General features: G+C 42.2%; 2 protein-coding genes across 4 annotated transcripts in view; one reads left to right on the top strand and one right to left on the bottom strand.

Annotated features, from left to right (window-relative positions):
- Positions 1–48, bottom strand: part of LOC128685054 (membrane protein BRI3) — a 14923-nt gene extending 14875 nt beyond the window's left edge. Inside the window, exon 1 of one of the 2 annotated variants that reach the window (XM_070102562.1) lies at positions 1–48. This exon is cut by the window's left edge and continues 37 nt beyond it. The gene's annotated coding sequence lies outside the window, so the exon portion shown is untranslated. The other variant, XM_070102572.1, reaches the window with a different exon arrangement.
- Positions 49–3440: 3392 nt separating this feature from the next.
- On the top strand, positions 3441–42660 carry LOC128685053 (uncharacterized). 2 transcript variants are annotated; one of them, XM_070102593.1, is made up of 4 exons: positions 3441–4239; positions 13860–14176; positions 38922–39145; positions 40364–42660. In XM_070102593.1, the coding sequence occupies exons 2-4, from the start codon at positions 13868–13870 to the stop codon at positions 40488–40490; spliced, it is 660 nt and encodes a 219-aa protein (XP_069958694.1). In that variant the 5' UTR covers positions 3441–4239; positions 13860–13867; the 3' UTR covers positions 40491–42660. The 2 variants fall into 2 exon arrangements, with proteins under 2 accessions (XP_069958694.1, XP_069958699.1); XM_070102598.1 differs by lacking the exon at positions 3441–4239 and adding an exon at positions 12197–12320.
- The last annotated feature ends 29429 nt before the right edge of the window (positions 42661–72089 follow it).

Raw genomic sequence — 72089 nt, forward strand, 5'->3', positions numbered from 1 at the left:
TAGAAGATGCCTGTCACTCGTTATGTCCGGTCATTATCAATTACCTTATCAATGATAAACTTTTTATTTGATGGTATATATGTGAGTCAACCTCCCTCAACCCCTCTCAACCCCCCTCCTCACGCACACAGTCAGAGATACACAATGAGTTTTGACTCATGAGGTGAAGATAAGATATACGTATCTACCTACTACTGTTCTGCTGTTACTGCTAACATTGTAACTACTTTTGTTGCTAAGACTACTACCTCTCCTGCAGCTACTTTCAATATTATGACTATTATTGCTACCATTATTACTACTCTCCTTAAAGGAGGTTCCTTGACGCTAGGGAGGGGCTGTGTTCCATAGCCTGTGTTCCATGCAGTGTTCCATAGCCTGTGTTCCATGCAGTGTTCCATAGCCTGTGTTCCATGCAGTGTTCCATAGCCTGTGTTCCTGGCAGTGTCCCATAGCCTGTGTTCCTGGCAGTGTCCCATAGCCTGTGTTCCTGGCAGTGTCCCATAGCCTGTGTTCCTGGCAGTGTCCCATAGCCTGTGTTCCTGGCAGTGTCCCATAGCCTGTGTTCCTGGCAGTGTCCCATAGCCTGTGTTCCTGGCAGTGTCCCATAGCCTGTGTTCCTGGCAGTGTCCCATAGCCTGTGTTCCTGGCAGTGTCCCATAGCCTGTGTTCCTGGCAGTGTCCCATAGCCTGTGTTCCTGGCAGTGTCCCATAGCCTGTGTTCCTGGCAGTGTCCCATAGGCTGTGTTCCTGGCAGTGTCCCCATAGGCTGTGTTCCTGGCAGTGTCCCATAGCCTGTGTTCCTGGCAGTGTCCCATAGGCTGTGTTCCATGGAGTGTTCCATAGCGTGTGTTCCTGGCAGTGTCCCATAGCCTGTGTTCCTGGCAGTGTCCCATAGCCTGTGTTCCTGGCAGTGTCCCATAGCCTGTGTTCCTGGCAGTGTCCCATAGCCTGTGTTCCTGGCAGTGTCCCATAGCCTGTGTTCCTGGCAGTGTCCCATAGGCTGTGTTCCTGGCAGTGTCCCCATAGGCTGTGTTCCTGGCAGTGTCCCATAGCCTGTGTTCCTGGCAGTGTCCCATAGGCTGTGTTCCATGCAGTGTTCCATAGCGTGTGTTCCTGGCAGTGTCCCATAGCCTGTGTTCCTGGCAGTGTCCCATAGCCTGTGTTCCTGGCAGTGTCCCATAGCCTGTGTTCCTGGCAGTGTCCCATAGCCTGTGTTCCTGGCAGTGTCCCATAGCCTGTGTTCCTGGCAGTGTCCCATAGGCTGTGTTCCTGGCAGTGTCCCATAGGCTGTGTTCCTGGCAGTGTCCCATAGGCTGTGTTCCATGCAGTGTTCCATAGCCTGTGTTCCTGGCAGTGTCCCATAGCCTGTGTTCCTGGCAGTGTCCCATAGACTGTGTTCCTGGCAGTGTTCCATAGGCTGTGTTCCTGGCAGTGTCCCATAGCCTGTGTCCTTGGCAGTGTCCCATAGCCTGTGTTCACAACAGCAGCTCAGGTACGATATATACACCGAGGGGTGTGCACGACCTCATTAGATAGTACACGACCTCTTTAGTTAATGGACGGCCTCAATAGATAGTGCACGGTCTCAATAGACAGTGCACGGCCTCAGAGTATATAGTGCACGGCGCTTGATTGGCTGTTGCACATGTGCTGCTGCGCACGGGAAATGCTACTCTCTTACACCCCTCATGAGGCTTTGTTTTTGCTACTGCCGCACTAAACTCGTGTTTGTATTTACAGGAGCAGAACCATTGTGGTGGTGCAGACGGAAGACTCGTCACTGTTCACTACAGTGATTAAGGAACATTACGTCACAAGTGTATCCTTCAGTTGTCAGATTCTTATGTTACTGTCCATGCTAGGCTTATTAACCTGCCAGACTTCCATCTTAATAATAATAATAATAATAATAATAATAATAATAATAATAATAATAATAATAAATCTTTATTTCTACCAGTACATGTACAAGGTATACAGACCATAGCTGACATCAATGACATACTACTATATAGAAAGCCGCTTATGCTGAGCATTTTCCCCAAATTAGGTCAATTTTGTCCCAGGATGCGACCCACACCAGTCCACTAACACCCGGGTATCTGTTTTACTGCTAGGTGAATTGGACAGCAGGTGTCTTAAGGAAACACGTCCTAATGTTTCCACTCGTACCGGGATCGACCCCCGGTATGTGTGTGTGTGTGAGAGAGAGAGAGAGAGAGAGAGAGAGAGGAGTGAATATCATCACCCCCCCCCCACCTTCCTCGGGGTGACTAACGTGGGGAGACAATGTTTGTTGTACAAGATCACTACCTACATTCTCGACAATTTGTGTGGTGGTGTATGTGGGTCGGGTCATGTGCTAGTGGTCAGAAACACGCGAGAGGAGTGAGGGGAGGGAGGGACGGAGGGAGGGAGGGAGGGAGGGAGGGAGAGAAAGGGAGAGGGGAACGGTAGTGAAAGAGGACTGCTAAGAAGTTAAATAATGGATGTATATAAGGAAGTATATGAATATTTGGGAAAGGCGGATAGAAGACCCGCTAAGATAAGAGGCTAACAACTTAGAACTAGCTACAATCCGTCTACCTCTATTTCTAGATAGTTGAGGCAAGAATAGTATAGCAGAAGGCTCTCTTCCAACTCCGCGGTATATATATATATATATATATATATATATATATATATATATATATATATATATATATATATATATATATATATATAGTTTGTTTTTAACTAAGGTGAGGCGTCACCAACAGCTTGAATGTTCAAAGACAAGGGCCACCATTAGGGGAGAGAAGATGGTACCTCAAGTACTTGCTGCACTGAATGACCCACACGGGTTTATTGCTTCATAAAATACATTACAGTGTCGTATAGATACAGCTTGTTACTCTTATCTACAGTCACTACAGTTTGTGTTCAAGTTAACTGTGACGAGAACTAGTGAGCATGTTGAAGGTGAGGTCAGAGCAGTTATTTATAAATTCTAAACTATAGCACAGTTTAGTTTAACATTTTTATTACGCAGCCCATACCCGTGGTGTGGGTGGTAGTCAAAAAGATTACAGAGGTACGTAATGGGTCCTGGGACTGGGCCCCAAAGTTTTGATAGCTGAACAAGTTACAAAGGTAATGAACTGTTCACACACCAGTCAGGGATTAAATAAACTTTCATCATGTATATACTGAAAGATATACATCTGTCGGTGTATATATCTTTTAGTTTTGGACATAATAATCTAGTGGGACGGAAGGAGGGAACTGAGGGAGGAAGGAATGTGAAGGAGGGGGAACTCGCCCTCATGGTGCATAACTAATGTTTATGGCAATATTATAGAAGATAAAAGCAGAACTAAGTACTGATAATCACCGGAACACATCACGACGAAGATTTCTGGGCCCGGTGACGTCGAAGCTATAAATGAGGAAGTCTAGGAGTCAAGATGTTCACTGCCGCGCTGACACCCACTGGGTGATATTGTCTCTACACTGCTCCTCCTTGTAACGCTGACGGATACTGTCATTACCATCTCTGTCTACTGCAGCACTGAAGGATATTGGTCGCTACACTGCTGCCTCCTGCAATACTGAAGTATACTGGTCGCTATACTGCTGCCTCCTGCAACACTGAAGTATACTGGTCGCTACACTGCTGCCTCCTGCAATACTGAAGTATACTGGTCGCTACACTGCTGCCTCCTGCAATACTGAAGTATACTGGTCGCTATACTGCTGCCTCCTGCAACACTGAAGTATACTGGTCGCTATACTGCTGCCTCCTGCAACACTGAAGTATACTGGTCGCTACACTGCTGCCTCCTGCAATACTGAAGTATACTGGTCGCTATACTGCTGCCTCCTGCAACACTGAAGTATACTGGTCGCTATACTGCTGCCTCCTGCAACACTGAAGTATACTGGTCGCTATACTGCTGCCTCCTGCAACACTGAAGTATACTGGTCGCTATACTGCTGCCTCCTGCAACACTGAAGTATACTGGTCGCTACACTGCTGCCTCCTGCAACACTGAAGTATACTGGTCGCTATACTGCTGCCTCCTGCAACACTGAAGTATACTGGTCGCTACACTGCTGCCTCCTGCAACACTGAAGTATACTGGTCGCTATACTGCTGCCTCCTGCAACACTGAAGTATACTGGTCGCTACACTGCTGCCTCCTGCAACACTGAAGTATACTGGTCGCTACACTGCTGCCTCTTTCACCGCTCCAAGTAAGTAGTTTATCTAGAGTTTACCTGGAGAGAGTTCCGGGGGTCAACGCCTCCGCGGCCCGGTCTGTGACCAGGCCTCCTGGTGGATCAGAGCCTGATCAACCAGGCTGTTACTGCTGGCAGTCAAGCCAATTCTATTCTCCTTCACTTTACAGAATATTATTCAGCTTTAGACTTGTTCGTCGGAAACCATGTTATAAGTGTTATTAACATCACAGACATATTCACTTTTGTTTATCTGTGTTTTGCACCGCAGTGTGTCTACCCAGACACCGAGACTTCAACGCTCGTGTACATAGTAATCTATCGCAACGTTTTCAATTACACACACACACACACACACACACACACACACACACACACACACACACACACACACATATATATATATATATATATATATATATATATATATATATATATATATATAGGGAGGTACCACCTCTAGAACTATTATAGGGACCCTCATCCTCAGCTGTTTGAGAATTTTCTCCTACCACCCCCTATATTATATATACATATTTTATTTAAAGACAAAATACATTAACAAAACATTTACAAAAATACGATACAAAGTAAAACAACATAGGTAACTCAGCGCTATATATATATATATATATATATATATATATATATATATATATATATATATATATATATATATATATATATATATATGTATATAATTTGGCATCAAAATTCCTTACATTTTCTGTTATCTTGTTTGGTCACTGAAAATAATGAGTGATCCTTAATAATGATGATTGATGATGATTATTATGATTGATGATGATTATTATGATTGATGATGATTATTATGATTGATGATGATTATTATGATTGATGATGAGTAATTATAATTTACGGTGCTTCATAATGACGATGATTGATAATGATAGTTGATGATGAATAATGATGATTGATGATAATTGAGACTTGATCATGATGATAATCATGATGACGTATATTATCATGTTCTTCTTAAATTGACGAGGGGGGAGGGAAGCGCTAAACCAGCAAGGGTTACGCATTGCCTTGAAAATTTGAGGTAATCAGCCTTGATCCAAGAAAGAGAAAAGCATCTCTCATTCCACGGATCAAGAGCCCTTCACTGTCATCAAGACCCACAAGTCTTGAATATCACCAGGAATTGGATTCTTGGGTTTAACAAGCAGGGCATCTTGTCTCTGGCAGGGTATCTTGTCTCTGGCAGGGTATCTTGTCTCTGGCAGGGTATCTTGTCTCTGGCAGGGTATCTTGTCTCTGGCAGGGTATCTTGTCTCTGGCAGGGTATCTTGTCTCTGGCAGGGTATCTTGTCTCTGGCAGGGTATCTTGTCTCTGGCAGGGTATCTTGTCTCTGGCAGGGCATCTTGTCTCTGGCAGGGTATCTTGTCTCTGGCAGGGTATCTTGTCTCTGGCAGGGTATCTTGTCTCTGGCAGGGTATCTTGTCTCTGGCAGGGTATCTTGTCTCTGGCAGGGTATCTTGTCTCTGGCAGGGCATCTTGTCTCTGGCAGGGTATCTTGTCTCTGGCAGGGTATCTTGTCTCTGGCAGGGTATCTTGTCTCTGGCAGGGTATCTTGTCTCTGGCAGGGTATCTTGTCTCTGGCAGGGTATCTTGTCTCTGGCAGGGTATCTTGTCTCTGGCAGGGTATCTTGTCTCTGGCAGGGTATCTTGTCTCTGGCAGGGTATCTTGTCTCTGGCAGGGTATCTTGTCTCTGGCAGGGTATCTTGTCTCTGGCAGGGCATCTTGTCTCTGGCAGGGTATCTTGTCTCTGGCAGGGTATCTTGTCTCTGGCAGGGTATCTTGTCTCTGGCAGAGTATCTTGTCTCTGGCAGGGTATCTTGTCTCTGGCAGGGTATCTTGTCTCTGGCAGGGTATCTTGTCTCTGGCAGGGTATCTTGTCTCTGGCAGGGTATCTTGTCTCTGGCAGGGCATCTTGTCTCTGGCAGGGCATCTTGTCTCTGGCAGGGCATCTTGTCTCTGGCAGGGTATCTTGTCTCTGGCAGGGTATCTTGTCTCTGGCAGGGCATCTTGTCTCTGGCAGGGCATCTTGTCTCTGGCAGGGCATCTTGTCTCTGGCAGGGTATCTTGTCTCTGGCAGGGTATCTTGTCTCTGGCAGGGTATCTTGTCTCTGGCAGGGCATCTTGTCTCTGGCAGGGTATCTTGTCTCTGGCAGGGCATCTTGTCGCTGGCAGGGTATCTTGTCTCTGGCAGGGTATCTTGTCTCTGGCAGGGCATCTTGTCTCTGGCAGGGCATCTTGTCTCTGGCAGGGCATCTTGTCTCTGGCAGGGTATCTTGTCTCTGGCAGGGTATCTTGTCTCTGGCAGGGTATCTTGTCTCTGGCAGGGTATCTTGTCTCTGGCAGGGTATCTTGTCTCTGGCAGGGTATCTTGTCTCTGGCAGGGTATCTTGTCTCTGGCAGGGTATCTTGTCTCTGGCAGGGTATCTTGTCTCTGGCAGGGCATCTTGTCTCTGGCAGGGCATCTTGTCTCTGGCAGGGCATCTTGTCTCTGGCAGGGTATCTTGTCTCTGGCAGGGTATCTTGTCTCTGGCAGGGTATCTTGTCTTGTCGCTGGCAGGGTATCTTGTCTCTGGCAGGGTATCTTGTCTCTGGCAGGGAATCTTGTCTCTGGCAGGGCATCTTGTCTCTGGCAGGGAATCTTGTCTCTGGCAGGGTATCTTGTCTCTGGCAGGGTATCTTGTCTCTGGCAGGGTATCTTGTCTCTGGCAGGGTATCTTGTCTCTGGCAGGGTATCTTGTCTCTGGCAGGGTATCTTGTCTCTGGCAGGGTATCTTGTCTCTGGCAGGGTATCTTGTCTCTGGCAGGGTATCTTGTCTCTGGCAGGGTATCTTGTCTCTGGCAGGGCATCTTGTCTCTGGCAGGGCATCTTGTCTCTGGCAGGGCATCTTGTCTCTGGCAGGGTATCTTGTCTCTGGCAGGGTATCTTGTCTCTGGAAGGGTATCTTGTCTCTGGCAGGGTATCTTGTCTCTGGCAGGGTATCTTGTCTCTGGCAGGGTATCTTGTCTCTGGCAGGGTATCTTGTCTCTGGCAGGGCATCTTGTCTCTGGCAGGGTATCTTGTCTCTGGCAGGGCATCTTGTCTCTGGCAGGGTATCTTGTCTCTGGCAGGGTATCTTGTCTCTGGCAGGGTATCTTGTCTCTGGCAGGGCATCTTGTCTCTGGCAGGGCATCTTGTCTCTGGTAGGGCATCTTGTCTCTGGCAGGGTATCTTGTCTCTGGCAGGGTATCTTGTCTCTGGCAGGGTATCTTGTCTCTGGCAGGGTATCTTGTCTCTGGCAGGGCATCTTGTCTCTGGCAGGGTATCTTGTCTCTGGCAGGGCATCTTGTCTCTGGCAGGGTATCTTGTCTCTGGCAGGGTATCTTGTCTCTGGCAGGGTATCTTGTCTCTGGCAGGGCATCTTGTCTCTGGCAGGGCATCTTGTCTCTGGCAGGGCATCTTGTCTCTGGCAGGGTATCTTGTCTCTGGCAGGGTATCTTGTCTCTGGCAGGGTATCTTGTCTCTGGCAGGGTATCTTGTCTCTGGCAGGGTATCTTGTCTCTGGCAGGGCATCTTGTCTCTGGCAGGGCATCTTGTCTCTGGCAGGGTATCTTGTCTCTGGCAGGGTATCTTGTCTCTGGCAGGGTATCTTGTCTCTGGCAGGGTATCTTGTCTCTGGCAGGGTATCTTGTCTCTGGCAGGGTATCTTGTCTCTGGCAGGGCATCTTGTCTCTGGCAGGGCATCTTGTCTCTGGCAGGGTATCTTGTCTCTGGCAGGGTATCTTGTCTCTGGCAGGGTATCTTGTCTCTGGCAGGGCATCTTGTCTCTGGCAGGGCATCTTGTCTCTGGCAGGGCATCATGTCTCTGGCAGGGCATCTTGTCTCTGGCAGGGCATCTTGTCTCTGGCAGGGCATCTTGTCTCTGGCAGGGGATCTTGTCTCTGGCAGGGCATCTTGTCTCTGGCAGTCTCTGGCATCTTGTCTCTGGCAGGGTATCTTGTCTCTGGCAGGGGGTATCTTGTCTCTGGCATCTTGGGCATCTTGTCTCTGGCAGGGCATCTTGTCTCTGGCAGGGTATCTTGTCTCTGGCAGGGCATCTTGTCTCTGGCAGGGTATCTTGTCTCTGGCAGGGTATCTTGTCTCTGGCAGGGTATCTTGTCTCTGGCAGGGTATCTTGTCTCTGGCAGGGTATCTTGTCTCTGGCAGGGTATCTTGTCTCTGGCAGGGTATCTTGTCTCTGGCAGGGCATCTTGTCTCTGGCAGGGTATCTTGTCTCTGGCAGGGTATCTTGTCTCTGGCAGGGTATCTTGTCTCTGGCAGGGTATCTTGTCTCTGGCAGGGTATCTTGTCTCTGGCAGGGTATCTTGTCTCTGGCAGGGTATCTTGTCTCTGGCAGGGTATCTTGTCTCTGGCAGGGTATCTTGTCTCTGGCAGGGTATCTTGTCTCTGGCAGGGTATCTTGTCTCTGGCAGGGTATCTTGTCTCTGGCAGGGTATCTTGTCTCTGGCAGGGTATCTTGTCTCTGGCAGGATATCTTGTCTCTGGCAGGGCATCTTGTCTCTGGTAGGGCATCTTGTCTCTGGCAGGGTATCTTGTCTCTGGTAGGGTATCTTGTCTCTGGCAGGGTATCTTGTCTCTGGCAGGGTCTCTTGTCTCTGGCAGGGTATCTTTTCTCTGGCAGGGTATCTTTTCTCTGGCAGGGTATCTTGTCTCTGGCAGGGTATTTTGTCTCTGGCAGGGCATCTTGTCTCTGGCAGGGTATCTTGTCTCTGGCAGGGTATCTTGTCTCTGGCAGGGTATCTTGTCTCTGGCAGGGTATCTTGTCTCTGACAGGGTATCTTGTCTCTGGCAGGGTATCTTGTCTCTGGCAGGGTATCTTGTCTCTGGCAGGGTATCTTGTCTCTGGCAGGGTATCTTGTCTCTGGCAGGGTATCTTATCTCTGGCAGGGTATCTTGTCTCTGGCAGGGTATCTTGTCTCTGGCAGGGTATCTTGTCTCTGGCAGGGTATCTTGTCTCTGGCAGGATATCTTGTCTCTGGCAGGGCATCTTGTCTCTGGTAGGGCATCTTGTCTCTGGCAGGGTATCTTGTCTCTGGTAGGGTATCTTGTCTCTGGCAGGGTATCTTGTCTCTGGCAGGGTCTCTTGTCTCTGGCAGGGTATCTTGTCTCTGGCAGGGTATCTTGTCTCTGGCAGGGTATCTTGTCTCTGGTAGGGTATCTTGTCTCTGGCAGGGTATCTTGTCTCTGGCAGGGCATCTTGTCTCTGGCAGGGCATCTTGTCTCTGGCAGGGCATCTTGTCTCTGGCAGGGCATCTTGTCTCTGGCAGGGCATCTTGTCTCTGGCAGGGCATCTTGTCTCTGGCAGGGCATCTTGTCTCTGGCAGGGCATCTTGTCTCTGGCAGGGCATCTTGTCTCTGGCAGGGCATCTTGTCTCTGGCAGGGTATCTTGTCTCTGGTAGGGTATCTTGTCTCTGGCAGGGTATCTTGTCTCTGGCAGGGCATCTTGTCTCTGGTAAGGCATCTTGTCTCTGGCAGGGTATCTTGTCTCTGGCAGGGTATCTTGTCTCTGGTAGGGTATCTTGTCTCTGGCAGGGTATCTTGTCTCTGGCAGGGCATCTTGTCTCTGGCAGGGCATCTTGTCTCTGGCAGGGCATCTTGTCTCTGGCAGGGCATCTTGTCTCTGGCAGGGCATCTTGTCTCTGGCAGGGCATCTTGTCTCTGGCAGGGCATCTTGTCTCTGGCAGGGCATCTTGTCTCTGGCAGGGTATCTTGTCTCTGGCAGGGCATCTTGTCTCTGGCAGGGCATCTTGTCTCTGGCAGGGCATCTTGTCTCTGGCAGGGCATCTTGTCTCTGGCAGGGCATCTTGTCTCTGGCAGGGCATCTTGTCTCTGGCAGGGCATCTTGTCTCTGGCAGGGCATCTTGTCTCTGGTAGGGCATCTTGTCTCTGGCAGGGTATCTTGTCTCTGGCAGGGCATCTTGTCTCTGGCAGGGCATCTTGTCTCTGGCAGGGCATCTTGTCTCTGGCAGGGCATCTTGTCTCTGGCAGGGCAGAGGATGTTTCACCATCACCTGGTCACACCGTCCAGGTTCCTTATTAACAAAATACCACCACCAACAGGAAGGTTAATAACCCAGGAAAGTCAGAGCAGTCTGGTTTATATCTACGGGGAAACATTTTTTCAACACCTCCTCAGGATGCGACCCACAGCAGAGTATTTAATGCTCCTTGGTATCTCTTAGCTGCTAGGTAATTATTTGCTGCTAGCTAGCTATTTGCTGCTAGGCAACGTTTTCCATTTTGCATGCAAAACAACTATGATCAGCATTCCGCCCAACGCCCAGATGGAAATACAGTTAGTCGAAGTCAGGGAGAAACAACGGGGGTTACAAACAAGGTAGGATGAGAGAGCCACAGTCAGGGAGAATGAAGGGAGTCACAGTCAGGAAGAATGAAGGGAGTCACAGTCAGGGAGAATGAAGGGAGCCACAGACAGGGAGAATGAAGGGAGCCAGTCAGGGAGAATGGAGTCAGTCAGGGAGAATTATGGGAGCCACAGTCAGGGAGAATGAAGGGAGCCACAGTCAGGGATAGCAAGGGAACCACAGCCAGAGAAAGAAGGAGGGCACAGTTAATTAAGGAGGTGCAAGGGGTCATAATCAGAAGGGAACCACAGTCAGAAAGGAGGGAGCTACAGTCAAGGAACGCAGAAGCTCCTGTAATTATGTGGTTGGTAACTTCCTGGACGCTTTCCACTAAAGTTTTTGTTTCGTGCTGGTTCATCAGGAGCCTCGCTTGACGTCCTCCCATTTTCTCTTCGGCTCCTTTTTTTTATACACTTCAGTTCATAGACTAAGAGCTGTTCTAATTCAGTTTATTTCAAAGGTCAGATCTTCTTAAAGTACTACCCTCCATTTAATGGCCTCCGGAAATACGGAACAAAATCTACTGGGTCAATAGATTTAGTAACAATGGACAAATCCCTTTTGTCACAGAATTGTTCATTATTGTTATAATCACGGCCACATAATCTTCTCACTGTTCACCATAAATACCATTACTGGCCACCCGCTCCCTCCAATTAACACGTTAAATGAAGGGTTTACTTCTACCATAGTCTCCCTCCCAACATACCCAAGACGTCCCTACAAAAGTACGCTAATACCCAAGTACATATGTACTATTAACTGAACGTGGGCATCAGGTATAAGAATTATATATGATGAAATATGTTGAGTGTAGCTAGCATTATGTATGACAGTTTTTATTGCAAGACAGAAAGTAAGGAAGGGGATTTGAGATCTGTCGTTCCACTGAAGTACCTGGTAATACTTAGATAAAGGAAAGGTTTGTAATTCCAGTGTTATCTTGGCAGTATGGCTAGGTAGTGATGAATGTACTTTCTTCTTTGGGTCACCTACATTGGTAGGAAACTACATTTCCTGGATCGTGCGAGTGCATGTGCTGTCTAGGACACTGTTTATAAATATATCTCAAGTCAATAGCAATGTATTTACCAATTATCTCTGATCCGTAAGTCCCAGACTCTCTTTCCCTTGCGCCCCCTCTAGGAAGGTTCTTTGATGCTGGTGAGGGGCTCTTGATCAAGGGAATTGGATGTGTTCTCCAGTTCCCTGAATTATACCTGAATACCTTCCACATCCCCCCTCAGGCGCTGTATAATCCTACGGGTTTAGCGCTTCCCCTTGATTATAATAATAAAAAAATTTTCCTAGCGAAAACCTTACTAAGATTATTATTAACTCAGAAAAACCCAGTCAGTGTAGGTTATTTCCATTGATTTTTTTTCAGGATGAATCACACAAGTCGACTAACTCCCAGGTGTCTATTTACTGTTAAGTAAAAACAGCAAGTGTTAGAAGACTTGCCAAAAGGTTTCACCTGGTAGTAGGTAGAGTTCAACACCACATCCTCTCAGGTGTGAGTCGAGCACTCGAACCATTGTGTTACGAGGTGCCGCTGTGTGTCTTCTTCCGTCTCTGCCCTACATCTTTTTGCATTACACCTGGCGCCTCTTTTCTTTACTCCTCCCTGCATCTCTCCTCTACACATGGTGAGTGGCCCAAGTGGTTCTGTGTATAGTAGATTCGTGGCTTCCGTTGAGCCTGAGGCGAGTCACGGCCCTACTGACATACAGGAACTACTCAGTCATGTGTTAGCCCCAGTTATTTGTAGATTACTGGAGCACCACTGTCATGACGCCGGTACACGGGGCGTAGCAGCACTGTCATGACGCCGGTATACGGGGCGTAGCAGCACTGTCATGATGCTGGTACACAGGACGTATATAATTATAATAATCAAGGGGGAAGCGCTAAACCCGGAGGATTATACAGCGCCTGGGGGGGGGATGTGGAAGGCATTCAGGCTTAATTCGGGGAACTGGAGCACAGATCCAATTCCCTAAATCAAGAGCCCCTCACCAACATCAAGGAACCTTCCTTGAGGGGACACAGGACGTAGAACTGGGAAGGAGGTATGAGAGATAAATATGAGAAAGAGAGAGGAACAGATAAGAATATAAATACGATTGTGAAAAACACTAACCAAAGCAGATTCCCTAGCAATGGATCCAAACTGGACACATTTAGATTTAGAAATAATGTTCGAAAGAACTGGCTTAAGAGCAAAGTTATGAGGATCAAACTGCCAAGTAGCGTCACCGAACCAAGTAATTTGTATAACTTTAAACATGTGTGAGAGATAATGGCTGTGAGTAACTACAGTATCATCATTAAAACACTCTTAGTCTTTTATGCCTCCTGTACTCGTTCCTCTTTCTTGCAAAGGAAATGTTGAAGTTAGGCAGGTAAGGTTGAAGGAAGGGGGAACAGAGGATGGTAGGTAGGATATAAGGCTGAACGAGGCGGTGTGGTGGTTAAGGAGGCAGGACTAGTGTCTCCTGCCACAGATCTTTGTTAAATGATGACGCCGTAAAGGAAGCATAGTGACCCACATCATGGACGGGGAGGGGGGTGGTGGAAGCGGTGTAATTGCGGTTATACCATGACTAGTGTCATGGTGGGTCTGCTCCCACCACCTTGTTTGGGGAGGACGTACTGGTACTGGGGAACCTGGGGACGTGGGAGAGGAGGAATGTTGGGAATATTGTTGTTGAAGGACGGACGCTGAGTCGTATTGTTGTGGAATTTTGCACTAAGTAATGGAGGAGGTGCAGAGCTTGAGTGTTCACGCTCTCTGCGTCACATGTACGTCCTCACGTTCATTAGTTTAGAGCTTCATTTGGTTTTCTCTCACTATGAGGCGGGCTAAAATAACATGGGTTCGAGTCCTTGGCTAGTCGCAGTGTTGTTAATGATCAGTACCACTTGTTCGTATTTACAATAATGTGTGTGTACTTACCTAGTTGTGGTTGCAGGGGTTGATTCATAGCTCCTGGCCCCGCCTTTTCACTGGTCGCTACTGTGTGTGTGTTTCTTGATTTTTTATATTTTTTTTATTTTTGTTCCATATTGTAAGATTTGTTTTGATTTTTTCATGTCATTATAAGCTGAAATATTTTGAAATAGAAAAAGTATTAAAAATATTTTGCTGTAACTCTCCTTAATATTTATTCTGTTTCTTTCTACAGACACGAAAATGATGGGAATGTCAGCGTTACTAAGTGTAGCTGTGGCGTGCTTGACGGCCGAGGTGTGGGCAGGAGAGGGCGATGTGTGGGCAGGAGAGGGCGATGTGTGGGCACGAGAGGGCAAGGCGTGGGCAGGAGAGGGCGATGTGTGGGCACGAGAGGGCAAGGCGTGGGCAGCAGCGTCATGGAGTGGGGCATGGGATGAAGAGGTACACTCGCCAGGGGCAGCCATGTACGAGGGCATCATGGAGCTGGGCAGACAGTCTACAGTATACAGCTTCAACTTCAGTAACCTGTTCATCATCTTCGCTCTGAAGGTACGACAATATATCTTCAATGTCCTGCTGAAGTCTCGCAGCTCAGGGTCACAGTCCACTATGTTGTACATTTAACTTCTAAGTCAGGACAAACTCATCCTGTGTGATGAATTATGATAGGGAAACATAGCTAACTTTTTCTTCCCAGTGACTATCAGATATAACTGAGTAGTGGCACCATGCTGATGTTTCTAGTTTTGAGTAAAATAAGCTTACGCTTAACACTGGTAGCAGAGCAGGACTTGCGCAAATTAACATTAAGATCGACAACACTCTAATTGTCAGACATAATGAGGGCAAATTCCTAGGCCTATACCTCGATAACAACCTGAATTTCAGCACCCATATCCAACACATAACCAAAAAAGTATCCAAAACTGTTGGGATCCTCTCCAAGATACGATACTACGTGCCGCAAACTGCCCTTCTCAAACTATACCACTCACTTATTTATCCATACCTCACCTATGCTATTTGTGCTTGGGGATCAACTGCAGCAACACACCTAAAGCCAATAATAACCCAATAAAAAGCTGCAGTAAGAATAATCACTAAATCCCATCCCTGGCAACACCCCCCCCCACTCTTCATAGATCTAAACTTACTCCCTGTTCAGTACATCCACACTTACTACTGTGCAATCTACATCTACAGGACCTTAAATTCCAATATTAACCTTGACCTAAAGCGCTTTCTTGATAGTTGTGACAGAACCCACAGGCATAACACCAGACACAAACATCTCTATGACATTCCCCGTGTCCAACTAAACCTTTACAAAAATTCAATGTATGTCAAAGGCCCTAAAATCTGGAACACCCTACCTGAGAAGTCTAGAACTGCAGACACATTCATCACCTTCAAAACTACCATTAGAAAACATCTTATCTCCCTGATACACCCTGTCAACTAATTACACGAATACCACCTGGTGGTTCACACTTACACTCACTCACCCATTTGACCATAAACAGAAATATCAATCTCAGTCTTAAAATAATGAATCCTAACTAGTCATAAGTTGGCCTGCGATACTCCAATACTGAAACTATGTACTGTGCCAAAACAAAAGCACTCACGTTGCTAAACTCACAAACTAGTATTTAGTCACTTAGCCATAATACCAACTTACCTCATAATTTGTAATACAGTATTTTAAATTTAAGAATTAATCTAAGTCTGCCCGAAATGCCTAGCCATGCTAGGTGTTCTAGTGGTACCCTCTGTAATTAGTATTTTACTACATGTAAACCACACAATAACCAAGTTTCTCCTTCCCTCCATCTTCCCGATACCTCTAACTCTCCATTTAATAACTCTCCTCTCCTGTTTTTAACTGTCAAATGCATTTGTTCCATATGCTTCCTCAACTTATTAATCTCACTCCAAAACTTTTTCTTATTTTCAACAAAATTTGTTGATAACATCTCACCCACTCTCTTATTTGCTCTCTTTTTACATTGTTACACCACTCTCTTAACCTCTCTTTTTCTCTCCATATACTCTTCCCTCCTTGCATCACTTCTACTTTGTAAAAATCTCTCATATGCTAACTTTTTCTCCCTGACTAATCTCTTTACACCATTCCACCAATCGCTCTTCTTCCCTCCCACACCCACTTTCATCTAACCAGGAAAAAGAAGCACTCAACCTACTAGGGCCATACAGTGTTGCAGGGTAGGAGTTGATGCAGGATCTAAAGATAAATAAGGGTGGAGATGACTATAAAGGTAAAGTAAGGAGGGGCTGTGAGGAGTGCTAAAGGAAGGATTATCAAAGTTTGTGTAATAAATCAGTTACTGCCAAAAAGTCGAAGAGGGAGTCTGTGTCAAAGGTGGATCCGTCAGCAAGAAGGGAAAATTAGAGCAGTGATGACGACGGAGGAAAATTCTGGGTGCTCGTTGATAGACAGGACAGTCCAACAGAATGTGGGAAATTGAAATAGGAACTAGACAATTCTCACAAAGTGGAACAGGACATCTCTCCATGAGATACCCATGAGTTAGAGGTGTGTGTCCGATGTGAAGACAAGTGTTTTGTCTCCCAACCTCGGTATCGATGGCAAGGAGGCCAGAAACCCAAACTTGGTTTGATAGAATGTAATTTGTTATGAGTCATATCAGACCAGTGTTGATGCCAGCGGTTGCAAAGGCGGGTAGAGATTACAGCAAATTAGTCAAAGAATGAAATACTATCTCTATATGAAACTGGTAGGTCATATACTGCAGATCACACATCAGTGTGTGCCTGCTCATTGCCCTGAACATCAACATGGCCAGGGACCCAACAGAAAATGATTTCTTTATTTTTGCTAGTAATGTGGCATAACCAAAGTTGTATACAAAGAACTAGGGGATAAGGCGAATCACTTTTTTAATAGCTTGCAAAGCACTAAAGTAGTCTGAGACTATCACAAACTTTGAAATAGGCATAGAGGTAATATGGATAACTGCAATGAGAATGGAATACAATTCAGCTGTAAATATGCTAGCAGAGTCTAATAAATGACCTCGCACCACATTGTCAGGAAACTGCTGCAAACCTAATACCATCAGAGGATTTAGAACCATCAGTGTACATTGCAACAGCATGAGAATGAGATTGGAAGTGATTAAGAAAAAGAGCGAGAAGCAACTGTAGAGATTTGAATTTTCTGGCACGGCAGGGAAAAGAACAGACACGAACTGTCGGAACTGCCCAAGGGGAAAGTGAAAAGTTAGATGGTAGATGAACATATAAAGGGGGCAACTGAAGAGAAGAGCGATTGAATACAGAGAAAAGGGACAGAGTAAACAGGAGCAGCGAACAAATGATGGACTTTTGCTAACGTTCGTTACTACCTTGTATATTGAAGGATCGTGAATGTCACGAAAGCAGACAAAATAGCGGAGGCAATGAGCATCACAATGATTGTTCAAGGATGGGACATTTGCTTCTGGATAGAGGCTCTCGACACGTGAGGGGCGAAAAGCACCTAAACGTAATCCCTGATGATGGATGGGATCAAGTTTAGAGTTGCAGGAGAGGCCGCAGAATGTATTTTGTCACCATAATCTAGCCTCGATAAAATTAGGGCTGAATGCAGTTGAAGGAGAGTTTGACAATCTGCCCACCATGAAAGATGAGTGAGGGTTTTAAGGATGTTCACCTGGCTATGGCAAGTTACTTTCAGGGAGGTAATGTGTGGTTTCCAATGCAACTAGCAATCAAACAATAGGCCGAGAAATCTGACCGTATCACATTCAGGGATTCATGAGCCATATAGGTACAATGGAGTATCAGGGACGATTGAACGTCTGGTGAAAGTAATTGTTTGGGTTTTAGCACTAGAAAATTTAAGGGGGATATGGTGTTGGTCCAGATGTGGTCTAGTAGGGAAACACTAGTCTCTGTAACTCTTGTAGGTTTTGTTACTGTTGGTAGCAACATGCAGTTACTCATTGTGTTTGTGAATTCAGTAACATGTGGGTCCTGGTCTTGCAGGAGATTTATATTGAAGTCACCTGAGAGTAGTAATTGATCTTTGTTCATGCGTGCATCAGTTATCATACTTCCTAGGTTGTCACTAAAACGGCTAATGTTTGATTGTGGAACTCTGTAGATGTTTATCACTGTGAGAGGTTTTTGTAGGTATTTGGATTTGAATTTAGCTATTATATATTCCCCATGTTCATCCCTTGTGCAAGTATTAGTGATACATTCTAGTTGGTCTGAGTAGTATATAGCTGTGCCACCCCCTTGTTGGTCTGGCCTACAGTTGTGTATGGCTGTGTAACCAGGAATGGCATAGACATCTGTAGTATCAGGCTTTAGCCAGGTTTCGGTGAGAGTAATGATGGACATACTGGCATGCAGGGAATTTAGTAATGATATGAGGTCATCGTAATGTTTACTTAAAGATCTGATATTGTACACAAATAACCTGCACATAAAAGAGAGAAGCTTACGACGACGTTTCGGTCCGACTTGGACCATTTACAAAGTCACACTAACCAGAGGTGGAGCAGGACGGCTATATATAGGTATTATATACCATTCTTGTACCACTACTACTACTACTACCACCACTTCTTCCTGCCTATATATAGCCGTCCTGCTCCACCTCTGGTTAGTGTGACTTTGTAAATGGTCCAAGTCGGACCGAAACGTCGTCGTAAGCTTCTCTCTTTTATGTGCAGGTTATTTGTGTATCGTTCCAGTCACGGTATTGTGTCTTTCTTGTTATTTATCTGATATTGTAGTTAAAGATAGTTATGTTGTTGTTGGCTCTGAGAAGTGCCTTTGATTGTTCTGCTGTGCAGTAATTACAGTTACTGTTTGATTCATTTAAGTCATTAAATAAGAGGTTGGTATCAGGATCAATGCTTGTTATCATAAGATTTATAATGAATCTATAGTTAGAATTAAGTATAAGACAAAGTAAATATTCTAAAGCTATAAAATAGCACCTGAATTATTTTAACAAATGAGCTAAGGTAGCTCTTTAAAGCTAAAATAAGTGAGGCAATATAAAAGGGACTAAAATAATTTGTGGTGAACAAAAAAGTGGTAATCAAATAAATGAATATATTGGCAAAATAATGAACTTATTACACTTTAGCACCTGAGAATAGCACCTTGATTATTTTAACAATTGTGAATATATGAACTAAGGTTATGTAACGCTAAAACAAAAGAGAGAGAGAGAAAAAAAAGGGAATAAATTAAGTAATGGTAAACGAAGTTAAAATGACAGTCACTATGATGTAATATTGATTTGGGAGTAAGATCTGATTTGTTATATATAATAAGTTGAGCAATATATTGTTCTATAAAAGATAGTTAAGGTCCTTGAACAATGATATAATTGAAATATACACTAATTGCACACACAATATAGTCACTAAGATATGAAAATAATCTTAGAGTAGGACTTATAATATAAACTTATAATATAAAAATACAAATTAAAATGGTACTTGCAATTGCACAAGGGTCTGATATAAGTTGTTAACAAGAACAATTGCACTAGGGTCTGATATAAGTTGTTAACAAGAACAATTGCACTAGGGTCTGATATAAGTTGTTAACAAGAACAATTGCACTAGGGTCTGATATAAGTTGTTAACAAGAACAATTGCACTAGGGTCTGATATAAGTTGTTAACAAGAACAATTGCACTAGGGTCTGATATAAGTTGTTAACAAGAACAATTGCACTAGGGTCTGATATAGGTTGTTAACAAGAACAATTGCACTAGGGTCTGATAAAAGTTGTTAACAAGAACAATTGCACTAGGGTGTGATATAAGTTGTTAACAAGAACAATTGCACTAGGGTCTGATATAAGTTGTTAACAAGAACAATTGCACTAGGGTCTGATATAGGTTGTTAAAAAGAACAATTGCACTAGGGTCTGATATAGGTTGTTAACAAGAACAATTGCACTAGGGTCTGATATAGGTTGTTAACAAGAACAATTGCACTAGGGTCTGATATAGGTTAACAAGAACAATTGCACTAGGGTCTGATATAGGTTAACAAGAACAATTGCACTAGGGTCTGATATAGGTTGTTAACAAGAACAATTGCACTAGGGTCTGATATAGGTTGTTAACAAGAACAGTTGCACTAGGGTCTGATATAGGTTGTTAACAAGAACAATTGCACTAGGGTCTGATACAGGTTGTTAACAAGAACAATTGCACTAGGGTCTGATATAGGTTGTTAACAAGAACAATTGCACTAGGGTCTGATATAGGTTGTTAACAAGAACAATTGCACTAGGGTCTGATATAGGCTGTTAACAAGAACAATTGCACTAGGGTCTGATATAGGTTGTTAACAAGAACAATTGCACTAGGGTCTGATACAGGTTGTTAACAAGAACAATTGAAATAGGGTCTGATATAGGTTGTTAACAAGAACAATTGCACTAGGTTCTGATACAGGTTGTTAACAAGAACAACTGCACTAGGGTCTGATACAGGTTGTTAACAAGAACAATTGCACTAGGGTCTGATATAGGTTGTTAACAAGAACAATTGCACTAGGGTCTGATACAGGTTGTTAACAAGAACAATTGCACTAGGGTCTGATATAGGTTGTTAACAAGAACAATTGCACTAGGGTCTGATATAGGTTGTTAACAAGAACAATTGCACTAGGGTCTGATACAGGTTGTTAACAAAAACAATTGCACTAGGGTCTGATATAGGTTGTTAACAAGAACAATTGCACTAGGGTCTGATACAGGTTGTTAACAAGAACAATTGCACTAGGGTCTGATATAGGTTGTTAACAAGAACAATTGCACTAGGGTCTGATACAGGTTGTTAACAAGAACAATTGCACTAGGGTCTGATATAGGTTGTTAACAAGAACAATTGCACTAGGGTCTGATATAGGTTGTTAACAAGAACAATTGCACTAGGGTCTGATATAGGTTGTTAACAAGAACAATTGCACTAGGGTCTGATATAGGTTGTTAACAAGAACAATTGCACTAGGGTTTGATATAGGTTGTTAACAAGAACAATTGCACTAGGGTCTGATACAGGTTGTTAACAAGAACAATTGCACTAGGGTCTGATACAGGTTGTTAACAAGAACAATTGCACTAGGGTTTGATATAGGTTGTTAACAAGAACAAGAGTATAACTAGATTTAAACTGACAAAATAAAATTCACAAATTAAAGTAGTTTACCTGGAGAGAGTTCCGGGGGTCAACGCCCCCGCGGCCCGGTCTGTGACCAGGCCAAAAGAATAATAAGTAAAAAATAACAAGGCAATGACTTGGTTATAATATGATAGTAAGATGGTAGACAGGTAGACAGGTAGACAGGTACACAGGTACACAGGTAAACAGGTACACAGGTAAACAGGTAGACAGGTAGACAGATAGACAGGTACACAGGTACACAGGTAGACAGGTAGACAGATAGACAGGTACACAGGTACACAGGTAGACAGGTAAACAGGTAGACAGGTAGACAGGTAGACAGGTAAACAGGTAGACAGGTACACAGGTACACAGGTACACAGGTAAACAGGTAGACAGGTAGACAGGTACACAGGTAGACAGGTAGACAGGTAGACAGGTAGACAGGTAGACAGGTACACAGGTAGACAGGTACACAGGTACACAGGTACACAGGTACACAAGTAGACAGGTAAACAGGTAAACAGGTAGACAGGTACACAGGTAGACAGGTACACAAGTAGACAGGTAAACAGGTAGACAGGTACACAGGTACACAGGTACACAGGTGCACAGGTAGACAGGTAGACAGGTACACAGGTACACAGGTACACAGGTAAACAGGTACACAGGTAAACAGGTAGACAGGTAGACAGATAGACAGGTACACAGGTACACAGGTAGACAGGTAGACAGATAGACAGGTACACAGGTAGACAGGTAAACAGGTAGACAGGTAGACAGGTAGACAGGTACACAGGTACACAGGTAAACAGGTAGACAGGTAAACAGGTAGACAGGTAGACAGGTACACAGGTAGACAGGTAGACAGGTACACAGGTAGACAGGTAGACAGGTAGACAGGTAAACAGGTAGACAGGTACACAGGTACACAGGTAGACAGGTACACAAGAAGACAGGTAAACAGGTAGACAGGTACACAGGTAGACAGGTAGACAGGTAGACAGGTACACAGGTACACAGGTAGACAGGTAGACAGGTAGACAGGTACATAGGTAGACAGGTAGACAGGTAGACAGGTAAACAGGTAGACAGGTACACAGGTAGACAGGTAAACAGGTACACAGGTAGACAGGTACACAAGAAGACAGGTAAACAGGTAGACAGGTACACAGGTAGACAGATAGACAGGTACACAGGTAGACAGGTACACAGGTAAACAGGTAGACAGGTACACAGGTAGACAGGTACACAGGTACACAGGTACAAAGGATAATATAAAGGTTGGAGTTGAATATACAAACTTGAAAATTTGGCAACAAAATGTTAAGAAAATATAAAATAATGTTTAATGTACAAAAGTAAAATTGACTGGTAGTAAATATGGTGTTTAATAAAATTTTAGTAAGTAATAATGATTACAAAAACGTGAAAAAGTAATGTTTATTTCATTCAATATTGGACTGGTAGTTATACTAGAGGTTATATGGCAGTACAAGGTAATTAAGAGTACTCTAAGATAGTAAATGTGGTATTAAAACTGGTTAAGGTAATTAGACAAGTAATGGTTATTAAATAATGTCAAAAATGTTAAGAGTAAATTGTAATGATAGTAAAAATGGTAATTAATTATTAATTTTACTAAGTAATGTCAATTAATAGTATTTAAAAAAACTATGAGGTAGTAATATGGAGAGAGAAAGTATCTGTTCAGCTAATATTTAAGTAAACAATAGTAAATAAGAAAATTACATAAGGTGACTTATGCTTACTAGTAAAATCACATAATGAGGTAGTTGATTATTTAATTACTAAGAGATTGTACTGTGAAATTTGAACAATAATGGAGCAAAACATACACTACATTACGTAGGCTTTTAGGCTGGACATTGTTTAGTTATTCTCTGTAAGATCAGTATCCCTGAGAAATCATGATAGATCATTCTCGTTCATTATGTAATTTTACTAGTAAGCATAAGTCACCTTATGTAATTTTCTTATTTACTATTGTTTACTTAAATATTAGCTGAACAGATACTTTCTCTCTCCATATTACTACCTCATAGTTTTTTTAAATACTATTAATTGACATTACTTAGTAAAATTAATAATTAATTACCATTTTTACTATCATTACAATTTACTCTTAACATTTTTGACATTATTTAATAACCATTACTTGTCTAATTACCTTAACCAGTTTTAATACCACATTTACTATCTTAGAGTACTCTTAATTACCTTGTACTGCCATATAACCTCTAGTATAACTACCAGTCCAATATTGAATGAAATAAACATTACTTTTTCACGTTTTTGTAATCATTATTACTTACTAAAATTTTATTAAACACCATATTTACTACCAGTCAATTTTACTTTTGTACATTAAACATTATTTTATATTTTCTTAACATTTTGTTGCCAAATTTTCAAGTTTGTATATTCAACTCCAACCTTTATATTATCCTTTGTACCTGTGTACCTGTCTACCTGTGTACCTGTCTACCTGTTTACCTGTGTACCTGTCTACCTGTGTACCTGTCTACCTGTCTACCTGTGTACCTGTCTACCTGTTTACCTGTCTTCTTGTGTACCTGTCTACCTGTGTACCTGTGTACCTGTTTACCTGTCTACCTGTGTACCTGTGTACCTGTCTACCTGTGTACCTGTCTACCTGTGTACCTGTCTACCTATGTACCTGTGTACCTGTGTACCTGTCTACCTGTGTACCTGTGTACCTGTCTACCATCTTACTATCATATTATAACCAAGTCATTGCCATTGTTATTTTTTACTTATTATTCTTTTGGCCTGGTCACAGACCGGGCCGCGGGGGCGTTGACCCCCGGAACTCTCTCCAGGTAAACTACTTTAATTTGTGAATTTTATTTTGTCAGTTTAAATCTAGTTATGATTGAGACACTTATGCAGCATATGGGAATCTTTATTCAGGAAACGTTTCGCCACACAGTGGCTTCATCAGTCCAATACAAAGAGGAAGGCGTAAGGAGAGGAAGAGTATGAGGTAATCAGTTCCTCAACCTGGAGTCGATGTGTTCAGTCCATCAATCTTGTAGAATGTACAGCATAAGGCCGTAGACGTGGCTTATATACTGTAGTGAGGTGAGGTGAAGCAGGCGGAGGCGGGGTCATAGTGGTACCATCCACTAGTCGAAGTAGGTCTTCACTTCACCTCACCTCACTACAGTATATAAGCCACGTCTACGGCCTTATGCTGTACATTCTACAAGATTGATGGACTGAACACATCGACTCCAGGTTGAGGGACTGATTACCTCATACTCTTCCTCTCCTTACGCCTTCCTCTTTGTATTGGACTGATGAAGCCACTGTGTGGCGAAACGTTTCCTGAATAAAGATTCCCATATGCTGCATAAGTGTCTCAATCTTCAACTTGTCGGTTTTTCAAACCATTCATCACAAATCTAGTTATACTCTTGTTCTTGTTAACAACCTATATCAGACCCTAGTGCAATTGTTCTTGTTAACAACCTATATCAGACCCTAGTGCAATTGTTCTTGTTAACAACCTATATCACACTCTAGTGCAATTGTTCTTGTTAACAACCTATATCAGACCCTAGTGCAATTGTTCTTGTTAACAACCTATATCAGACCCTAGTGCAATTGTTCTTGTTAACAACCTATATCACGCCCTAGTGCAATTGTTCTTGTTAACAACCTATATCACACCCTAGTGCAATTGTTCTTGTTAACAACCTATATCACACCCTAGTGCAATTGTTCTTGTTAACAACCTATATCAGACCCTAGTGCAATTGTTCTTGTTAACAACCTATATCACACCCTAGTGCAATTGTTCTTGTTAACAACCTATATCAGACCCTAGTGCAATTGTTCTTGTTAACAACTTATATCAGACCCTAGTGCAATTGCAAGTACCATTTTAATTTGTATTTTTATATTATAAGTCCTACTCTAAGATTATTTTCATATCTTAGTGACTATATTGTGTGTGCAATTAGTGTATATTTCAATTATATCATTGTTCAAGGGCCTTAACTATCTTTTATAGAACAATATATTGCTCAACTTATTATATATAACAAATCAGATCTTACTCCCAAATAATTCAGGTGGTATTTTATAGCTTTAGAATATTTACTTTGTTTTTAATTTAATTCTAACTATAGATTCATTATAAATCTTATGATAACAAGCATTGATCCTGATACCGAGAAGCCATTCTCCAACATCCATTCTGGCAAGTTCACTAATGATTACATGTCGGTTGGCTACATCAAAAGCGGATTTAAGGTCAAGGAAGGTAGTGTATGAGCAGTCAGTGTGCAGAGTGAGAAAGATGGTAATGCAATGATGCACACTCCTTCCCTGCATGAAGCCATGCAACCGGGGAGACAAGAATTGCTTAATTCTGTGCATAAGACGATTAAGAATCATCCTTTCGAATGTTTTACACAAGCAGCTAGTAAGGGATATTGGGCGAAATGAGTTTTGTTGACTGGGCTTCGGAATGGGAATAATGAGGCTATTGGTACATGATTTAGGGAGCTCCCCAGTGACATAACTCGTGTTATACAATTCAAGTAAAGGATTACCTGGTACTCGACACAGCAATCTGAGTACGTTGTAAGTAATACCATCCTCACCAGGCGACGTGGAGTTGCCCTTAGTGCTGCATCAAGTTCATAATTAGTGAAAGGAATGTTGCAGTCATCTGCCTTGCTGAGCATAAAGCAAACAAGTCTCTCCCTTGTATCATATTTGTCCATTAATTTCGCCTGTGTGGTACTGGGAAGACTGTCATAGCTAGATGTAGCAGCCCAAGCACTAACTCATTCGCCCTTTACAAGGGATGAGGGTGCGCGATCTGCCCGTTCTGTTACCCTTAATTCTATTTATGTCCCTCCATGCCCGGCTAAGTGGGGTGTGAGCATTGAGACCATTGACAAATTGTTCCCAGTCTGTTTGCCGCAGCTCTGTCATACGCTCTCTGGCAGCAGCAAGGGCAGTTTGGAAGAGGCTCAGCATTTCAGGGGTACGATGGTTTCTATAGGCTAGGCCTAGTCTGCGAGCAGTACGTTTCAATGTTCGAAGTTTAGAATCATTGTAATAGGTATGGTTTTTATAAGACTTATGATTATTATGGAAGTCATTTGAATTTAGAGTAGCAGGAGGTTTCAGAGGCGGCTCTAAGAAGTTCTGAATACTGCTCACAAGGTCATTGTTAAAAGTCTCGACAGAGGTACACTCATAGGAATTATACCAGTCAGTCACATGTGCAACAAAGTCATCATGTTGATCAGGGGAAACATTAAGACGTTTCCGTTTGAATATCCCACCAGGGAGAATAGTATTACCAATATCTAGAGAGGTTAGCCTTGGGAAATGATCAGACGCTATATCTGTTACAATGAAAGATTCACAGCTGGCAAAAGTAATGTTGAAGCCCAGGCACAGATCAAGGACACCTCCATAGATATGTGTGGGTTCAAGGTCACCTACAATTTGCACATTATCATGACTGTTTAAGAGTGACAACAGTTGATTGCCATTACGATTACCAAACTGAGAGTTTCCAATTCTTTTGTGTCTTGCATTATAATCACCAATAATGAGAGTAGGTTCAGACTGAGCACAAGTTGGGAGCTCCAAGTAATTAAACTTATCAGCAGGAGCATACAAGTTAAATATGTTGAGAGCAGAGTTCCCAATATAAATCCTAACACCGTGATACTGTAGCCCCTCTGTTTTCTTATGTGCAAGAAGTTGATGGGGAAGTGATTTTTTAATATACAGAACACAAGAATTAGTAGATTTGAGGTTATATGCAACAAACGATGGCAATTTAGGGGGTTGGGATTTTTCAGGGACTCTGCACTCTTGTAGACACACAATATCAATGGCATAACACCAGACACAAACATCTCTACGACATTCCCCGTGTCCGACTAAACCTTTACAAAAATTCAATGTATGTCAAAGGCCCTAAAATCTGGAACACCCTACCTGAGAACTCTAGAACTGCAGACACATTCATCACCTTCAAAACTACCATTAGAAAACATCTTATCTCCCTGATACACCCCATCAACTAACTACACGAATACCACCTGGTGGTTCACACTTACACTCACTCACTCATTTGACCATAAACAGAAATATTAACCTCAATCTTAAAATAATGAATCCTGTGATACTCCAATACTGAAACTATGTACTGTGCCAAAACAAAAGCATTCACATTGCTAAACTCACAAACTAGTATTTAGTCACTTAGCCATAATACCAACTTACCTCATAATTTGTAATATTTTACAATTAAGAATAAAACTAAGTCTGCCCGAAATGCCTAGCCATGCTAAGCGTTCTAGTGGTACACTCTGTAATCACAATTTTACTACATGTAAACCACACAATAACCAAATTTCTGTAAACTCAGCATTGTAATCCTTATAGAGAATAAACTTTGAATTTTAATTGAATTGAATTGAATTGAATTCAGTAGTTACTTTATGATGGTCAGAAAATCTTTTTCTAAGTGACGCAATATTCCAACTTAAAATAGATAGTTTATACGAGTTTGGTGCCATTATAAAAGTCCAGGGATAGAATTCAACTTCTCAGCAAAATGAAAAAACTTACTAAATAACAAACAGACATAATCAATATCATCAGTATTATCCTTATCCATGAGTCTCTTAAGTGCACTTCCACTATGGAGACCTCTTGGGAGTCTTTGTTTACAGAGGTCACGGCGTTCTTTGTCTGTGAATGTAAGGAAGGTGACACTCCCTCGCACTCACCTCTCCACTTTTATTACACTCATCACTATCATCACATGTACCACTTCCCTCATCATTATGACCAGTGATACATACACCATTATCAACAACCGGGTCATCTCCACACTCAGTATCTATCAATACATTACACTCATCAGGTTGACTATCATGGTGGTCTTCACTGCCCTTATCATCTTCACTGTGATTGTAAACACCACTATCAGATTCATCATTTTTGTAATTAACACCACTGCAATCATCAGGTTGTTCATCATCACCACACTCATTTTCATAATGGCTGACAATCTGTGGGTTGATGTACTCATTTGCAACCTCTGTAAGTTTTTCCTCGTGGTGCTCAAGTTGTTTCAAACACCACTGTTGCTTCTCCAGTACTGTTATGCGCAGTTGCATGTTGTGTACCACCCCAACAAGCCTAGCTTCATCTGGAGGTATGAAGTCCCTGTCAGCTGAGCCAGGTGGCTGACTGACAGCTGACTCAGCCAGACAGGTGGTGTCAACACCAGCAGCATTACTAGTGTTGATAGCAGACGTGGTCGTGCTCTGTTGATGTACTCCCAGAGTGACTCGCTCAACTATATTGTCTGAAATCAGGCATGGGTCAGTATTCAGACATGCAGTATCTGGTAGGCCTTCTGCCTCATCATGGGGGTGATGGGTGAGGCGGGAGCCCTGCGGCTGGCGATGTGAGCAGCTTTCACTCTGCAGTCAGCATGAGCAGCTGTGACTCCTGGAATCTTACAATTGATACATTGTAATGCAACGGTCTGGTGTTTCTTGATCATATCATAGCACTGGTGAGAAGGATGGGCCTTGGCACACACTGCACACCAGTGTGACTTAAATGGGCATTTCCAAGCAATGTGACCCCAGCGCTGACACTTGTAGCATCTACGGTGAGGTGGTTTATACAAGGCTATTTTGTAACTCCTGTTAAGCGCTGCACGAGAGTAGATAGTATATGATGGTGGAGTCCCTTGGCCAATCCACTCAGCCAATATCAGTTCATTTGGAAGTCGACGAGGGTTTGCAACTTGATCTGACAACAGGAATTTAGGATCCAAGTGAGGGGAGGGTAGAATAAGAGCAGAGATAATTAGAATCCAGACTCCGAGAAAGGACAAAAATATTATATTACATTCCAGCCATCAATTTCCATTAAGGTCAAAATTCCTGGGAATTGAGGCTCTCCACAGGTATTATCACTGTACTCACCTAGTTGTACTCACCTAGTTGAGGTTGCAGGGGTCGAGTCCAAGCTCCTGGCCCCGCCTCTTCACTGGTCGCTACTAGGTCACTCTCCCTGAACCATGAGCTTTATCGTACCTCTGCTTAAAGCTATGTATGGATCCTGCCTCCACTACATCGCTTCCCAAACTATTCCACTTCCTGACTACTCTGTGGCTGAAGAAATACTTCCTAACATCCCTGTGATTCATCTGTGTCTTCAGCTTCCAACTGTGTCCCCTTGTTACTGTGTCCAGTCTCTGGAACATCCTGTCTTTGTCCACCTTGTCAATTCCTCTCAGTATTTTGTAAGTCGTTATCATGTCCCCCCTATCTCTCCTGTCCTCCAGTGTCGTCAGGTTGATTTCCCTTAACCTCTCCTCATAGGACATACCTCTTAACTCTGGGACTAGTCTTGTTGCAAACCTTTGCACTTTCTCTAGTTTCTTTACATGCTTGGCTAGGTGTGGGTTCCAAACTGGTGCCGCATACTCCAATATGGGCCTAACATACACGGTGTACAGGGTCCTGAACGATTCCTTATTAAGATGTCGGAATGCTGTTCTGAGGTTTGCCAGGCGCCCATATGCTGCAGCAGTTATTTGGTTGATGTGCGCTTCAGGAGATGTGCCTGGTGTTATACTCACCCCAAGATCTTTTTCCTTGAGTGATGTTTGTAGTCTCTGGCCCCCTAAACTGTACTCCGTCTGCGGTCTTCTTTGCCCTTCCCCAATCCTCATGACTTTGCACTTGGTGGGATTGAACTCCAGGAGCCAGTTGCTGGACCAGGTCTGCAGCCTATCCAGATCCCTTTGTAGTTCTTCCTGGTCTTCGATCGACTGAACTCTTCTCATCAACTTCACGTCATCTGCAAACAGGGACACCTCGGAGTTTATTCCTTCCGTCATGTTCACAAATACCAGAAACAGCACTGGTCCTAGGACTGACCCCTGTGGGACCCCGCTGGTCACAGGTGCCCACTCTGACACCTCGCCACGTACCATTACTCGCTGCTGTCTTCCTGACAAGTATTCCCTGATCCATTGCAGTGCCTTCCTTGTTATCCCTGCTTGCTCCTCCAGTTTTTGCACTAACTCTTGTGTGGTACTGTGTCAAACGCCTTCTTGCAGTCCAAGAAAATGCAATCCACCCACCCCTCTCTCTCTTGTCTTACTGCTGTCACCATGTCATAGAACTCCAGTAGGTTTGTGACACAGGATTTCCCGTCTCTGAAACCATGTTGTCTGCTGGTGATGAGATCATTCCTTTCTAGATGTTCCACCATTCTTCTCCTGACAATCTTTTCCATGATTTTGCATGCTATACATGTCAGTGACACTGGTCTGTAGTTTAGTGCTTCATGTCTGTCTCCTCTTTTAAAGATTGGGACCACATTTGCTGTTTTCCATGCCTCAGGCAATCTCCCTGTTTCGATAGATGTATTGAATATTGTTGTTAGGGGTACACATAGCGCCTCTGCTCCCTCTCTCAGGACCCATGGAGAGATGTTATCTGGCCCCATTGCCTTTGAGGTATCTAGCTCACTCAGAAGCCTCTTCACTTCTTCCTCGGTTGTGTGTACTGTGTCCAGCACATGGTGGTGTACCCCACCTCTCGGTCTTTCTGGAGCCCCTTCTGTCTCCTCTGTGAACACTTCTTTGAATCTCTTGTTGAGTTCCTCACATACTTCACGGTCATTTCTTGTTGTCTCTCCTCCTTCCTTCCTTAGCCTGATTACCTGGTCCTTGACGGTTGTTTTCTTCCTGATGTGGCTGTATAACAGCTTTGGGTCAGATTTGGCTTTTGCTACTATGTCGTTTTCATATTGACGCTGGGCTTCCCTTCTTATCTGTGCATATTCGTTTCTGGCTCTACGACTGCTCTCCTTATTCTCCTGGGTCCTTTGCCTTCTATATTTCTTCCATTCCCTAGCACACTTGGTTTTTGCCTCCTTGCATCTTTGGGTAAACCATGGGCTCATCCTGGCTTTTTCATTATTCCTGTTTCCCTTGGGTACATACCTCTCCTCAGCCTCCTTGCACATTGTTGCTATATATTCCATCATCTCATTAACTGGCTTCCCTGCCAGTTCTCTGTCCCACTGAACCTCATTCAGGAAGTTCCTCATTCCTGTGTGTGTGTGTGTGTGTGTGTATGTGTGTGTATGTGTGTGTGTGTGTGTGTGTGTGTGTGTGTGTGTGTGTGTGTGTGTGTGTGTGTGTGTGTGTGTGTGAGAGAGAGAGAGAGAGAGACTCAACAATCAATACTTGCACCAATAACTCATTACAGTTGTGACCGGGTGTGGAAGTGTGAATTGCTCATTACTCTATAATTTGTTCATGATTGTAGCCATGTATAAACGTAAGTAACCATTCTTACAGAATTCATTACCTTTGTAACTTGTGAGCTCATTACCTTTGTACCTAGTTCAGCTATCAAAACTTTGTGGTCCCAGTCCCTGGACCTATTACGTACCTCTGTAATCTGTAAATACTTTTGTAACTTGTCATGATTGTGACCAGACCTACCTAAAGTTCATTGCCTTTGTAAATTGTGAGTTCATTAACTTTGTAAATTGTGAGTTCATTACCTCTGTAACTTGCTCAGCTATCAAAACTTTGGAGTCCAGTCCCTGGACCCATTATGTACCTCTGTAATCTTTTGACTACCGCCCACAGGATGGGTATGGGGTGCATAATAAACATATTAAACTAACTAAAACTAAGCTTAGTGGTGTCTGTTGTCACTGCAGTTGTTATTTGGAATTAACGTCCTGGTGTTCCTCTCGCCTCGTTTGATTGTATAAACAATTATATTGTTGGTGTTTAGATATTGGTCAGATTTTTTTTTTTGGGGGGGAGAGGGTTTTTATACCTGGGGAGGGTTTCGGGGGTCAACGCCCCCGCGGCCCGGTCTGTGACTAGGCCTCGTGGTGGATCATGGCCTGATCAACCAGGCTGTTACTGTTGGCCACACGTAAACCGACATACGAACCACAGCCCAATTGGTCAGGTTCTGACTTTAGGTGCCTGTCCAAAGCCTTCTTGAAGACAGCTGGGAGGCAGTTGAACAGTCTTGGGCCCCTGACACTTATTGTGTTGTCTTTTATCGTGCTATTGGCACCCCTGCTTTTCATTGGGGGGATGTTGCATCGTCTGTCGAGTTTATTGCTTTCATACCTGGAGTTTACCTGGAGAGAGTTCCGGGGGTCAACGCCCCCGCGGCCCGGTCTGTGACCAGGCCTCCTGGTGGATCAGAACCTGATCAACCAGGCTGTTACTGCTGGCTGCACGCAAACCAAAGTACGAGCCACAGCCCGGCTAGTCAGGAACCGAATTTATGTGCTTGTCCAGTGCCAGCTTGAAGACTGCCAGGGGTCTGTTGGTAATCCCCCTTATGTATGCTGGGAGGCAGTTGAACAGTCTCGGGCCCCTGACACTTATTGTATGGTCTCTTAACGTGCTAGTGACACCCCTGCTTTTCATTGGGGGGATGTTGCATCGTCTGCCAAGTCTTTTGCTTTCGTAGTGAGTGATTTTCGTGTGCAAGTTCGGTACTAGTCCCTCTAGGATTTTCCAGGTGTATATAATCATGTATCTCTCCCGCCTGCGTTCCAGGGAATACATGTTTAGGAACCTCAAGCGCTCCCAGTAATTGAGGTGTTTTATCTCCGTTATGCGCGCCGTGAAGGTTCTCTGTACATTTTCTAGGTCAGCAATTTCACCTGCCTAGTGTGCAGCAATATTCCAACCTAGACAGAACAAGTGACCTGAAGAGTGTCATCATGGGCTTGGCATCCCTAGTTTTGAAGGTTCTCATTATCCATCCTGTCATTTTTCTAGCAGATGCGATTGATACAATGTTATGGTCCCTGAAGGTGAGATCCTCCGACATGATCACTCCCAGGTCTTTGACGTTGGTGTTTCGCTCTATATTGTGGCCAGAATTTGTTTTGTACTCTGATGAAGATTTAATTTCCTCGTGTTTACCATATCTGAGTAATTGAAATTTCTCATCGTTGAACTTCATATTGTTTTCTGCAGCCCATTGAAAGATTTGGTTGATGTCCCCCTGGAGCCTTGCAGTGTCTGCAATGGAAGACACTCTCATGCAGATTCGGGTGCCATCTGCAAAAAAAGACACGGTGCTGTGGCTGACATCCTTGTCTATGTCAGATATGAGGATGAGGAACAAGATGGGAGCGAGTACTGTGCCTTGTGGAACAGAGCTTTTTACCGTAGCTGCCTCGGACTTTACTCTGTTGACTACTACTCTCTGTTTACCTGGAGTTTACCTGGAAATTATAGATCCATCGACCGACTTTTCCTGTTATTCCTTTAGCACGCATTTTGTGCGCTATTACGCCATGGTCACACTTGTCGAAGGCTTTTGCAAAGTCTGTATATATTACATCTGCATTATTTTTGTCTTCTAGTGCATCTAGGACCTTGTCGTAGTGATCCAATAGTTGAGACAGACAGGAGCGACCTGTTCTAAACCCATGTTGGCCTGGGTTGTGTAATTGATGGGTTTCTAGATGGGTGGTGATCTTGCTTCTTAGGACCCTTTCAAAGATTTTTATGATATGGGATGTTAGTACTATCGGTCTGTAGTTCTTTGCTGTTGCTTTACTGCCCCCTTTGTGGAGTGGGGCTATGTCTGTTGTTTTTAGTAACTGTGGGACGACCCCCGTGTCCATGCTCCCTCTCCATAGGATGGTAAAAGCACGTGATAGGGGCTTCTTGCAGTTTTTATGAACACGGAGTTCCATGAGTCTGGCCCTGGGGCAGAGTGCATGGGCATGTCATTTATCGCCTGTTCGAAGTCATTTGGCGTCAGGATAACATCAGATAGGCTTGTGTTAACCAAATTCTGTGGCTCTCTCATAAAAAAATCATTTTTATCTTCGACTCTCAGACTGGTTAGTGGCTTGCTAAAAACTGAGTCATATTGGGACTTGAGTAACTCGCTCATTTCCTTGCTGTCATCTGTGTAGGACCCATCTTGTTTAAGTAGGGGCCCAATACTGGACGTTGTTCTCGACTTTGATTTGGCATCGGAGAAGAAATACTTTGGGTTTCTTTCGATTTCATTTATGGTTTTTAGTTCTTCCCGCGATTCCTGACTCCTATAAGATTGCTTTAGCTTAAGTTCGATGCTTGCTATTTCTCTGACCAGTGTCTCCCTACGCATTTCAGATATATTGACCTCTTTTAGCCGCTCTGTTATTCTTTTCCGTCGCCTGTAAAGGGAGCGCCTGTCTCTTTCTATTTTACATCTACTCCTCCTTTTTCTTAGAGGAATAAGTCTTGTGCATACATCGAGTGCCACCGAGTTAATCTGTTCTAGGCATAAGTTGGGGTCTGTGTTGCTTAGTATATCTTCCCAGCTTATATCGGTTAGGACTTGGTTTACTTGGTCCCACTTTATGTTTTTGTTATTGAAGTTGAATTTGGTGAATGCTCCCTCGTGACTAATCTCATTATGTCGGTCTGGGGCTCCGCGCATACATGTCTGAACCTCAATTATGTTGTGATCTGAGTATATTGTTTTTGATATGGTGACATTTCTTATCAGATCATCATTGTTAGTGAAGATGAGGTCTAGTGTATTCTCCAGTCTAGTAGGCTCTATTATTTGCTGGTTTAAATTGAATTTTGTGCAGAGATTTAAAAGCTCGTGTGAGTGTGAGTTTTCATCAGAGCTGCTTCCTGGTGTTATTACTGCAACAATATTATTTGCTATATTCCTCCATTTTAGGTGCCTTAAGTTGAAATCTCCCAGGAGCAAGATGTTGGGTGCAGGAGCTGGCAGATTTTCCAGACAGTGGTCAATTTTTAACAGCTGTTCCTGGAATTGCTGGGATGTTGCATCCGGAGGCTTGTAGACTACCACAATGACTAGGTTTTGGTTCTCGATCTTTACTGCTAAAACTTCCACTATATCATTTGAGGCATTTAGCAGTTCTGTGCAAACAAGTGACTCTGCAATGTACAGGCCAACCCCCCCTTTTTGCCTGTTCACTCTGTCGCATCTGTATAGGTTGTAACCTGGGATCCATATTTCGTTGTCCAAGTGATCCTTTATGTGGGTCTCATAGAGAGTGATTTTCGTGTGCAAATTTGGTACTAATCCCTCCAAGATTTTCCAAGTGTATATAATCATGATCTCTCTCGCCTACATTCTTTGGAGTACAAGGCGAGGAACTTCAACGATTCCCAGTAATTTTGGTGTTTTATCGCACTTATGCGCGCAGTGAAGGTTCTCTGTATATTTTCTAGGTCAGCAATTTCACCTGTCTTGAAAGGCGCTGTTAGTGTGCAGCAATATTCCAGCCTAGATAGAATAAGCTACCTGGAGAGTGTCATCATGGGCTTGGTTTCCTTAGTTTTGAAGGTCATTTTTTTCTGGCTGATGTAATTGATACAATGTTTTGGTCTTTGAAAGTGAGATCCTCTGACATTATCACTCCCAGGTCTTTTACATTAGTTTTTCGCTCTATTGTGTAATTGGAATTTGTTTTGTACTTCTATATAGTCTTAATTTCCTCGTGTTTTTCATATCGACGTAATTGAAATTTCTCATCATTGAACTTCATATTGTTTTCTACGGCCCATTTAAAATTTGGTTGATGTCCGCCTGGAGTCTTGCAATGTCTTCAGTGGAGGACACTGTCATACAGATTCGGGTGTCATCTGCAAAGGAAGACACGGTGTTGTGGCTTACAGCTCTGTCTATGTCAGATATGAGGATGAGGAACAAGATGGGAGCGAGTACTGTGCCTTGTGGAACAGAGATTGTCACTGTAGTCGCCTCAGACTTTACTCTGTTTACTACTACTACTCTTTGTGTTCTATTTGTTAGAAAATTATAGATCCATCTACCAACTTTTCCTGTTATTCCTTTATCACTCATTTTGTGCGCTATTTGTATGTAGGAATTGGGTTAGTGCTTTAGGTATATTCTGCTGTATGTGTGTAGCGACAAGATTAATATTGACAAATTCATGTTTGGAGAAGATTCTTGCACTGTAATATCGATAACAGTCGAAAAGAAAATGTTATATTGTTTCTAGAACACTGTAATAGAGTGCAGTTTTCATTTATATAATTTCTGCTAGCTTAGTGTATCCCAGCCTTTGTTTGGCTATTACTGTCTTAGTCTTGTTTTATACCATGTAGGTTTCCACTCATAACAACTTCTTGTAATAGTTCCATGCATGTTGGTGAGCATGACGCTTTCCAGATTTCAGGGGATTTACTTGTGATAGTTTTCAGTGTACCTTTACATATTGTATGTGCAAATGGCAGTGATGTAGCAAGTGGACAGTGACAGGATGGATAATGAGAACCTTCAAAACTAGGGAGGCCAAGCCCATGATGACGCTCTTCAGGTCACTTGTTTTATCTAGGCTGGAATATTGCTGCACACTAACAGCACCTTTCAAGGCAGGTGAAATTGCTGACCTAGAAAATGTACAGAGAACCTTCACGGCGCGCATAACGGAGATAAAACACCTCAATTACTGGGAGCGCTTGAGGTTCCTAAACCTGTATTCCCTGGAACGCAGGCGGGAGAGATACGTGATTATATACACCTGGAAAATCCTAGAGGGACTAGTACCGAACTTGCACACGAAAATCACTCACTACGAAAGCAAAAGACTTGGCAGACGATGCAACATCCCCCAATGAAAAGCAGGGGTGTCACTAGCACGTTAAGAGACCATACAATAAGTGTCAGGGGCCCGAGACTGTTCAACTACCTCCCAGCGTACTTAAGGGGGATTACTAACAGACCCCTGGCAGTCTTCAAGCTGGCACTGGACAAGAACCTAAAGTCGGTTCCTGACCAGCCGGACTGTGGCTCGTACGTTGGTTTGCGTGCAGTCAGCAGCAACAGCCTGGTTAATCAGGCTCTGATCCACCAGGAGGCCTGGTCACAGACCGGGCCGCGGGGGCGTTGACCCCCGGAATTCTCTCCAGGTAAATTCCAGGTTAACTCGCCATATTACTGTGATTCAGTAATCTGATATGTCGTCCTAAGGAGTTGGGTTCGTGTAGGAGGGTGAGGCAGGGATATACAAGTTCTTGGCAGGTTTTGGACTGATATGAGATTGGATAGCAGTTTTATATTAGCTACTTACTATATAATTGATCTGGCAGTGTGTCAGTTAGTACAAGGGCCTGATAAATTCTTCGCAGTTCGGCTATGAAGACAGGAACCTCTTTGGATAGTCTCCATTCTATTTTGAAATGGAAACGAGGAATCCCCAGTGCAGGTATCACTAAGGGATTATTATTGTTAAGGATTTGTGATCCATCTGTATTTATTTCTTTCGTTCTGGGATGAAGGTTATTCATTGTAAATATAAAAAACTCTTGTGATTACTCAAAGGGAGTCATACAACGCTTGATGGAATGGGAGACATTGGTGCACAAATCAAATTCCTTAGATCAAGAGCCCATCATCAGCACCAAGGATACCTCCCTTGAGGGATATGATTATTGAGAATGGGCCCAAATATTATTACGTGGGTCCTGTGGAAAATTTTCTAGGGGTGATTACCTGTATGTACATCAACATTATATACATACAAGTAATCTCATTGGGAGACAACCATATTGTTTACCGTAGTCACCCCGTGTAGACATGTGAGAAAACTTAACCACCCCTGGTCACGGCAGGTGGTTCCTTCGACCTCACAATCTTATCCATATCTATCCGAGACCAGTATGGATTGGATAGCACCCACAAGTACGGTGCTAATTAATTGTGGACTGTATAGATTATATTAGTGTAACTGAATGAAGGGGGGGGGGTAGGTCACACATGGATATATCCATCAAGGAAAAGCACTTGTACATAATCTCTCCACTTACCAGATATTCTCTGGTGGCTACTTGATGTAGCTGGATCACCCATAACCTATCCAATTACTACATACCTAACTGGCCAGTATCAGTCTGCTATAACTAGAAGGGTTACTTAACTGTGGGTGATTGATATTCCTTATTTCCTCCATTCACCATCTCATTTCGATGTCCTGCTACACCGACACGGTTCTCATTCCAGCAGGACGAGGTATCCGTTGGTTTGTCCCGGTTTAGAAGTCGTGACTCAATGAAATTCACTTTCCTCGTCCCGGGAACAACGAGGTCTAACGTGTTCACTCGGAGCAAGGCGACTTATTTCACTTCACGCATTCTCTTGACTTAGCATTATTATCATTAATTACATTACAATTCACAAGACGATTTAATGTCTCATAATTTTTATACACATTAGAGATCACTCCATTAAGATCTGAGACCGATGAGTGATGATTAAACCAAGGGTAATTTTCCCCGGGACACAGTCCATGGTGACGCGCCAGTCACCCGGTCCTACCATTATTCACTCATTTTACCACTTTATTACGGTGGTCCCGTAAATCACGTTCCCTCCAGGAACACTTACTACACTTCCTACTATGAAATGAGGCCTATATTAATCCTTAGGCCGCCGTGAACGCCAATTTCCTGGTTCCATGCTTTCCCAGCCTCCTCACTACATTCAAAAAACTCCCGCCTCCCCCATGCCCCGAGTCGACCTCTACCCCCGCACATCCGCGCATGCGCAAAGGGAACTCTTGGTTCTATCCTATTGTCAAATACATTTTTGACTCATATCGACACATTAAACATCTATTAGGCACTATAGTTTCGGAAAATTAAAATATTTTCCACAGGTCCACTAGGGTGGTGTGACGCATGTTTCCTTACACCTGCTGACACCCCTCGACCCTTCCCAATTTCCGAACTTCACCTAGCAGTACGTAGGTACCTTTTGTGGGTTAGATCCTGGGATAGACACTTGAAAGACCCCACTGGAAATAAGCCAGTGTCTTTATTGTGTCATCCTGGGTTACATCGGTTATTAGGGCAGTTCAAACTTAATTCGTTGGGTAGCTTCGTGAGAGAATTGTAAATTATAAGGACCTACTAAGTAGAGACCAGTAGACCTATTGTAGTGTTCCTTCATTCTTATGTTCTTAATCCAAAGAAAATCTTTGTCTTTGACACAGATGCTGGTGTTGTTCGTGCTGGGTGGTGGGTTTGGCTTGGGTGTGGGTCGGTCAGTGGGTAATGAAGAGCCATGGGTGGATAGTAATGATGCCCTCTTCATCACCACCTACCTTGTGAGTGATGGTGTCCAGCACTACGACTGTCTCAACCGCCTCTCCTGCCTTCAACACTACAAGGCTCATGACCTCCTCACCGCTGGCAGGATGATCATCAATGCTGCCAGGTATACCCCTCACACCCCACGCCAGGTATACCCTCGCAACTTACACCAGGTATACCCTTACACCTCACGCTACGTATACCCTTACACCTCACGCCAGGTATGCCCTCTCACCTCACGCCAGGTATACCTAATTGCAGATACCTCACACTAGATATACCCTCATACGGTCCTCACGCCAAGTACGTATACTTAACACCAGATACCTGATACTAGATACACCCTCACACTCAGTAAGTGTAAGGGGACCATGGCTCTTCAGTGTCTTCCCACGGTGCATAAGGAAAATTACCAATCCTTAGCTACCTTCAAGAGGGAACTGGATTAGTTCCTAGAGTCATTACCTGATCAACCAGGAGGGCCTGGTCTTGGACCAGGAGGGCAAGGTCTTGGACCAGGAGGGCATGGTCTTGGACCAGTAGGGCATGGTCTTGGACCAGGAGGCCTGGTCTTGGACCAGGAGGGCCTGGTCTTGGACCAGGAGGGCATGGTCTTGGACCAGGAGGGCATGGTCTTGGACCAGGAGGGCATGGTCTTGGACCAGGAGGGCCTGGTCTTGGGCCAGGAGGGCATAGTCTTAGACCAGGAGGGCCTGGTTTTGGACCAGGAGGGCCTGGTCTTAGACCAGGAGGGCCTGGTCTTGGACCAGGAGGCCTGGTCTTGGACCAGGAGGCCTGGTCTTGGACCAGGAGGGCATGGTCTTGGATCAGGAGGGCCTGGTCTTGGACTAGGAGGGCCTGGTCTTGGACCAGGCCGCAGGGGCGGTGACCTTCAGAAGCGACCACAGGTGATCCTCACACTTCACACCTCGAGTGTTGGTCATGTCAGACTGACACCATCACGGGAAAGTGCTAAGCCCGGATCATAGAGCACCTGGGTGAATGGCTGGTAATCATGTCTGATCCAAGGAAGAAGGCCAACTTCAATTCCTTGAATCAAGAGCTCTGCACCTCCATCAAGGCAACCAACTTGAAGGAAGTACCGAAAACAATCTATTCACTAATTATTAATCCACTACACTGATTACCACTGCAATTACTGCTATAAAATTGATTAGTAAACTTATAACATTTGACTAATACCCAGTTCTCACCTGTGTAGGTTACTTATACCCAGTTCTCACCTGTGTAGGTTACTAATACCCAGTTCTCACCTGTATAGGCTACTAATACCCAGGTCTCAACTGTCTAGGTTACTAATATCCAGTTCTCACCTGTACAGGTTCATGGGGTACTCGCTGGAGAAGTATGAACGCCTGACGTGGGACATGGAAGATGCTATACACTTCAGGGCTGGTGGTGGCTCCTGTCATACCCGCTACCCCTGTCACATCATGCCCAGCCTCTAGCCATGCTGTTCACCTTTTCGTATTATTCACGAGGAAGAGCTAAACCTGTGGGGGTTATATGGCGCCTGGAGAATGAGAAGCATTCAGGTTCGATTCTGGGAAGAGGTTAAGTCTTGTTCATTGGATCAAGGGTCCCTCTCGGGCATCTCCTGAGGGGTAGCTATGTTGCCACAACATGTGAACCCCTCAGGGAAGGTTCCTTGACACTGGTGAAGGATCTTGACATAGGGAATTGGAACTGTGATCCAGTTCCCTGACTTGAGTCTGAATACCTTCCACCTCCCCCCACAGGTGCTGTATAATCCCTACGGGTTTAACGCTCCCCCATGATTATAATAATGTTAACATGTTAACTGTATGTTAACATATTTGTTCGTGTACAAGCACCTAAAGTCGGTTCCTGACCAGCCGGGCTGTGGCTCGTACGTTGGTTTGCGTGCAGCCAGCAGTAACATCCTAGTTGATCAGGCTCTGATCTACCATGAGGCCTGGTCACAGACCGGGCCGCGGGGGCGTTGACCCCTGGAACTCTCCAGGTAAACTCCAGGAAATATACCATTTTAATTAGCTTGACATACACCCATATATAATTATTCATGTGAGTCGATCAGCATTTTAACTAATTCTACAGGTTTAAATTAGCATTATGTATTATAGTTATGTCTCTGTTATATAATGTACAAAACTGTTGTTGTTCTTGTTAGCAAGAACAAATATTATCTAGTTGTGTATATGTTGTATGCGACTCTTATCACACTTCAATATTGTTGCTGAATTGCACTAATGATTGCTATTGTTGCTGTTTTAGTCGTATTATCAGTATATTTATTATAATTACTATTAATTATGAAATTAGTTGTTTAGGTAATTATTATTATTGTGTCATAATACTACTGTAATAACCACTATATTAGTACAGTACTGTATATTTGGTATTTACGAAAAAAATTTAAACAGTTCTTAAATACGTATTTTGATAAATTGACATTTAATTTTACCCTGAGCATTTAGCTGCACTATTAATATATACAGTAAGGATAGAAGAAGAACAGGTGGGGGTAGAAGAAAGGCTACAGAAGTAGAAAACAGAGCCAGGGCCAAACTCAGCAGCAAAAGCATTGTATAGACTGTGTTCTTCAAGACTGGTCAGACAAAGGGGGTGAAAAGTTGGACAGTATGACAGCACATAAATGACTCTAGGAAAGGCTCCTCACTCAACTGCACAGTGACACATGTCTATGGCTATGGTATTTAGTATCTTTATTTCTACAAGTACAAGGTATACAGGCCTAGCTGACATCAATGATATACGTACTACTAATAGCAAGGATGTTAACTGCACTAGACAATCAAGACATTTAAGGAACTTATCCTATGAATGGATAGGGAATTATCCCCTTATAGGTTATATTCAGACTCCACCAAATTTGCCAAACAAATGATTTTGCTTCAACTTGGTTTTCTAAATTACATTATAGTGTACTTTATTATTGTATAGTACTAGTTAAAAATTACTCCAAAATAATTCGCCTTACATTCTGGTAGTTGTGTGTTCTTGAAATGAAAGTCTGTATAGTCCTTGTGGCTTAGCGCTTCTTTTTTGATTATAATAATAATAATTGAAAAGAAAGTGAGAGGATTGTAGATTATTATTATAAAGGGGAAGCGCTAAACCCGTAGGATTATACAGCGCAGGTTGGGGGGATGTGGAAGGTATTCAGGCTTAATTCAGGGAACTGGAGCACAGATCCAATTCCTTAGATCAAGAGCTCCTCACCAGCGTCAAGGAACCTTCCTTGAGGGGAAAAGTGAGAGGAGATGATTCATGTGGGGTAAACTGGACTGAGATGGATGGTTGTGGTTCTTGTACTGATGTGGATGCAGACTTGTCAGTTGCTGGTTCCATTCGAGTACTCATGTACATGTTCTGTAATATGTCTCTGGTGTGTTTTACCCTTCAGCACTTTATAAAGCTGACCAGAAAACTTTTTTTTAGGACGATAATTGCATTTTTTAAAGCTTTCAAAGGCTCATCTCCCTTCTCACACACAACTTTCTAATAAGATAGTGCTTTGTGCTTTATTTTCTGGGACTTTCTTTTTTTTTCCCCCAATCCACACATTCAATAACTTTAACATGTTATTGAGCTGTATTAGCCTTGACATTTTTTTTTGAACACATGTCACTTTGTATTGCTTATTGCACAAGTTCTTTATTTTTCCCTCAAGTGTCATTTTCAACTGTACAAAAGTGAATCATTCACACAATACTCACAATCAGTTTCCAGCAAACATGCATCACTTTAAACACATCTATCTTCCATTTTCTTTAACAAAATAATAGATTCACATTAATTCTTCCAGTATTAAATATCCAAAGACAAAACAGTGATGAAAATTGTAATAGCTTGATAAACACAGAGGTAGAAGAAGCATTCAGAATATAACTAGTGGTGTGTGTTGTCAGTAGGAGGGAAGGTTCATTATAATTATAACTAAGCACTAAACCCATAAGGGTCATACATCACTGCAGGAGGGAAGGAGGCATGTAGCACAGCTTGTATTTTATGGTACATGTATGTCTTATAAAGGCTTTCCTGCTCTAAGTTTTCAATTACACTTTTAATCAGTTGCAAATAAATTGTACACTGTGAATTCACATTGTAAAAGGGTTTACTGTATAATTAAGTATGGTCATTATCTAAAACTTGCCTTATATAGCACAGAATCATTACGGTATTTGTATCTGTCAGTCGCCCCATATTTTCAATGGTAGGCAGAGGCAATAGAGGCATTTCCCCGTATTGTGGTAGTGGGAGATAAGAGTTGCTTTCCTCAAGGATAATCTGCACCTTCGTCACCAACTCTCTCCCATAAGTCACATTACAAATACATTTTTTTTAGAATTTTGTTATTTATTTTGTAAATAAAAACCAAATTTATATTTTCTTTATATTAAACTATAAAATAATTTATGTTTAAATAACCTTCTCTAATAATCTTGGAATGTATCAACTTTTTTATAATATAATAAAACATGAGAGAATGGAGACAAATGGTTTTTAGGACTTGACGTGCTGTTGGAGTGTCAGCAAGGTAACATGAAGGGATTCAGGGAAACCAACAGGCTGGATTGAAGTTCTGGAGATGGGAAGTACAGTGTCTGCACTCTGAGGAAGGGGTGTTAATGTTGGAGTTTTATAATTGTAGTGTAAGTGCACCTCTGGCAAGATAGTGAAGGAGTGAATGATGGTGAAAGTTTTTCTTTTTCGGGCCACCCTACCTTGGTGGGAAACGTCTAATGTGTTAATAATAAATAATAATAATAATATATATTTTTTTTTTTTTTTTTTTTTTAACAAGTCGGCCGTCTCCCACCAAGGCAGGGTGACCCAAAAAGAAAGAAAATCCCCAAAAAGAAAATACTTTCATCATCATTCAACACTTTCACCTCACTCACACATAATCACTGTTTTTGCAGAGGTGCTCGGAACACAACAGTTTAGAAGCATATACGTATAAAGATACACCACATATCCCTCCAAACTGCTAATATCCCAAACCCCTCCTTTAGAGTGCAGGCATTGAACTTCCCATTTCCAGGACTCAAGTCCGGCTATATAAAAATAACCGGTTTCCCTGAATCCCTTCACTAAATATTACCCTGCTCACACTCCAACAGATCGTCAGGTCCCAAATACCATTCGTCTCCATTCACTCCTATCGAACACGCTCATGCACGTATATACATGTATATATATATATATATATATATATATATATATATATATATATATATATATATATATATATATATATATATATATATATATATATACAGTGGACCCCCGGTTAACGATATTTTTCATTTCAGAAGTATGTTCAGGTGCCAGTACTGACAGAATTTGTTCCCATAAGGAATACTGAGAAGTAGATTAGTCCATTTCAGACCCCCAAACATACACGTACAAACGCACTTACATAATTACACTTACATAATTGGTTGCATTGGGAGGTGATCGTTATGCGGGGGTCCACTGTATATATATTATATATATATATATATATATATATATATATATATATATATATAGATATATATATATATATATATATATATATATATATATATATATATATATTACCTGGAGAGAGTTCCGGGGGTCAACGCCCCCGCGGCCCGGTCTGAGACCAGGCCTCCTGGTGGATCAGAGCCTGATCAACCAGGCTGTTGCTGCTGGCTGCACGCAAACCAACATACGAGCCACAGCCCGGCTGATCCGGAACTGACTTTAGGTGCTTGTCCAGTGCCAGCTTGAAGACTGCCAGGGGTCTGTTGGTAATCCCCCTTATGTGTGCTGGGAGGCAGTTGAACAGTCTCGGGCCCCTGACACTTATATATATATATATTATATATATATTTATTATTTTTTATTTTTTTTTTTTTTATTATCACACTGGCCGATTCCCACCAAGGCAGGGTGGCCCGAAAAAGAAAAACTTTCACCATCATTCACTCCATCACTGTCTTGCCAGAAGGGTGCTTTACACTACAGTTTTTAAACTGCAACATTAACACCCCTCCTTCAGAGTGCAGGCACTGTACTTCCCATCTCCAGGACTCAAGTCCGGCCTGCCGGTTTCCCTGAATCCCTTCATAAATGTTACTTTGCTCACACTCCAACAGCACGTCAAGTATTAAAAACCATTTGTCTCCATTCACTCCTATCAAACACGCTCACGCATGCCTGCTGGAAGTCCAAGCCCCTCGCACACAAAACCTCCTTTACCCCCTCCCTCCAACCCTTCCTAGGCCGACCCCTACCCCGCCTTCCTTCCACTACAGACTGATACACTCTTGAAGTCATTCTGTTTCGCTCCATTCTCTCTACATGTCCGAACCACCTCAACAACCCTTCCTCAGCCCTCTGGACAACAGTTTTGGTAATCCCGCACCTCCTCCTAACTTCCAAACTACGAATTCTCTGCATTATATTCACACCACACATTGCCCTCAGACACGACATCTCCACTGCCTCCAGCCTTCTCCTCGCTGCAACATTCATCACCCACGCTTCACACCCATATAAGAGCGTTGGTAAAACTATACTCTCATACATTCCCCTCTTTGCCTCCAAGGACAAAGTTCTTTGTCTCCACAGACTCCTAAGTGCACCACTCACTCTTTTTCCCTCATCAATTCTATGATTCACCTCATCTTTCATAGACCCATCCGCTGACACGTCCACTCCCAAATATCTGAATACGTTCACCTCCTCCATACTCTCTCCCTCCAATCTGATATTCAATCTTTCATCACCTAATCTTTTTGTTATCCTCATAACCTTACTCTTTCCTGTATTCACCTTTAATTTTCTTCTTTTGCACACCCTACCAAATTCATCCACCAATCTCTGCAACTTCTCTTCAGAATCTCCCAAGAGCACAGTGTCATCAGCAAAGAGCAGCTGTGACAACTCCCACTTTGTGTGTGATTCTTTATCTTTTAACTCCACGCCTCTTGCCAAGACCCTCGCATTTACTTCTCTTACAACCCCATCTATAAATATATTAAACAACCACGGTGACATCACACATCCTTGTCTAAGGCCTACTTTTACTGGGAAAAAATTTCCCTCTTTCCTACATACTCTAACTTGAGCCTCACTATCCTCGTAAAAACTCTTCACTGCTTTCAGTAACCTACCTCCTACACCATACACTTGCAACATCTGCCACATTGCCCCCCTATCCACCCTGTCATACGCCTTTTCCAAATCCATAAATGCCACAAAGACCTCTTTAGCCTTATCTAAATACTGTTCACTTATATGTTTCACTGTAAACACCTGGTCCACACACCCCCTACCTTTCCTAAAGCCTCCTTGTTCATCTGCTATCCTATTCTCCGTCTTACTCTTAATTCTTTCAATTATAACTCTACCATACACTTTACCAGGTACACTCAACAGACTTATCCCCCTATAATTTTTGCACTCTCTTTTGTCCCCTTTGCCTTTATACAAAGGAACTATGCATGCTCTCTGCCAATCCCTAGGTACCTTACCCTCTTCCATACATTTATTAAATAATTGCACCAACCACTCCAAAACTATATCCCCACCTGCTTTTAACATTTCTATCTTTATCCCATCAATCCCGGCTGCCTTACCCCCTTTCATTTTACCTACTGCCTCACGAACTTCTCCCACACTCACAACTGGCTCTTCCTCACTCCTACAAGATGTTATTCCTCCTTGCCCTATACACGAAATCACAGCTTCCCTATCTTCATCAACATTTAACAATTCCTCAAAATATTCCCTCCATCTTCCCAATACCTCTAACTCTCCATTTAATAACTCTCCTCTCCTATTTTTAACTGACAAATCCATTTGTTCTCTAGGCTTTCTTAACTTGTTAATCTCACTCCAAAACTTTTTCTTATTTTCAACAAAATTTGTTGATAACATCTCACCCACTCTCTCATTTGCTCTCTTTTTACATTGCTTCACCACTCTCTTAACTTCTCTCTTTTTCTCCATATACTCTTCCCTCCTTGCATCACTTCTACTTTGTAAAAACTTCTCATATGCTAACTTTTTCTCCCTTACTACTCTCTTTACATCATCATTCCACCAATCGCTCCTCTTCCCTCCTGCACCCACTTTCCTGTAACCACAAACTTCTGCTGAACACTCTAACACTACATTTTTAAACCTACCCCATACCTCTTCGACCCCATTGCCTATGCTCTCATTAGCCCATCTATCCTCCAATAGCTGTTTATATCACATATATATATTATATATATATTATATCATATATATATATATTATATATATATATATATATATATATATATATATATATATATATATTATATTATATATATATTAATCATAGAATTGATGAGGGAAAAAAGGTGAGTGGTGCATTGAGGTATACGTGGAGTCAAAAAATGTTATCTATGGAGGCAAAGAAAGGAATGTATGAAAGTATAGTAGTACCAACACTCTTATATGGGTGTGAAGCTTGGGTGGTAAATGCAGCAGCGAGGAGACGGTTGGAGGCAGTGGAGATGTCCTGTCTAAGGGCAATGTGTGGTGTAAATATTATGTAGAAAATTCGGAGTGTGGAAATTAGGAAAAGGTGTGGAGTTAATAAAAGTATTAGTCAGAGGGCAGAAGAGGGGTTGTTGAGGTGGTTTGGTCATTTAGAGAGAATGGATCAAAGTAGAATGACATGGAAAGCATATAAATCTATAGGGGAAGGAAGGCGAGGTAGGGGTCGTCCTCGAAAGGGTTGGAGAGAGGGGGTAAAGGAGGTTTTGTGGGCAAGGGGCTTGGACTTCCAGCAAGCGTGTGTGAGCGTGTTAGATAGGAGTGAATGGAGACGAATGGTACTTGGGACCTGACGATCTGTTGGAGTGTGAGCAGGGTAATATTTAGTGAAGGGATTCAGGGAAACCGGTTATTTTCATATAGTCGGACTTGAGTCCTGGAAATGGGAAGTACAATGCCTGCACTTTAAAGGAGGGGTTTGGGATATTGGCAGTTTGGAGGGATATGTTGTGTATCTTTATACGTATATGCTTCTAAACTGTTGTATTCTGAGCACCTCTGCAAAAACAGTGATTATGTGTGAGTGTGGTGAAAGTGTTGAATGATGATGAAAGCATTTTCTTTTTGGGGATTTTCTTTCTTTTTTGGGTCACCCTGCCTCGGTGGGAGACGGCCGACTTGTTGAAAAAAAAAAATATATATATATATATATATATATATATATATATATATATATATATATATATACAGTGGTCCCTCGTTTTTCGTAATTAATCCGTTCCTGGAGCCGTTACTATAAACGAAATTTACGATTTACGAATCAATTTTCCCCATACACTTAATCCGTTCCTGACACCCAGAAGTATTAAAACAAAAAAATTTTTAACATGAAATATACATGTAGTACATAAACAATACAATGGGAAATGATGAATGAAACATTAACAGCATAACACTTACCTTTATTGGAGATTCTTCTTGGTGTATGGGAGACTGGAGTAGGAGAGAGAGTGGATTGTTTATAGTTTGGAAGGGGAATCCCCTTCCATCAACATCTCAGGTACCAATTGCTTTTCTGGGGTTGCTTGTCTTCTCTGTTTCTTAATGCCACTAGGACCACCTTGAGAGTCAATGGAGTCCTGTCTCGCAAAATAACTGTGGAGAGAGCTCTGTTTCTGGCGTCTCTTTAACACTTCCCTAAAATGGCCCAAGACTTTGTCACTGTACATGTTGCCAACCTGGCTTGCAACAACCTTGTTAGGGTGATGTTTCTCCATAAAGCTTTCCATCTTACCTCACATAGTAAAAATCTCTTTAATTTCTGGAGAAGGCACCTTCTTCCATCTCTCTTCCTCCTCCTCTGCAGCAAGATTCTGAGCTGCGATGTGTTGCTCTTCCTGCTGAAGCTCTTGCAGCTCCTCAGTGTTGAGCTCTTCATTGTGGTCTTCCACCAATTCTTCCACATCCTCCAAACTCACATCCAACCCCATGGAACTCCCCAGTGCCACAATTGATTTTACAACAGACATAGGCTCATCAGGGTCAGTCCCAAACCCTTCAAAATCCCTCTTGTCGACACAATCTGGCCACAATTTTCTCCAGGCAGAGTTCAAAGTCCTGGTAGTCACTCCCTCCCAAGCCATACCTATGGAGGATGCTGAAGTGTTCTCTCCAAAATTCCCTTAGGGTCAAGTGAGTGTCTGTGGTCACAGTCAAGCACCTGTGAAACATTGCTTTTGTGTAGAGTTTTTTAAAGTTTGCAATGACCTGCTGGCCCATGGGCTGGAGGAGAGGAGAGGTATTCGGGGGCAAGAACTTTACTGTGATGAACCCAAACTCCTCAAAAATTAGGTCATCCAAGTTTGGAGGATGAGCAGGTGCATTGTCCATTACTAGCAGGCACTTGAGATCCAATTTCTTTTCCAGGAGATACTCCTTCACACTAGGGCCAAACACTTCATTGAACCACTCGACGAAAATTTCCCTCGTGACCCATGCCTTACTATTAGATTTCCAAAACACACACAATTTACTCTTCATAACATTGTTTTTCCTGAACACTCTGGGATTTTCAGAATGGTACACTAGTAATGGCTTCACTTTGAAATCCCCACTAGCATTAGCACAGAACATTAGCGTCAGCCTGTCTATCATAGGCTTGTGTCCTGGCATTGCCTTTTCCTCTTGTGTAATGAAGGTCCTCTTTGGCATTTTCTTCCAAAAGAGGCCTGTTTCATCACAACTGAACACTTGTTCAGGTTTCAGTCCTTCAGCCTCTATGTACTCCTGGAATTCATGCACATATTTTTCAGCCGCCTTGTGGTCTGAACTGGCAGCCTCACCATGCCTTACCACACTGTGTACGCCAGTACGGTTCTTAAATCTCTCAAAGCAGCCTTTGCTGGCCTTAAATTAACTCACATCACCACTATTTGCAGGCAATTTCTTTACCAAATCTTCATGCAACTGCCTAGCCTTTTCACAAATAATCGAAGTCATAAGAGTATCTCCTGCTAATTGTTTCTCATTTATCCACACCAATAATAACTTCTCAACCTTTTCCAGTACTGGTGATCTCATTTTTGTCAGCATAGTTACTCCCTTTGCAACAACAGCATCCTTGATTTCCTTTTTCTTGGCCACTATGGAACATAAGGTTGTGTAGGGTTTCTTATACATCCTGGCCAGTTCAGCCACACTTGTACCACTTTCATATTGTTCAATGTTGGTTTTCTTAAATTCAATCATATTTCTCACCTTCTTTATCACAGGCTTGGCACTAGGAGCTTTCTTTGGAGCCATGGTAGCTTATTTAGTACTTGCAAGCACTAAAATAAATGGAATATTATGAAATATTTTGCTGGAGCACGTGAGGGGACCTTCGCTCACTGGTAAACAATGCCAGACTGGCTGCCGCCACGGCTCACGCCGTGGGTACGCGTCCCGGACGAACTACGACTCGCGAGTCAACCTATGAAAAACGAGTCCATGTTTACATGAAAATACCCCTATGATTGGCGAATTTTACGATTGCTGAGAACTACGAAAAGCGAGGGAGCACTGTATATATATATATATATATATATATATACAGTGGACCCCCGCTTAACGAACACCTCCAAATGCGACCAATTATGTAAGTGTGTTTATGTAAGTGCGTTTGTACATGTATGTTTGTGGGTCTGAAATGGACTAATCTACTTCACAATATTCCTTATGGGAAAAAATTCGGTCAGTACTGGCATCTGAACATACTACTGGAATGAAAAAAGTTCGTTAACCGGGGGTCCACTGTATATATATATATATATATATATACATATACATATATATATACATATATATATATATATATATATATATATATATATTTATATATATATATATGCCAGATGACTGTGAAACAAAAACCTGTAACTGTTTTGCATGATGGTAGGATTGCTGGTTTCTTTTTCTGTCTCATAAACACGCTAGATAACAGGGATATCTTGCTACTCCTACTTACACTTTGGTCACACTTCACAGACACGCACATGCATATATATATATACATACATCTAGGTTTTTCTCCCTTTTTCTAAATAGCTCTTGTCCTTTTTATTTCTTCTATTGTCCATGGGGAAGTGGAAAAGAATCTTTCCTCCGTAAGCCATGCGTGTCGTATGAGGCGACTAAAATGCCGGGAGCAATGGGCTAGTAACCCCTTCTCCTGTATACATTTACTAAAAAAGAGAAGAAGAAAAACTTTATAAAACTGGGTTGCTTAAATGTGCGTGGATGTAGTGCGGATGACAAGAAACAGATGATTGCTGATGTTATGAATGAAAAGAAGTTGGATGTCCTGGCTCTAAGCGAAACAAAGCTGAAGGGGGTAGGAGAGTTTCAGTGGGGGGAAATAAATGGGATTAAATCTGGAGTATCTGAGAGAGTTAGAGCAAAGGAAGGGGTAGCAGTAATGTTAAATGATCAGTTATGGAAGGAGAAAAGAGAATATGAATGTGTAAATTCAAGAATTATGTGGATTAAAGTAAAGGTTGGATGCGAGAAGTGGGTCATAATAAGCGTGTATGCACCTGGAGAAGAGAGGAATGCAGAGGAGAGAGAGAGATTTTGGGAGATGTTAAGTGAATGTATAGGAGCCTTTGAACCAAGTGAGAGAGTAATTGTGGTAGGGGACCTGAATGCTAAAGTAGGAGAAACTTTTAGAGAGGGTGTGGTAGGTAAGTTTGGGGTGCCAGGTGTAAATGATAATGGGAGCCCTTTGATTGAACTTTGTGTAGAAAGGGGTTTAGTTATAGGTAATACATATTTTAAGAAAAAGAGGATAAATAAGTATACAAGATATGATGTAGGGCGAAATGACAGTAGTTTGTTGGATTATGTATTGGTAGATAAAAGACTGCTGAGTAGACTTCAGGATGTACATGTTTATAGAGGGGCCACAGATATATCGGATCACTTTCTAGTTGTAGCTACACTGAGAGTAAAAGGTAGATGGGATACAAGGAGAATAGAAGCATCAGGGAAGAGAGAGGTGAAGGTTTATAAACTAAAAGAGGAGGCAGTTAGGGTAAGATATAAACAGCTATTGGAGGATAGATGGGCAAATGAGAGCATAGGCAATGGGGTCGAAGAGGTATGGGGTAGGATTAAAAATGTAGTGTTAGAGTGTTCAGCAGAAGTTTGTGGTTACAGGAAAGTGGGTGCAGGAGGGAAGAGGAGCAATTGGTGGAATGATGATGTAAAGAGAGTAGTAAGGGAGAAAAAGTTAGCATATGAGAAGTTTTTACAAAGTAGAAGTGATGCAAGGAGGGAAGAGTATATGGAGAAAAAGAGAGAGGTTAAGAGAGTGGTGAAGCAATGTAAAAAGAGAGCAAATGAGAGAGTGGGTGAAATGTTATCAACAAATTTTGTTGAAAATAAGAAAAAGTTTTGGAGTGAGATTAACAAGTTAAGAAAGCCTAGAGAACAAATGGATTTGTCAGTTAAAAATAGGAGAGGAGAGTTATTAAATGGAGAGTTAGAGGTATTGGGAAGATGGAGGGAATATTTTGAAGAATTGTTAAATGTTGATGAAGATAGGGAAGCTGTGATTTCGTGTATAGGGCAAGGAGGAATAACATCTTGTAGGAGTGAGGAAGAGCCAGTTGTGAGTGTGGGGGAAGTTCGTGAGGCAGTACGCAAAATGAAAGGGGGTAAGGCAGCCGGGATTGATGGGATAAAGATAGAAATGTTAAAAGCAGGTGGGGATATAGTTTTGGAGTGGTTGGTGCAATTATTTAATAAATGTATGGAAGAGGGTAAGGTACCTAGGGATTGGCAGAGAGCATGCATAGTTCCTTTGTATAAAGGCAAAGGGGATAAAAGAGAGTGCAAAAATTATAGGGGGATAAGTCTGTTGAGTGTACCTGGTAAAGTGTATGGTAGAGTTATAATTGAAAGAATTAAGAGTAAGACGGAGAATAGGATAGCAGATGAACAAGGAGGCTTTAGGAAAGGTAGGGGGTGTGTGGACCAGGTGTTTACAGTGAAACATATAAGTGAACAGTATTTAGATAAGGCTAAAGAGGTCTTTGTGGCATTTATGGATTTGGAAAAGGCGTATGACAGGGTGGATAGGGGGGCAATGTGGCAGATGTTGCAAGTGTATGGTGTAGGAGGTAGGTTACTGAAAGCAGTGAAGAGTTTTTACGAGGATAGTGAGGCTCAAGTTAGAGTATGTAGGAAAGAGGGAAATTTTTTCCCAGTAAAAGTAGGCCTTAGACAAGGATGTGTGATGTCACCGTGGTTGTTTAATATATTTATAGATGGGGTTGTAAGAGAAGTAAATGCGAGGGTCTTGGCAAGAGGCGTGGAGTTAAAAGATAAAGAATCACACACAAAGTGGAAGTTGTCACAGCTGCTCTTTGCTGATGACACTGTGCTCTTGGGAGATTCTGAAGAGAAGTTGCAGAGATTGGTGGATGAATTTGGTAGGGTGTGCAAAAGAAGAAAATTAAAGGTGAATACAGGAAAGAGTAAGGTTATGAGGATAACAAAAAGATTAGGTGATGAAAGATTGAATATCAGATTGGAGGGAGAGAGTATGGAGGAGGTGAACGTATTCAGATATTTGGGAGTGGACGTGTCAGCGGATGGGTCTATGAAAGATGAGGTGAATCATAGAATTGATGAGGGAAAAAGAGTGAGTGGTGCACTTAGGAGTCTGTGGAGACAAAGAACTTTGTCCTTGGAGGCAAAGAGGGGAATGTATGAGAGTATAGTTTTACCAACGCTCTTATATGGGTGTGAAGCGTGGGTGATGAATGTTGCAGCGAGGAGAAGGCTGGAGGCAGTGGAGATGTCATGTCTGAGGGCAATGTGTGGTGTGAATATAATGCAGAGAATTCGTAGTTTGGAAGTTAGGAGGAGGTGCGGGATTACCAAAACTGTTGTCCAGAGGGCTGAGGAAGGGTTGTTGAGGTGGTTCGGACATGTAGAGAGAATGGAACGAAACAGAATGACTTCAAGAGTGTATCAGTCTGTAGTGGAAGGAAGGCGGGGTAGGGGTCGGCCTAGGAAAGGTTGGAGGGAGGGGGTAAAGGAGGTTTTGTGTGCGAGGGGCTTGGACTTCCAGGAGGCATGCATGAGCGTGTTTGATATGAGTGAATGGAGACAAATGGTTTTTAATACTTGACGTGCTGTTGGAGTGTGAGCAAAGTAACATTTATGAAGGGATTCATGGAAACCGGCAGGCCGGACTTGAGTCCTGGAGATGGGAAGTACAGTGCCTGCACTCAGAAGGAGGGGTGTTAATGTTGCAGTTTAAAAACTGTAGTGTAAAGCACCCTTCTGGCAAGACAGTGATGGAGTGAATGATGGTGAAAGTTTTTCTTTTTCGGGCCACCCTGCCTTGGTGGGAATCGGCCAGTGTGATAATAAAAAAAAAAAATAATAAAATAATAAAAAATATATATATATACAATATATATATATGTATATATATATGCACTAAGATCACAGTAAACAGGTGATTTTAAAATATGCAAAACAACCACTGTGAAAGAGTAGTGAAATTCCAAGCGCTTTTGTGACTACTCACATTGTCATAGTTCCTTGACAATGTGAGTAGTCACGAAAGTGCTTGGAATTTCACAACTCTTTCACAGTGGTTGTTTTGCATATATATATATATATATATATATATATATATATATATATATATATATATATATATATATATATATATATATATATATATATATATTTTTTGGAGTGGTTGGTGCAATTATTTAATAAATGTATGGAAGAGGGTAAGGTACCTAGGGATTGGCAGAGAGCATGCATAGTTCCTTTGTATAAAGGCAAAGGGGATAAAAGAGAGTGCAAAAATTATAGGGGGATAAGTCTGTTGAGTGTACCTGGTAAAGTGTATGGTAGAGTTATAATTGAAAGAATTAAGAGTAAGACGGAGAATAGGATAGCAGATGAACAAGGAGGCTTTAGGAAAGGTAGGGGGTGTGTGGACCAGGTGTTTACAGTGAAACATATAAGTGAACAGTATTTAGATAAGGCTAAAGAGGTCTTTGTGGCATTTATGGATTTGGAAAAGGCGTATGACAGGGTGGATAGGGGGGCAATGTGGCAGATGTTGCAAGTGTATGGTGTAGGAGGTAGGTTACTGAAAGCAGTGAAGAGTTTTTACGAGGACAGTGAGGCTCAAGTTAGAGTATGTAGGAAAGAGGGAAATTTTTTCCCAGTAAAAGTAGGCCTTAGACAAGGATGTGTGATGTCACCGTGGTTGTTTAATATATTTATAGATGGGGTTGTAAGAGAAGTAAATGCGAGGGTCTTGGCAAGAGGCGTGGAGTTAAAAGATAAAGAATCACACACAAAGTGGGAGTTGTCACAGCTGCTCTTTGCTGATGACACTGTGCTCTTGGGTGATTCTGAAGAGAAGCTGCAGAGATTGGTGGATGAATTTGGTAGGGTGTGCAAAAGAAGAAAATTAAAGGTGAATACAGGAAAGAGTAAGGTTATGAGGATAACAAAAAGATTAGGTGATGAAAGATTGAATATCAGATTGGAGGGAGAGAGTATGGAGGAGGTGAACGTATTCAGATATTTGGGAGTGGACGTGTCAGCGGATGGGTCTATGAAAGATGAGGTGAATCATAGAATTGATGAGGGAAAAAGAGTGAGTGGTGCACTTAGGAGTCTGTGGAGACAAAGAACTTTGTCCTTGGAGGCAAAGAGGGGAATGTATGAGAGTATAGTTTTACCAACGCTCTTATATGGGTGTGAAGCGTGGGTGATGAATGTTGCAGCGAGGAGAAGGCTGGAGGCAGTGGAGATGTCATGTCTGAGGGCAATGTGTGGTGTGAATATAATGCAGAGAATTCGTAGTTTGGAAGTTAGGAGGAGGTGCGGGATTACCAAAACTGTTGTCCAGAGGGCTGAGGAAGGGTTGTTGAGGTGGTTCGGACATGTAGAGAGAATGGAGCGAAACAGAATGACTTCAAGAGTGTATCAGTCTGTAGTGGAAGGAAGGCGGGGTAGGGGTCGGCCTAGGAAGGGTTGGAGGGAGGGGGTAAAGGAGGTGTTGTGTGCGAGGGGCTTGGACTTCCAGCAGGCATGCGTGAGCGTGTTTGATAGGAGTGAATGGAGACAAATGGTTTTTAATACTTGACGTGCTGTTGGAGTGTGAGCAAAGTAACATTTATGAAGGGATTCAGGGAAACCGGCAGGCCGGACTTGAGTCCTGGAGATGGGAAGTACAGTGCCTGCACTCTGAAGGAGGGGTGTTAATGTTGCAGTTTAAAAACTGTAGTGTAAAGCACCCTTCTGGCAAGACAGTGATGGAGTGAATGATGGTGAAAGTTTTTCTTTTTCGGGCCACCCTGCCTTGGTGGGAATCGGCCAGTGTGATAATAAAAATAAAAAAATATTTTTTTTTTTTTTTTTTTTTTTTTTTTTTTCAACAAGTTGGCCGCCTCCCACCGAGGCAGGGTGACCCAAAAAAGAAAGAAAATCCCCAAAAAGAAAATACTTTCATCATCATTCAACACTTTCACCACACTCACACATTATCACTGCTTTTGCAGAGGTGCTCAGAATACAACAGCTTAGAAGCATATATGTATAAAGATACACAACACATCCCTCCAAACTGCCAATATCCCAAACCCCTCCTTTAAAGTGCAGGCATTGTACTTCCCATTTCCAAGACTCAAGTCCGACTATATGAAAATAACCAGTTTCCCTGAATCCCTTCACTAAATATTACCCTGCTCACACTCCAACAGATCGTCAGGTCCCAAGTATCATTCGCCTCCATTCACTCCTATCTAACACGCTCATGCACGCTTGCTGGAAGTCCAAGCCCCTAGCCCACAAAACCTCCTTTACCCCCTCTTTCCAACCCTTTCGAGGACGACCCCTACCCCTCCTTCCTTCCCCTATAGATTTATATGCTTTCCATGTCATTCTACTTTGATCCATTCTCTCTAAATGACCAAACCACCTCAACAACCCCTCTTCTGCCCTCTGACTAATGCTTTTATTAACTCCACACCTTCTCCTAATTTCCACACTCCGAATTTTCTGCATAATATTTACACCACACATTGCCCTTAGACAGGACATCTCCACTGCCTCCAACCGTCTCCTCGCTGCTGCATTCACAACCCAAGCTTCACATCCATATAAGAGTGTTGGTACTACTATACTTTCATACATTCCCTTCTTTGCCTCCATAGATAACGTTTTTTGACTCCACATATACCTCAATGCACCACTCACCTTTTTTCCCTCATCAATTCTATGATTAACCTCATCCTTCATAAATCCATCCGCCGACACGTCAACTCCCAAGTATCTGAAAACATTCACTTCTTCCATACTCCTCCTCCCCAATTTGATATCCAATTTTTCTTTATCTAAATCATTTGATACCCTCATCACCTTACTCTTTTCTATGTTCACTTTCAACTTTCTACCTTTACACACATTCTCAAACTCATCCACTAACCTTTGCAATTTTTCTTTAGAATCTCCCATAAGCACAGTATCATCAGCAAAAAGTAACTGTGTCAATTCCCATTTTGAATTTGATTCCCCATAATTTAATCCCACCCCTCTCCCGAACACCCTAGCATTTACTTCTTTTACAACCCCATCTATAAATATATTAAACAACCATGGTGACATTACACATCCCTGTCTAAGACCTACTTTTACCGGGAAGTATTCGCCCTCTCTTCTACACACCCTAACCTGAGCCTCACTATCCTCATAAAAGCTCTTTACAGCATTTAGTAACTTACCACCTATTCCATATACTTGCAACATCTGCCACATTGCTCCTCTATCCACTCTATCATATGCCTTTTCTAAATCCATAAATGCAATAAAAACTTCCCTACCTTTATCTAAATACTGTTCACATATATGTTTCAATGTAAACACTTGATCTACACATCCCCTACCCACTCTGAAGCCTCCCTGCTCATCCGCAATCCTACATTCTGTCTTACCTCTAATTCTTTCAATTATAACCCTACTGTATACTTTTCCTGGTATACTCAGTAAACTTATTCCTGTATAATTTTTACAATATCTTTTGTCCCCTTTCCCTTTATATAAAGGGACTATACATGCTCTCCACCAATCCCTAGGTACCTTCCCCTCTTTCATACATTTATTAAACAAAAGTACCAACCACTCCAACACTATATCCCCCCCTGCTTTTAACATTTCTGTCATGATCCCATCAGTTCCAGTTGCTTTATCCCCTTTCATTCTACGTAATGCCTCACGTATCTCCACCACACTTACATTCTGCTCTTCTTCACTCCTAAAAGATGGTATACCTCCCTGGCCAGTGCATGAAATTACCGCCTCCCTTTCTTCCTCAACATTTAAAAGTTCCTCAAAATATTCTCGCCATCTACCTAATACCTCCCTCTCCCCATCTACTAACTCCCCTACTCTGTTTTTAACTGACAAATCCATACTTTCCCTAGGCTTTCTTAACTTGTTTAACTCACTCCAAAATTTTTTCTTATTTTCATTAAAATTTCTTGACAGTGCCTCTCCCACTCTTTCATCTGCTCTCCTTTTGCCCTCTATCACCACTCTCTTCACCTTTCTTTTACTCTACATATACTCTTCTCTTCTTATAACACTTCTGCTTTGTAAAAACCTCTCGTAAGCTACCTTTTTCTCTTTTATGACACCCTTTACTTCATCATTCCACCAATCACTCCTCTTTCCTCCTGCCCCCACCCTCCTATAACCACAAACTTCTGCCCCACATTCTAATACTGCATTTTTAAAACTATTCCAACCCTCTTCAACCCCCCCACTACTCATCTTTGCACTAGCCCACCTTTCTGCCAATAGTCGCTTATATCTCGCCCGAACTTCCTCCTCCCTTAGTTTATACACTTTCACCTCCCTCTTACTTGTTGTTGCCACCTTCCTCTTTTCCCATCTACCTCATACTCTAACTGTAGCTACAACTAAATAATGATCCGATATATCAGTTGCCCCTCTATAAACATGTACATCCTGGAGCCTACCCATCAACCTTTTATCCACCAATACATAATCTAACAAACTACTTTCATTACGTGCTACATCATACCTTGTATATTTATTTATCCACTTTTTCATAAAATATGTATTACTTATTACCAAATTTCTTTCTACCCATAGCTCAATTAATATATATATATATATATATATATATGTATATATATATATATATATAATGTATATATATATAATATATATATATATATATATAAATATAGATATAAACAGCTATTGGAGGATAGATGGGCTAATGAGAGCATAGGCAATGGGGTCGAAGAGGTATGGGGTAGGTTTAAAAATGTAGTGTTAGAGTGTTCAGCAGAAGTTGGTGGTTACAGGAAAGTGGGTGCAGGAGGGAAGAGGAGCGATTGGTGGAATGATGATGTAAAGAGAGTAGTAAGGGAGAAAAAGTTAGCATATGAGAAGTTTTTACAAAGTAGAAGTGATGCAAGGAGGGAAGAGTATATGGAGAAAAAGAGAGAGGTTAAGAGAGTGGTGAAGCAATGTAAAAAGAGAGCAAATGAGAGAGTGGGTGAGATGTTATCAACAAATTTTGTTGAAAATAAGAAAAAGTTTTGGAGTGAGATTAACAAGTTAAGAAAGCCTAGAGAACAAATTGATTTGTCAGTTAAAAATAGGAGAGGAGAGTTATTAAATGGAGAGTTAGAGGTATTGGGAAGATGGAAGGAATATTTTGAGGAATTGTTAAATGTTGATGAAGATAGGGAAGCTGTGATTTCGTGTATAGGGCAAGGAGGAATAACATCTTGTAGGAGTGAGGAAGAGCCAGTTGTGAGTGTGGGGGAAGTTCGTGAGGCAGTAGGTAAAATGAAAGGGGGTAAGGCAGCCGGGATTGATGGGATAAAGATAGAAATGTTAAAAGCAGGTGGGGATATAGTTTTGGAGTGGTTGGTGCAATTATTTAATAAATGTATGGAAGAGGGTAAGGTACCTAGGGATTGGCAGAGAGCATGCATAGTTCCTTTGTATAAAGGCAAAGGGGATAAAAGAGAGTGCAAAAATTATAGGGGGATAAGTCTGTTGAGTGTACCTGGTAAAGTGTATGGTAGAGTTATAATTGAAAGAATTAAGAGTAAGACGGAGAATAGGATAGCAGATGAACAAGGAGGCTTTAGGAAAGGTAGGGGGTGTGTGGACCAGGTGTTTACAGTGAAACATATAAGTGAACAGTATTTAGATAAGGCTAAAGAGGTCTTTGTGGCATTTATGGATTTGGAAAAGGCGTATGACAGGGTGGATAGGGGGGCAATGTGGCAGATGTTGCAAGTGTATGGTGTAGGAGGTAGGTTACTGAAAGCAGTGAAGAGTTTTTACGAGGATAGTGAGGCTCAAGTTAGAGTATGTAGGAAAGAGGGAAATTTTTTCCCAGTAAAAGTAGGCCTTAGACAAGGATGTGTGATGTCACCGAGGTTGTTTAATATATTTATAGATGGGGTTGTAAGAGAAGTAAATGCGAGGGTCTTGGCAAGAGGCGTGGAGTTAAAAGATAAAGAATCACACACAAAGTGGGAGTTGTCACAGCTGCTCTTTGCTGATGACACTGTGCTCTTGGGAGATTCTGAAGAGAAGTTGCAGAGATTGGTGGATGAATTTGGTAGGGTGTGCAAAAGAAGAAAATTAAAGGTGAATACAGGAAAGAGTAAGGTTATGAGGATAACAAAAAGATTAGGTGATGAAAGATTGAATATCAGATTGGAGGGAGAGAGTATGGAGGAGGTGAACGTATTCAGATATTTGGGAGTGGACGTGTCAGCAGATGGGTCTATGAAAGATGAGGTGAATCATAGAATTGATGAGGGAAAAAGAGTGAGTGGTGCACTTAGGAGTCTGTGGAGACAAAGAACTTTGTCCTTGGAGGCAAAGAGGGGAATGTATGAGAGTATAGTTTTACCAACGCTCTTATATGGGTGTGAAGCGTGGGTGATGAATGTTGCAGCGAGGAGAAGGCTGGAGGCAGTGGAGATGTCATGTCTGAGGGCAATGTGTGGTGTGAATATAATGCAGAGAATTCGTAGTTTGGAAGTTAGGAGGAGGTGCGGGATTACCAAAACTGTTGTCCAGAGGGCTGAGGAAGGGTTGTTGAGGTGGTTCGGACATGTAGAGAGAATGGAACGAAACAGAATGACTTCAAGAGTGTATCAGTCTGTAGTGGAAGGAAGGCGGGGTAGGGGTCGGCCTAGGAAAGGTTGGAGGGAGGGGGTAAAGGAGGTTTTGTGTGCGAGGGGCTTGGACTTCCAGGAGGCATGCATGAGCGTGTTTGATAGGAGTGAATGGAGACAAATGGTTTTTAATACTTGACGTGCTGTTGGAGTGTGAGCAAAGTAACATTTATGAAGGGATTCAGGGAAACCGGCAGGCCGGACTTGAGTCCTGGAGATGGGAAGTACAGTGCCTGCACTCTGAAGGAGGGGTGTTAATGTTGCAGTTTTAAAAACTGTAGTGTAAAGCACCCTTCTGGCAAGACAGTGATGGAGTGAATGATGGTGAAAGTTTTTCTTTTTCGGGCCACCCTGCCTTGGTGGGAATCGGCCGGTGTGATAATAAAAAAAAAATATATATATATATATGTATATATATATATATATATATATATATATATATATATATATATATATATATATATATATATATATATATATTGACAAGTTGGCCGTCTTCCACCGAGGCAGGGTGACCCAAAATGAAATAAAATCCCAAAAAGAAAATACTTTTCATCATTCAACACTTTCACCTCACTCATACATAATCACTGTTTTTGCAGAGGTGCCCTGAGCACAACAGTTTAGAAGCATATACATATAAAGATACACAACATATCCCTCCAAACTGCCAATATCCCAAATCCCTCCTTTAGAGTGCAGGCATTGTACTTCCCATTTCCAGTACTGAAGTCCAACTATATAAAAATAACCAGTTTCCCTGAATCTCTTCACTAAATATTACCCTGCTCACACTCCAACAGCTCGTCAGGTCCCAAATACCATTCGTCTCCATTCACTCCTATCGAACACATTCATGCACGCTTGCTGGAAGTCCAAGGCCCTCGCCCACAAGACCTCCTTTACCCCCTCCCTCCAACCTTTTCGAGGATGACCCCTACCCCGCCTTCCTACCCCTACAGATTTATATGCTCTCCATGTCATTCTACTTTCATCCATTCTCTCTAAATGGCCAAACCACCTCAACAACCCCTCTTCAGCCCTCTGACTAATTATTATTTTATTATTTTTTTTATTATCACACTGGCCGATTCCCACCAAGGCAGGGTGGCCCGAAAAAGAAAAACTTTCACCATCATTCACTCCATCACTGTCTTGCCAGAAGGGTGCTTTACACTACAGTTTTTAAACTGCAACATTAACACCCCTCCTTCAGAGTGCAGGCACTGCACTTCCCATCTCCAGGACTCAAGTCCGGCCTGCCGGTTTCCCTGAACCCCTTCATAAATGTTACTTTGCTCACATTCCAACAGCACGTCAAGTATTAAAAACCATTTGTCTCCATTCACTCCTATCAAACACGCTCACGCATGCCTGTTGGAAGTCCAAGCCCCTCTGACTAATACGTACTTTTATTAACGCCACACCTTCTCCTAGTTTCCACACTCTGAATTCTCTGCAGATGGTGGAGATGTCCTTAGACAGGACATCTCCACCACCTCCAACCACCTCCTCGCTGCAGCATTTACAACCCAAGCTTCACACCCATACAAGAGTGTTGGTACCACTACTTTCATACATTCCCTTCTTTGCCTCAATAGATAATGTCTTTTGTCTCCACATATATCTCAATGCACCACTCACCTCTTTTCCTGCATCAATTCTATGGTTAACCTCATCCTTCATACATCCATCCACTGACACATCAACTCCCAAATATCTGAAAACATTCACTTCTTCCATACTCCTCCTTTCCAATTTGATATCCAATTTTTCTTTATCTAAATCATTTGATACCCTCATCACCTTAATCTTTTCTATGTTCACTTTCAACTTTCTACCTTTACACACTCTGCCAAACTCGTCCACTAACCTTCGCAACTTTTCTTTAGAATCTCCCATAAGCACAGTATAATCAGCAAAAATTTACTGTTAATTCCTATTTTGTATTTGATTCCCCATAATTTAATCCCACCCCTCTCCCCAACATCCTAGCATTTACTTCTTTTACAACCCCATTTATAAATACAGTGGACCCCTGCATAACGGTATTAATCCGTTCCTGAGAGCTCATTGTTATGCGAAATTATCGTTATGCGAATGAATTTTCCCCATAAGAAATAATGGAAATCAAATTAAGCCGTGCAAGACACCCCAAAGTATGAAAAAAAAAAATTTTACCACATGAAATATTAATTTTAATACACACAAACTGAAAAAGGCATGCACAGTTACATGACACTTACCTTTATTGAAGATCTGGTGATGACTGATGGGATGGGAGGAGGAGAGAGTCTTAGTGTTTAGAAGGGGAATCCCCTTCCATTAAGACTTGAGGTGTCAAGTCCTTTTCTGGGGTTACTTCCCTTCTTCTTTTAATGCCACTAGGACCAGCTTCAGAGTCACTGGACTTCTGTCGCACAACATATCTGTCCATAGTGGCCTGTACCTCTCGTTCCTTTATGACTTCCCTAAAGTGTTTCACAAGTGTCAGTGTAATAGTCACCAGCACGGCTTGCAATAGCTGTGTTAGGGTGATTGCACTTTAAGCCACATTCCACACATTTCCTTAATCTTTGAAGTAGGTAACTTCTTCAGTTTCTCTCTCCCCTCCTACGAACCAGTTTCCTCAGGTCTGGCCTCTTGCTGTTGAAGTTGATCTAGCAGCTCATCAGTGGTTAGTTCTTCATTGTCCTCCTCCACCAACTCTTCCACCTCATCCCCACTAACCTCCAACCCCAAGGACTTTCCCAATGCCACAATGGATTCCTCAACTGGCATACTCCTCTCAGGGTTAGCCTGAAACCCTTCAAAATCCCTTTGGTCTACACATTCTGGCCACAGTTTCTTCCAAGCAGAGTTCAAGGTCCTCTTAGTCACTCCCTCCCAAGCCTTACCTATAAGGTTTACACAGTTAAGGATATTAAAGTGATCTCTCCAAAACTCTCTTACAGTCAGTTGAGTTTCTGAGGTCACTACAAAGCACCTTTCAAACAGAGCTTTTGTGTACAGTTTTTTGAAGTTTGCAATAACCTGCTGGTCCATGGGCTGCAGGAGAGGAGTTGTATTAGGAGGCAAAAACTTCACCTTAATGAAGCTCATGTCCCCGTAAAGTCGCTCTGCCACGTCTGTAGGATGACCAGGGGCATTGTCTAACACCAGGAGGCACTTAAGGTCTAATTTCTTTTCAGTTAGGTAATCTTTCACATTGGGGGCAAATGCATGATGTAACCAGTCATAGAAAAAGTCCCTAGTGACCCATGCCTTACTGTTTGCCCTCCACAGCACACACAAATTAGCCTTGAGGATATTCTTTTGCCTGAATGCTCTGGGAGTTTCTGAGTGATACACTAATAAAGGCTTCACTTTGCAATCACCACTAGCATTGGAACACATCAACAAAGTAAGCCTGTCTTTCATAGGCTTATGTCCTGGGAGTGCCTTTTCCTCCTGAGTAATGTAGATCCTGCTTGGCATTTTCTTCCAAAACAGGCCTGTTTCATCACAATTAAACACTTGTTCAGGTTTCAGTCCTTCACTGTCTATGTACTCCTTGAATTCCTGCACATATTTTTCAGCTGCTTTGTGGTCCGAACTGGCAGCCTCACCATGCCTTATCACACTATGTATGCCACTATGCTTCTTAAATCTCTCAAACCAACCTTTGCTGGCCTTAAATTCACTCACATCATCACTAGTTGCAGGCATTTTTTTAATTAAATCCTCATGCAACTTCCTAGCCTTTTCACTTATGTTCACTTGAGAGATGCAATCTCCTGCTATCTGTTTTTCATTTATCCATACCAATAAGAGTCTCTCAACATCTTCCATCACTTGCGATCTCTGTTTCGAAAACACAGTTGAACCTTTGGCAAGAACAGCTTCCTTGATTGCCATTTTGTTGCCCACAATAGTAGTGATGGTTGATTGGGGTTTATTATACAACCTGGCCAGCTCGGAGACACGCACTCCACTTTCATACTTAGCAATGATCTCTTTCTTCATCTCTATAGTAATTCTCACCCTTATTGCTGTAGGGTTGGCACTAGAAGCTTTCTTGGGGCCCATGGTCACTTATTTTGCAGATAAAATCACCAAAAACACTGTAATAATACGAAATGTTCCGATTGTATGCTTGGATGTTACCGCGGAGGCTGGCTGGTAAACAATGCCACCGGCGGAACATGTGAGGCTGGCTCAGGCCGCACATTAGACGCGTCTCGGACGAACAGCGTTGAGCGGGTTTTTTAGCGGTATTCGAGGCAAAATCTTAGCGATAAAATGTATCTGTATGCGGATTTAACGTTATGTAATGCCAACGGTATGCGGGGGTCCACTGTATACATGTATTAACAACCATGGTGACATTACACATCCCTGTCTACGACCCACCTTTACCGGGAAGTAGTCTCCCTCTCTTCTACACACCCTAACCTTAGCTCACTATCCTCATAAAAACTCTTTACAGCATTTAGTAACTTACTACCTATTCTACATACAGTACAGTGAACCCTCGGCTAACGATATTAATCCGTTCCTGAGAGTTCATCGTTAGATGAAATTATCGTTAGTCGAATTAATTTTCCCCATAAGAAATAATGGAAATCCAATTAATCCATTCCAGACAGCCAAAAGTATTATTTTTTTTTTTTTCATGAAATATACATTTCCCTACAAAGAAAACAATGAGACATGGACAATAACTATATAAATAAATGTTAAAATGACACTTACCTTTATTGAAGATGTAGTGATGAGTGATGAGAGACTGTTTTCTTGAACACTGGATTTTCAGAGTGATACATGAGTAAAGGCTTCACTTTGCAATTCCCACTAGCATTACAACAAAACAAGAAAGTTAGCCTGTCTTTCATAGGCTTGTGTCCTGGGAGTGCCTTTTCCTCCTGAGTAATGTAGGTCCTGTTTGGTATTTTCTTCCAGAACATGCCTGTTTCGTCACAATTGAACACTTGTTGGGGTTGGAATTTTTCAGCTTCGCCATGCCTTATCACACTGTCTATGCCACTACAATTCTTAAATCTCTCAAACCAACCTTTGCTGGCCTTAAATTCACCAATATGAGCACTAGTTAACACTTACACTCACTCACCCATTTGACCATAAACAGAAATATCAATCTCAATCTCAAAATAATGAATCTTAACTAGTCATAAGTTGGCCTGTGATACTCCAATACTGAAACTATGTATAGTGCCAAAACAAAAGCATTCACATTACTAAACTCACAAACTAGTATTTAGTCACTTAGCCATAATACCAACTTACCTCATAATTTTGTAATATTTTAAACTTAAGATTTAATTTAAGTCTGCCCGAAATGCCTAGCCATGCTAGGTGTTCTAGTGGTACACTCTGTAATTATTATTTTACTACATGTAAACCATACAATAACCAAATTCTGTAAACTCAGCATTGTAATCCTTATAGAGAATAAACTTGCAATTTGAATTCACCTGGGTGTTAGTCGACTGGTGCGGGTCGCATCCTGGGGGACAAGATTAACCCTTAAACTCTCCAAATGTAGATCTATGTTTTTTTCAACATATGAAAGTATGTAAAAAAGTAGATCTTTTTTTTCACATTTGAAAACGTGTAAAAAAAACTTTGATCTTTTTTTTTTTTGTTATATTTGAAAATATGTAAAAAAAAACGTAGATCTACTTTTGGAGCACTACGCATGTGAACGTAGATCTGCTTGGACCGTTTAAGGGTTAAGGACCCCAATGGAAATAAGTTAGACAGTCCTCGATGACTCACTGACTTTCTTGGGTTATCCTGGGTGGCTAACCCTCTGGGGTTAATTGTTTCTCGTTAAGCCACACCAACAACAGTCTCCCCACATCTTTGAGTAGTACAGCAGACGGTGGTGCAGCAACAGCTGATGGTGGTGCAGCAACAGCTGATGGTGGTGCAGCAACAGCTGATGGTGGTGCAGCTGACCATGGTACAATAGTATTCCGATAGTATTTCTCACCCTCTTTACCACAGAGTCGGCACTAGAAGCTTTCTTTGGGCCCCTGGTGGCTTATTTAGCAGTTACAAGCACTATAAACAATGGAATAATACAAAATGTATCGAATGTATGCATGAAACCGGCCACCCTGGCTTGTAAACAATGACGGCAGGGCAGCTGAGGCACTCAGGCTGGACGGACAGGTTCGGGACAAATCACGTTGGGTGAGTTTTTTATCGTTAGGTGGGCCAAAATTTTTACACTCAATCGCTTCGTTAGGCGGATTTAACGTTATGCGATGCGTTCATTAGCCGAGGGTCCACTGTACTTGCAACATCTGCCACATTGCCACTCTATCCACTCTGTCATATGACTTTTCTAAATCCACAAATGCAATGAAAACTTCCCTACCTTTAAATACTGTTCATGTATATGCTTCAATGTAAACACTTGATCTACACATCCCCTACCCACTCTAAAACCTCCTTGCTCATCTGCAATCCTACATTCTGTCTTGCCTCTAATTTTTTCAATAATAACCCTACCATACACTTTTCCTGGTATACTCAGTGAACTTATCCCTCTATAATTTTTACAATATCTTTTGTCCCCCTTCCCTTTATATAAAGGAATTATAAATGCTCTCTGCCAATCCCTAGGTACCTTCCCCTCTTTCATACATTTATTAAATAAAAATACCAACCACTCCAACACTGTATCCTCCCCTGCTTTTAACATTTCTGTCATAATCCCGTCAGTTCCAGCTGCTTTACCCCCTTTCATTCTACGTAATGCCTCACGCACCTCCCCCACTCTCACATCCTGGTATTCTTCACTCCTGAAAGATGGTATACGTCCCTGGCCAGTGCATGAAATTACCACCTCCCTTTCTTCATCGACATTTAAAAGTTCCTCAAAATATTCCCACCATCTACCCAATACCTTGATCTCCCCATCTACTAACTCCCCTCCTCTGTTTTTAACTGACAAATCCATCCATTCCCTAGGTTTTCTTAACTTGTTTATCTCCAAATGTTTTCTTATTTTCATCAAAATTTCTTGACAGTGCCTCTCCCACTCTATCATCTGCTCTCCTTTTACACTCTCTTCACCTTTCTTTTACTCTCCATATACATACTCTGCTCTTCTTATAACACTTCTGCTTTGTAAAAACCTCTCATAAACTACCTTCTTCTCTTTTATCACACCCTTTACTTCATCATTCCACCAATCACTCCTCTTTCCTCCTGCACCCACCCTCCTATAGCCACAAACTTCTGCCCCCACATTCTAATACTGCATTTTTAAAACTATTCCAACCCTCTTCAATCCCCCCACTACTCATCTTTGCACTAGCCCACCTTTCTGCCAGTAGTTGGTTATATCTCACCCGAACTTCCTCCCTTAGTCTATAAACTTTCACCTCTCTCTTACTTGTTGTTGCCAGTTTCATTTTGTCCCATCTATCTCTTACTCTAACTATAGCTACAACTAAATAATGATCCATACACAAATAACCTGCACATAGAAGAGAGGAGCTTACGACGACATTTCGGTCTGACTTGGACCATTTACAAAGTCACACTAACGAAAAGGAGAGCAGGAAGGGTATATATAGGCAGGAGGTGGTAGTAGTAGTAGTAGTGGTAGTAGTGGAGGTGGAAGGAAGTAGTAGTGGGGAGGTGGTAAGAGTAGGAGGGGCCAGTCAAATACTAAGAAAGATGAGCACTGCAAGGGAGCTAGGTGCCCACAGAGGGAAAGAGCAAGAACACCGAGGGGGAGAAAAACAAATAAATAAATAAAAGGAACAAATACACAGGGCAGGAGAAAGACAACCCCTCCCCACTACTACTTCCTTCCACCTCCACTACTTCCACTACTAATACTACTACCACCTCCTGCCTATATATACCCTTCCTGCTCTCCTTTTCGTTAGTGTGACTTTGTAAATGGTCCAAGTCGGACCGAAACGTCGTCGTAAGCTCCTTCCTTCTATGTGCAGGTTATTTGTGTATTGTTCCAGTCACGGTATTGTGCCTTTTTGTTATTAATGATCCGATACATCAGTTGCCCCTTTATAAACGTACATCCTGAAGCCTACCCATCAACCTTTTATCCACCAATACATAATCTAACAAACTATTTTCATTACGTGCTATATCATACCTTGTATATTTATTTATCCTCTTTTTTCATAAAATATGTATTACTTATTACCAAACCTCTTTCTACACATAGCTCAATTAAAGGCTCCCCATTTTCATTTACCCCTGGCACCCCAAATTTACCTACTACTCCCTCCACAACATTTTTACCCACTTTAGCATTGAAATCCCCAACCACAAGTACTCTCACACTTGGTTCAAATCTCCCCACACACTCGATTCCCAAAACCTCTCTCTCTCCTCTACACTTCTCTCTTCTCCTGGTGCATATACGCTTATTATAACCCACTTTTCACATACAACCTTTATTTTACTCCACATAATTCTTTAATTAACACATTTATACTCCCTTTTTTCCTGCCATAGCTTATCCTTCAACATTGTTGCTACTCCTTCTTTAGCTCTAACTCTATTTGAAACCCCTGACCTAATCCCATTTACTTCTCTCCACTGAAACTCTCCCACCCCCTTCAGCTTCGTTTCACTTAAAGCCAGGACATCCAGCTTCTCATTCATAGTATCCACAATCATCTCTTTCTTATCACTCACACAACATTAATGTACATTCAGACATCCCACTTTGACAATTTTCTTCTTTTTAGTAATCTTTACAGGAAAAGGGTTTACTAGCCCATTGTTCCCGGTATTTTAGTTGAATAAAGTATAACTTATTAGTATTCCTGGGAGACTTGACCTGGTGACCCAACACACTTTATTTCCTGATGACCCAACTTGGCCACCAAGTTTTAACAATTTTTTAACACATTGGCTGCTTCCCACCAAGGCAGGGTGACCCAAAAAGAAAGAAAAATTAAAAAAGGAAAAAACTTTCATCATTCAACACTTCCACCATCATTCATACATAATCACTATCTTTGCAGAGGAGCTCAGGTACGACAGTTTAGATGTCCCTCCAAACAGCAAATATCCCAAACCCCTCCTTTAAAGTGCAGGCATTGTACCTCCCACCTCCAGGACTTGAGTCCAGCTAACTGGTTTCCCTGAATCCCTTCACAAAATATTACCCTGCTTACACTGCAACAGTGCATCAGGTCCCAAAAGCTATTCGTGGCCATTCACTTCTATCTAACATGCTCATGCATGCTTGCTGGAAATCCAAGCCCCTTGCCCACAAAGCCTCCTTAGACATAACATCTCCACTGATTTCAGCCTCCTCGCTGCAGCATTTACAACCCATGCTTCACACCAATATAAGATTGTTGGTACCATTATATGTACTCTTATCCCTTTCAGGGTCCAAGGCCCAAATCTGGAGTCACGCACCAGTGTCCAAGAATTTTCAAAAAAAAAATTTGTTATTTTTTCTTATGAAATCGTAGAGAATCTTTTTGTGAAGGTAATAAAACAAAAGGTACGAAATTTGGTGGAAAATTGACGAAATTATGCTCTCGCGAATTTTGATGTGTCAGCGATATTTACGAATCGGCGATTTTGCCGACTTTGACTCCCATTTTAGGCCAATTACATTATTCCAATCAACCAAATTCTTAGCTATTTCACTAGTATTACTTCTATTCTATCGATTGAGCACAAGAAATCGCCAAGTCAACTGTTTCAACTACAAAATAAAGTGATCGGAAATTGTTAATTTGGCCAATTTAACACAAAGTTCAAAATATTCCAATTTCAAAATAGGGTCCAGAATAAACAATGTAGGCATTCCTGGCACTAAACTAACATTTCCTCTGTTCATCAGTCATGTTTTGAGGCTTTACAAATAAATTCCATTTTGATTTTTTATTCACATAATGAATTTTTATTCACACCAAAAAATAGAAGATTTACTGCTATGCAATACTGTAATAATTGTATAAATATCATCACCATATTTGTGAATGTATATTAGACCCACCAGCTGACGTGTATTAGACGTGTGAGGTCGTTTGTTTACTCTTGAATATCGGCAAAAATTTAACATTTCCGCTACTTTGAGCTCAGTTTCAAGCCATTTCCAGTGCTAAAACCAATCAAAATCATCTCTATTTCTGTAATATGTCTTCCATTCTATCAAATGAGACCAAGAAATCGCAAATACAACTATAAAAAACATACGAAAAAACACTGCAAAGTTGCTGTTTTAATCAAAAAATCATGATTTCAGTTTTTTTCTCTCATTATACACAGTGTGCTGCAGGATCTGTTTTATGTGGTGCACACATACCACATAGATGTATTCTCTCATATCTAGGCCCAAATGTACCACTCACAGTTTATCAGAGTGAGCTGAGCTCATGGCGTAGATCTACGGTTTGGACACTCACCATAAAGCCGTAGATCTACGGGACGGACCCTGAAAGGGTTATACATTTCCTTCTTTGCCTCTATTACCTGGAGTTTACCTGGAGAGAGTTTCGGGGGTCAACGCCCCCGCGGCCCGGTCTGTGACCAGGATAATGCTCTGTTTCCACAGATACCTCAGTGCACCACCCACTGTTTTTCCATCAGTTCTATGGTTTACCCTGTCCTTCTTAAACCCATCTGCTGACAAATATAAATTCACAAATAACCAACACCTTATAGAGAAAATTGCCATGGATGACCCTAGAAAGGAGGTAATTGATTTTAAAATCTGTATTTAATGTTTAAAACCAAACTAAAAACTTTTCTTAAGATAAAAAG

The sequence above is a fragment of the Cherax quadricarinatus genome, chromosome 5, assembly GCF_038502225.1.
Source record: "Cherax quadricarinatus isolate ZL_2023a chromosome 5, ASM3850222v1, whole genome shotgun sequence".
In the NCBI taxonomy this organism is placed as follows: Eukaryota; Metazoa; Arthropoda; class Malacostraca; order Decapoda; family Parastacidae; genus Cherax; species Cherax quadricarinatus.

Excerpts from the sequence above, each read along its gene's own strand:
- LOC128685053 (XM_070102593.1), top strand. The coding sequence starts at position 13,868 with ATGATGGGAATGTCAGCGTTACTAAGTGTAGCTGTGGCGTGCTTGACG. Across the intron at positions 14,177-38,921 it reads TCATCATCTTCGCTCTGAAG|ATGCTGGTGTTGTTCGTGCT; the intron begins GTACGACAATAT and ends TCTTTGACACAG. Across the intron at positions 39,146-40,363 it reads ATGATCATCAATGCTGCCAG|GTTCATGGGGTACTCGCTGG; the intron begins GTATACCCCTCA and ends TCACCTGTACAG.